The sequence below is a fragment of the Styela clava genome, chromosome 11 (genome assembly GCF_964204865.1).
Source record: "Styela clava chromosome 11, kaStyClav1.hap1.2, whole genome shotgun sequence".
Taxonomy (NCBI): Eukaryota; Metazoa; Chordata; class Ascidiacea; order Stolidobranchia; family Styelidae; genus Styela; species Styela clava.
The window spans coordinates 2,553,133-2,625,221 of NC_135260.1; the positions used below are offsets into that span (position 1 = coordinate 2,553,133).

The 72,089-nt window shown below is 37.0% G+C and overlaps 4 protein-coding genes across 10 annotated transcripts in view; 1 reads left to right on the top strand and 3 right to left on the bottom strand.

Annotated features, from left to right (window-relative positions):
- LOC144429733 (uncharacterized) overlaps positions 1 to 1,069 on the top strand; it is a 4,729-nt gene extending 3,660 nt beyond the window's left edge. Inside the window, exon 6 of the mRNA XM_078117915.1 lies at positions 608 to 1,069. Coding sequence (XP_077974041.1) covers positions 608 to 652 — 45 coding nt within the window. The 3' untranslated portion in view covers positions 653 to 1,069. The remainder of the gene's footprint in view (positions 1 to 607) is intronic.
- Positions 1,070 to 2,476: 1,407 nt separating this feature from the next.
- On the bottom strand, positions 2,477 to 15,506 carry LOC120347795 (anosmin-1-like). The gene is made up of 15 exons (XM_039417895.2): positions 15,388 to 15,506; positions 14,480 to 14,549; positions 13,881 to 14,026; positions 13,084 to 13,285; positions 12,332 to 12,484; positions 10,241 to 10,336; positions 9,719 to 9,848; positions 9,024 to 9,152; positions 8,114 to 8,265; positions 7,624 to 7,693; positions 6,205 to 6,321; positions 5,125 to 5,222; positions 4,576 to 4,774; positions 3,675 to 3,868; positions 2,477 to 2,669 (listed from the first exon to the last, which is right to left on the bottom strand). The coding sequence occupies exons 1-15, from the start codon at positions 15,504 to 15,506 to the stop codon at positions 2,523 to 2,525; spliced, it is 2,022 nt and encodes a 673-aa protein (XP_039273829.2). The 3' UTR covers positions 2,477 to 2,522.
- A 5,174-nt stretch (positions 15,507 to 20,680) lies between these two features.
- On the bottom strand, positions 20,681 to 51,690 carry LOC120347794 (uncharacterized). 2 transcript variants are annotated; one of them, XM_039417893.2, is made up of 11 exons: positions 51,547 to 51,690; positions 33,122 to 33,266; positions 31,751 to 32,615; positions 31,128 to 31,281; positions 30,113 to 30,225; positions 29,077 to 29,171; positions 28,380 to 28,478; positions 26,214 to 26,350; positions 23,395 to 23,548; positions 22,006 to 22,225; positions 20,681 to 20,875 (listed from the first exon to the last, which is right to left on the bottom strand). In XM_039417893.2, the coding sequence occupies exons 1-11, from the start codon at positions 51,559 to 51,561 to the stop codon at positions 20,815 to 20,817; spliced, it is 2,058 nt and encodes a 685-aa protein (XP_039273827.2). In that variant the 5' UTR covers positions 51,562 to 51,690; the 3' UTR covers positions 20,681 to 20,814. The 2 variants fall into 2 exon arrangements, with proteins under 2 accessions (XP_039273827.2, XP_039273828.2); XM_039417894.2 differs by lacking the exon at positions 28,380 to 28,478.
- A 10,608-nt stretch (positions 51,691 to 62,298) lies between these two features.
- Positions 62,299 to 72,089, bottom strand: part of LOC120347793 (uncharacterized) — a 20,760-nt gene continuing 10,969 nt past the window's right edge. For 3 of the 6 annotated variants that reach the window (XM_039417887.2, XM_039417888.2, XM_039417886.2), the window contains exons 12-19: positions 71,905 to 72,068; positions 71,746 to 71,821; positions 70,826 to 71,119; positions 70,477 to 70,507; positions 70,040 to 70,106; positions 68,941 to 69,038; positions 68,361 to 68,415; positions 62,299 to 66,730 (exon numbers count right to left, since the gene is read on the bottom strand). In XM_039417887.2, coding sequence (XP_039273821.2) covers positions 68,385 to 68,415; positions 68,941 to 69,038; positions 70,040 to 70,106; positions 70,477 to 70,507; positions 70,826 to 71,119; positions 71,746 to 71,821; positions 71,905 to 72,068 — 761 coding nt within the window. In that variant the 3' untranslated portion in view covers positions 62,299 to 66,730; positions 68,361 to 68,384. The remainder of the gene's footprint in view (positions 66,731 to 68,360; positions 68,416 to 68,940; positions 69,039 to 70,039; positions 70,107 to 70,476; positions 70,508 to 70,825; positions 71,120 to 71,745; positions 71,822 to 71,904; positions 72,069 to 72,089) is intronic. The other 3 variants (XM_039417890.2, XM_039417889.2, XM_039417891.2) reach the window with 3 other exon arrangements.

A 72,089-nucleotide genomic window follows, 5' to 3' on the forward strand; every position in this document is an offset into this window, starting at 1 on the left:
TATATTTTGTTGTTGGTGATGATAAAACTTGTGTTATGAATTTGACTCGCCATCTGCACTAATAGATACGCCTCTTTCTGGATATTCAAATACAATTATATTAAGGTTAACAATTACAGTGGGGTGACAAACCTCAAAATTATGGGGATGCGGGTGTACCTTTTATAAAAGGGGGATTTTTTCGCTTTTCTGTAACTAGTAGTCCGGTTGTTGGCAAGTTCGATACAATAGAGCAGGGCTACTCAACTGGCGGACCGCGGTCCGAATCCGGACCTTTCGGGTATTCAATTTGGACCGCGACTAATTCTTTATTTAGGATCATTATCCCCACTTTTGAAGTTTCCTTCTATAAAATCACTTTTATAGGTTTAAATATATATATGAAAAGAACTCTAACGCCATATTAAACAATCTTATATAGCTAATAATCATTAGTCTGTCAAGGAAGTGCGTGTTTAAATATAATTTCTGGAAGTCCGGACCCAAATATTTTTGAAGTTTTGTATGCGGATCTTCGGTAAAAATAGTTGAGTAGCCCTGCAATAGATAACCCGTTCTAATAATTTGGAATCTATCACTGGCTAACAGTTATTTACTTACTTCGCAGGTCGTCATGGTTAACAATAATCTTCATCAAGCAACAAAATTGTAAAAAGCGAATTTTTGAGGAGCTGTTTAGCTGTCTGTGATTTTCAGCCCACCGTGCCCTCTCTTGCCTGTTCCGTGTAAATAAACGTCTTTTTGCAACTATTTTGTTATTTGTTTGTGAAGCAGCTGTCAAGCTATTTATGCGTAGTTGAGTGTCCGTTGTGTCGCGTTATGCTGGATATCATTAATGGAACACGTTTTTTTTTATTGTGTTTGAACGCACAACGAACGGCCTGATCCCAACCTGGTACACATACTACGTTCCGGTGTCCGCCATCTTGGTTCACATACTTCGGGAGTATCCAACAAACTGTCTGAGTAATAGATTCTATGTTTTCAGTAATTTTTGTGTTTAGTTGTCTGCTATGTTGCTGCCTTCTCTTGCCTGTTCCATGTAAATAAACGTATTTTTGCAACTGTTCGTGGTTGGCTTGTGAGAACCTGAATCTGAATAATAGCAGAATGCTCCAGGATAGTGTTTTAGCGGATAGTAACTAGATTTCAGATTCTAATTGTTACAATACCGTGCCGGGAAACAGAGGGTCTCCTTCCATTTCTGTTAACTCAGCCAGAGAATAGTCTTAACTATAGACTCTAATCAAATATAGATAGACAATGTGCTGCCGCATGAAACGCAATAACTTCTTGAGCGTATCACTCGCTTTTTAATATAGGATAGGATTTACATATTTATCCCGGGGGAGAGGAAAGCCGATAAGGCGGCTTATCCATATGGCGAACCACGGCCTCTCGTCCGGTTACCATTCCAAGTCGGGTATGGGATTAGTTTTTACTGTATTGTTTGTTTTCGGAAGCATGGACTTGGTGGTGGAGGAAGCCGTAACCGACCAGCGGTTACGTGAACCACCCAACGACGGCGAGGAGTCCAGCAATCCTCTCGCACATAACCATCCTTGCATGGGATTCGAACCTGCGAACCCACGCAGAGTAATTAGAGGTGCGGTGACGAGCGTATTCCTAACGCTTAGCCCGTTGAGCCACACCGCCGCGCCATTGCAAATTCTCAATAGTGGGTATAACGCTGAACTATTCTCTAAGCATGGCCAAATGTCGAATGTTTAATGTAAATAGGCGTATTTTAGCAGTGGGTCATATGCTAAGTTTTGCTGTATAGTCGAATGGCATAAAATTAATTTCTCGCCATTTTGAATCGATCTCTTGCTAAGTTGACTGTAGTAATAAGATTTTGTTTAAGGATGAGGCAGGATGGATCAGTGGTGTATCTTGAATGATCCGTAACCCGACTTGACTCGCAGTTTAGGGACTTATGATCATTGATCATAACTCTTTATTAGACACCATAGGTTAACTATGTTGGGATGACACGTTATGGTTGTTTTCATCCATGCCCGCCATCTCGGTCTGAAATAGGGACTCTGACTGAAATAGGCTATGCCGAACGCAAAAATAATCATTCAAACGTAAAAGCTCCTTTTTTGATCGGCGGCTGTAATTCAACGTTAAATGAAAAGCAGGAGGGAAGGGGTTCCTAACCTTTCATGCCTCGTGCGTGGTCCCTTTCCGGGGGCCTTTAGGACTTATGGGCCCCTGTTTATCATTCCAGTGGTATTTATAGTGTTATTTCGATTGGTAGATTCCAAATCCCATTATGTTCGAACAATTCATGCTCAACAAAGTGAAAACACGTTGCGAAATAACCTTATCAAACAATGAAACTAGAATGAACACGGAGTTCTCTTGTAAAGGTAAAAGAAAAATCAGTTTTGCGCCAAGTGTTGCAGCCCACCCCTAACTGTTCTGTGGTCCCCGGTTAGGAACCGCTGCGATAGAGGAAGCAAACTGATATCGAGTACATTTTTTTATTCACATATAAACAAGGCAATAAATAGTTATTATTGTTGAGAGATTTTGCGCTTTGGCAGACCAGGAGTGCTCAGATAGTGTGTTGAAGTTAGTTCAGCCTGACCTCTCGAGACAGTGACGAATCGTATTATGTAACCTCTAGATGGTGGTAAAGAGCGTAAAATGCAGCTTGTCTTCTGTCAACAAAATTTACAGATTTACAGATTACCTAATTTTTTCTTAAGAAAATCTGCTTAGACAAAATTTAAATTTACAATTTAACGGAGTAGTTGTCCGGTCATCAGTCGGACAGTGGAAGGAGTCGAAATCCGGAATCTTTATTTATGTTGGTGTCAAAGTTTTATTTTCAAAAGTTCTGAAGTTTAGAATAGGGAAGTTCTGAACTGCTCAAAGTTTGAGATGTCATAATGAAATGTAACGAATATCAGAATTAAATGTAACGAATGGCATAATGAAAGGTACCGAATGTCATGATAAAATATACCGAATGTCATAATTAAATGTACCGAATATCATTTTAACGTGTGACCGCGAAATATACATATCTGTGACATATCAGGCCACCGTATGAATTTGAAAACCCCTCTCATCAATAAGTACTGAAACTATAAAATTGATTGATAGTTTCTCACAACAACAATAACAATTTTACAAAACGTTCCACAAGGAGACCTCGTATCATGATCAACAGCCCAGTATTCTGGGTAGAAGGGCACATTTACGACGCTCACTAGTACCGTTTACTCCGAACGCGGTCACAAAATTGCATCAAAATATTGTTGGAAGGAAGGGGTCTATGTTTCTCCACTCTCATTCCTTGCATCACTCACTCATTGCCCCTTCCGCTCATGATTTGAAACATGTCAAAGGTCATGCTGTTGAGCAACGAAAGGCTGACGTTTTGACTCTACTGTATTGTCTTTTAAGTTTTTTTTTCATTTCTACGTATATGGGGTGTGCATAAAGTCTTAGTTTTTTTTTTCAATTGCGAAGGGAATTTATCGATACCATATATTGTTTTGGCCCTCACAGATGTAATAAATGAAGTAAAAATACTTGAACTATTACTACTTAAAAAACAACAAACCTGGGTAAAATATATTGAGAACTGACTCCATAATAAAATTGAAATATAAAAGAGACTTTATGGCTAACCAGTTCTGCATGTATTGCATACCTACCTTGACGGGCAAATATATCCATTGCAACGGTGTATTATCGTCAAAGCAAATGTACAAAAACACGGTTTCGTAGGTTGACTTATATCGTGGTGGACTCCATTGTAATTCTGCTGAATATCTTTCGTTTTCCATTATTTTCAGTATTTGATAAAAGTGAAATCGAGTGAAATAGATTGGATTCTTCTTCTTGTTGGCTGAATTATAAAGAAAGTGTCAAAATTGGAGCGAACTCTCTTAACACAGCTCTGCACAAGCTGAATAAATTGTATTTCTAATGTCACAGTTTGGTTTTATTTACTGTGTGCAGATGATTAAGAAGACTCAGATTCCGGATTTTTTATGAGACAACTTCAAACTCCAAACAGCAAAATAATGATCCAAACACAACTAAAAAACCACTGACAAACACCCTTTCCGGACGAGAAGAGAGCGCAAAAAACAATCTTGTCTCACACTTCATGTGTGGTGGTTAGAGTCCTTAGCCGGCCAAAACCGCTTAGATATAAATTGCAACAGCACAAACACGGACATTAAAATCCCTGACACTAGTGTAGTAGTGATAATATCTTTCAGCGCCCCTTGTTTCGAGCTATTGGCCCTTGGCTGTATTGTTCTAAATCATTCGACCCCAACCACCTTGAAATAATAAAGTTAGCATTGTTTTTGTACGACATCATTTTGACTGACTCATATAAAAAGGAAAAAAAAATCGGATATCATGATCTGTCTATGCCTCTGCAAAACAGAAACTTGAGAAAAATTATTTATAGTTTAGCGTTCCTCTCCCACTCCTTCGACTCCAAATTTCCGCTTTTCAAAATATGAACTTCCGGATTTCCGATATGACACAATTTCGACTCGAACCTCAACTCTAAATAACCATCAACTATACAAAACTCACCTGTTGGACAGGACGCTGACACATCGGCCGACAATTTAGTTCCGGTTAAAACAAGCTCATGCTTGAGACCGCAAGGTGGCGTCCGGAAGCAATGTGAGACGACTTGGCTTGCTTGGTGTCGAAATGTCCCGTATAAGGCTTGGACAGTAACTTCGTATTCACAGGCAAAATCTAGCTCATTCAGAAGGTAGAATTTACGCTGTTAAGAAAGAAAATGTAGAATTTTGAGTTGGTTTGAATAAGAAATATTTCCTGAGTTTGAACATAGCTAGGACTGGGCATTTTGAATCGAATAGTAAATTATTCGAATCGGTACACACGAAAATTTCGAATCGCCGCCATCTTTTTTTTTCGGTCTGCTAAATGTCGAGGTGAATTTATAATTTTCTGTATTGGAGATATATTTAATTGGACTAATAGCATGACGTCATTACCCGGAACAGGAAGTTTTTTCATAATTTACAATCATATACTTACCGCTTCTTCATATACTTCCGCTATTGGAGATATATTTAATTGGATTAATAGCATGACGCTTCTTATTCTTACCGCTTCTATTGTCCACATTTTCACATTTCTATTATTTCCAGAATAACATTTGACAGTCTCAAGGCATAGTCGAAATCTGACAAGATCGGCGGGCGCCTCTGTAAAAATAAAGTGGGATTGGTAATTGGCTGGAGTGAGATGTCATGCCCCTTTGCATTTCTCCCCTCTCATTAGGACAGACATGAGCAAAGTATGGCCCGCGGGCTAAATCCTTCCCGTTGGGTCATTCAATCTGGCCCGCCTGATGCTACCACAACCAAACTGAAATCAATTTTGGATGCATAACGAAGCATATTGTTTTCCATCTTTGCTTTGTAACACTGAAAATATTGTTCATGAAATGTAACTTTTTACGTCCCACATACACGACCCGCCAGTCTAGTTGGGCAAAATTTTTGGCTTTTGGTCCAAAAACCTTGCCCCCCCCCCTGCGTTAGGACATGCATTCATACGCTTTTTGCGACATCATTTTGCTCTATTCTTGAGCGATTCACTAAAAACCGCACGTTTCCTGGCTCCCTATCAATTATCCTTTCACAAAATAAACCAGACCAGAAAGATGAAAACGCGCGCTTATATCCGTTGGATAACTTCGACAACGAATAACCCTATTTTTTTTTTGTAAGACTTAGCGCAATAAAGTTATGTTTTTCAAATCAAAATTATTCATACTGTTTTTAAATGAAAAACCGCCAAATCTTGTTTTATTAGTGGACATGATTGAGTCAAATAGTACCAAGCCATTTCTCAACGACTAACCAGTTTTATTATAATTACTTATCAATCTCGATAAGTACGTTGATAGGTATTTGTTTGGTTGTTTGTCTGTTAGACACTTTCGTATCTTACGCGATATGTCACGAAAGCGAGGTTGAATCTGCTCCAAATTTTGCATGTGCATTCATCATATCTCGTACCTCGGCCTATTATTTTGGATCTAATTTTCGTCGCTGCAAACGATCGACAAGTCGGCGGTCTTCGATCGCTATCTAGTTCATTTCAGTTACACAGTTACGTGCAAGACTTGACAAATTTTTAAAAGAGGGCGCGGCGCGGAGAACCATTGCTCCAACAACTTACCTGTGTACCAAAAGTCCCAAGTTACGTTGACTGACACCGTGCCATTCCATGTAATAAAGGGAAGATTTATCTTTAAGTTTCTGACAATTTCTGTTGGTCGAGACGGAGGAAATTGCACTGAAATATATAATAAAGGAATAGGAAAAAGGTGTGCTGTAATTTGCACACCTCTGTTTTAGGGCACCGTGATGAGCAACTGATAGTGCAATGAATCACGGCGCACTAGTTTAATAGATGCGTTTCCCTTGCTTGTCAGGTTTTTCAGATCAGCGCTGTGAAGTTTGAGAACCACCAGTCTTGTCCATGGGAAACGAATGGATTATATTTTCCATCTGACAAGTGGAACACGTGAGACAAACGAGACACTTTTATATAAGATTACGTTATTACTTATCGATTTTAATTGGTAAGTATGTTGATAGGTATTTGTCTGTATGTCTGTCTGTCTGTCTGTCTGACTGTCTGTTAGATGTACGCGATATCTCACGAAAACGAGATTGAATCTGCTCCAGATTTTGCATGTGCATTCATCATATCTCGGACCAGAACCCGAGAACTATTGGTTTCGGACGAATCATGTCGTATAATTAGCGAGTTATTAATTAATTAGTGATGGGACACCAGGTGTCACTATAGAGTAAGAGCGCTGTTTTGGGGGATCCCCCAACTTTCGATCGATAAGTCTTCGGTCTCTGACCGATATTCTCGTTTCTTTACCGTCGCAGTTTTAACATGGATGTGAGGTGACGTTGCGACACCAGGTGTGTAGTGCTACCAGTGATCGTCGCACGTATAACGTAAGCCGTAAGTGATAGGTAATAATACATTCTAGAGCAAACACGATTCTAGCTTTCCAGGGTAACTGTCCGACCGATTGGGAAGAAACTGGGATGGTGTCCACATAACCCAGAAACTTTTACATTACGATCAGCCCAGAGAATAGTGGTTCATGTGATATGGAGGCGGGTGCCTGTCAATCAAGTCACACTCGAATGATTTTGTGATGAAGCGTCGCTTCCGGGTGGGAAAGCGTTTGACCGATCACTGAAAACTTTCCGAGTAGTTTTGGTGGAGAGTCCGTGATACTTAATTGGGACCTCCTGAAGTATGCGCACCAAGATGGCGCACAACCTGTACTCAGGTTGTGTACCAGGTTAGGGTTCAGGTTGTGCGACATCTTGTTGCGCATACTTCAGGAGTACCCTAAATTGTTATAGTTAGACAATATTTCTGAAGTTAACAAAACCTATAAATCTTGTCTAGTTTAATGTCTCTTTGTACATGTAATCCTATTTAGTAGACACTAGACCTAAATTTTCATAAATTCAATAAATTGGTACAGGCATAAATAATTATGGTATAATATGGGACAGAAAAATATGTCTCATGGACGAGCCTGTTATTTTAAAATTTACTTACAAGTGATATTAACTGCTCTTGGACTGATCAGGAGTTCGTTCTCCCAATGCGATGCTGAGGCAGCAGAAATCTAGAACAATGGGGTTGCATGTTAATTGCAGGATTATGTAAGTATTTATGCAGTGTAGTCAGTAGTGGGATTCAGCCGGTTCGCACCGGTTCTATAAAACCGTCTCACGGAATTTTATGAGATCAGCGAACCGGTCAGCATTACTGGTTACTGTTAATGATTTTTTGTAACAGAACCGGTTGAAAAATATGACATTCGTGCGATGGGACCGGCTGACAAAAAAATTTGAATCCCACCACTGAGTATAATTTGTAATACATATTTATGAGTACATTAGAAACTATTTATGTATACTGTGTAAAAGCCGGCATCGACATACTTTAATCTTCTTGTATCATCTAGGTAGTTATTTATCAGTGACTGCTGATACAAAGCCTTGTTCGCAGTTTCATACGTGAATATTTTCATAGTATACGTCACCTCATATGGGATAAACATGCGGAGGCCTGTTATCCACGTGACCCAAAATACCGTTCCGCTTGATTGCATTGATTTTGTGAAACGAACAAATTTTCTGTCTTCTTTAATTATTTTTGAAGTTTTCTGTTTGTTGCGAACAGTAATGTAGAATCCTGTACAAAATAAAGGTCAGAGGTTATGAACCCGGAAATATAAGCTTCCTTCTTTCAGATTTCTCCAATTACAGACCAATTGCTGCTTTGCCAACTGTTTTAAGTAATGCTGATCGAAGAATGGTTGTGAGACTTTAATTGAACTTGGTAACTGTAATACAATACGAGGATAAGAATTGTTTTCCTTTATTTCTTGAACACGAAACGGACATGTGGATCGTTTTTTCAAAGATTTTACATTTTGTAACCTCCAGAGAAATACTCAAACCACTACCGAGTTTACCCGATAATAAGACCTATCCTGAAAATAAGACCTTGCCAGATTTTTTAATGATTTTAGTACGTGTAAGAGTATAAGTATGTGTATGTATGTAAGAGTGTATCCAAATAAATATTACAATGGTCTCAAGAGAATTTGTGGTACAGGAGGTTTGGAGGTTGACTGGTTGCAGAGTCATAACATATTTTGTACCCATATGTCATTAAAGGACAGAAAACTTTAATTAAATAACGGATTAACAAACAAAAATGAAGCAACAAACATCGGGTCTTAAATTTTTTATTTTATCTGAAGAGGTATGGATCACGTTCCCGAGGACTCGTTTACGTGCTGGATAGCCGTGCTTGCGTGCCAGGTTTAGCACGCGTGCTAGGGGTTACCACCTCTGCCCCACATGGACTGATAACCGGTCGAGAGGACATGGTACGCCATATATTATCGGCTTGTTTATACCCCGGGAAAATTCGATCATACAAACCTTTTATTGGAAGATCACTCTGTATGTCCGTTGCCAGTTTCCACACTGTAAGTATGTTGTATCTTGCACCAGAACGAATCCGAATCCGTGATAATTCGAGGCGTGTTGGACTTGGCGGTGGACGAGGATCTGGCAACGTAAAATTCGATTAGGGTTAGATATTTAAGCTACATCTTCTATTCGTCAGAGTAACTACTTCAGAAACGTAATCAGAAATAAAAAAAAATACATTAAAATTAATGACGCAATATTTGATGACGTCATAGTATATTTGAGTCATGCCAAAGGTTTCATAATTTGGGTAGTTATGGCGGAACCAGACACATTCCGGCCGTTTCCTAATAATTGCTTTGCCGTATTAGTATCTGCTTGTTCAGAAAATGTTCCCAACAAGACAATCTATATTTTTGAAAATTTGGGGAAATTCCCCTTTCTTTATTATGTAACCACTATCACATCGGAGTTCGTGGGATCAGAGTTTCTATATTTCTTCAGTATCTCATTTTTGGTGATTTGGAGAAATCCCGTTTTATTCAGATAACTCAACTACAGATAATAAAAACTGCACCGTTTCTTTTGTGAATCCTTTTTTGGGGAATACCCCTTCCTTTATTATGTAACCCCAATCACATCAAAATTTTTGGTGATTTGTGGGGAACTCCCCTTCCTTTATTACGTAGCCACCCCTAACTCACCTCCAGATAGTGAAAAAGGTTTCGTTTCTTTCGTGAATCCTCTCGTACCGTTTGTGTTTACGGCTGCTATTCTATACTTGTACCACCAACCGTGTTTCAGATGCATCAACGCTATTCGGTCGTCTGTTGTCTAAAATTGAACACAAAATAGGATTTTGATTAATATGGAATTTCTCAGTGGCGAGATTCAAAATTCTAAGAGCGGGTTCCCTTTTCAAACGAACCCACTAACAACGGCTTTCCTCATTTCAGAAAGTATATGTATGTTATGTACGAAAGCTGTATTAACATAACACGCTTTACATAAATATAATACATATAATATAACTTATAAAACGCCAAAAAAACGCTAGTCGTCAGATGCGGTGCATGTTACCTATTTATTACGTCTAACGTTTAAAACAAAACAAAAAACAAAGACAGGTTTGCTGATTATCACCATATTTCAAAAACGGATTCGCGTGAAACCGTTAAAACACTCTGAATGCATATAGTCTGAGTTCCTCTCCCTAATAGTCTTACCTCGTGTATCGTATTCCATCCATATTTCCTGAACTTTGGCTTCGTCTTAGCGATCGTTGATTTTTCTTGAACAAGGTAGATCGTGCAAGGATCGTTCTGAAATAAGTTGATACAAAGTTTGCTGGAAGTAAAACCTCATGTCCTCAACGGAATATACAGAGGGTGTTGATAGAAGTTGAGAAGTTGAACTACTCAGAGCGATTTATAGGTTTTTATAAAATTCAACTTTAATTAAGTGCAAAGGGTACTAATGGGAGGGTTGCAAGTACCACTGGCATAGGCTACTAAGTTCTCAATATAGGTTTTTATGCAGGTTTGTTCATAGAAAAGTCCCGAGACCTGCACTATAAGTGGAACGAGTATTGATAAAGTGTTACACGCGACTTGTGAGTCTAAGGATGCCAAGTATGAGTACTTACATGTATTCGATTCTGATCTGATTCCTAAATTTTCGATTCCGCATTTCGATTTCTCGACCTATTACCGAAAAAACATACCCACCCAAGCAATAACATATAAAATCAAGCAAGACAGCGATGTTCAAATTCTGAACGGACAAGAATGCCGAAACTAAGTAGTATGGGTATCCAATCTGCCACATGAGACAAAACCGCACAAAAAAAAACGAATCCCTCAGAACCCACAGAGATTTTTAAAATAAATGAACGTTAAAGCCTTCTAGCGAAATATATATATATATTATATAATGAAGTTTGCGGCGTCGTAGCAACTCTAAATAGCAGTGAAGCAGTTTATACATATATATATGTGAAGGAATTGCCACAAAACGTTGCACGTTGTTTACGATCCGTTTCAAACTCGAGAATCGATTCCAGTGCATCGGAATCGATTTTAGTCGATTCCGCAAAGAATCGATTCTGTAATCGAATCCGGACTCGATTCCGCCATGCCTACTTGTGACCATGGGCGGAATGCCGAAATTCTACCCTTTGAAGTGTAAAAAAAGCATTTTTCTGTATCAAACATAGCAATTTTTCGTAACTTGAAACGCTTTTCAGATTCTCAAGACTTCCACGTAGAGAGTCTGACGAGTAAAACCCCACGTTGTATATTAGTTTGGGACATTTTATTGAATTCACTTATAATCAGACGCGATCTACCAGCTATTCGTTGACTTATTAAAATACTGACTTGACTAATTTTGTAACTGTTCAAAGAAGCAATAACGGCATTAATAAAATTTGACGACGGTATCTTCGAAATGTGGCAACAAGGCGGTAAATAAAATATCAATATCTATAAGTTTCAATAGATACGGCTATATTTCGAAGTCTTGTTGCTACCTTTCGACACTTCATCAATACGTTTGTCAAGTGTCAAATTTGCGGGGCTCCGTAAATAATAGTCAAACTCGTCACGGGCTCCATAACACCAAAATTTAAGAAGGTCAGGGCTACTCAACTATTTTTACCGAAGATCCGCATACAAAACTTTAAAATTATTTGGGTCCGGTGTTTCCGGCATTCTTAAACGCGCACTTTCTCGACCGGCTAATGATTATCAGATAATCAAGATTGTTCAGTGTGGTGTTAGAGTTCTTTTAATATATATTCAAAACAATAAAAGTCATTTTATAAAATGAAATTTTGAAAGTGGGGTTAATATTCAAAATAAAGAATTAGGTGCGGTCCGAATCAAATACTCGGAAGGTCCGGATTCGGACCGCGGTTCGCCAGTTTAGTATCACTGCTCTAGGCCAGGGCTACTCAACTGGCGGACCGCGGTCCGAATCCGGACCTTTCCTGTATTCGATTCGGACCGCGACTAATTCTTTATTTAGGATCATTAGCCCCACTTTTGAAGTTTCCTTTTATAAAATCACTTTTATAGGTTTAAATATATATATGAAAAGAACTCTAACGCCATAATAAACAATCTTATATAGCTAATAATCATTAGTCTGTCGAGGAAGTGCGTGTTTAAATATAATTTCTGGAAAGTCCGGACCCAAATATATTTGAAGTTTTGTATGCGGAACTTCGGTAAAAATAGTTGAGTAGTCCTGCTCTAGTCTAGACCATAGCTAGCATAATGAAAGCGCTTCCTAAAATTTCAAGTTCAAAATCCAACCTTTCTTTTTGTAGTCCATGATAGCTCAGCATACTGAATCTCAGCGTTTGTTTTTTCTGTAATCGTTACACTCTCCGCCGTTGGAAGGCAGGGTACCCAAGTCTTGCGTATAACTGCTCGTCTGCAGGCTGGTGCACAGTCCACGTTGCAACACTGAAAATTATATCACACACAACTTTTGATTCATTCGCGCTGTGATACTTACCACAATAGCAACACTTCAATGCAGAAAATAAAAACAAACTAACAATGTAATTTACTAAAAAATAGAAATAACTTTTAAATTTTTGTTGAAACAAAAAGCGACCCAAAGAGAACTTCAGGTGACCCAGTTAGTTTTAGATTGTGACTCATCGGTTGGGAAACACTGGCCCAGTCTAATGGTGGCAGGTTGACGAACACAATCTCGTTTCCGCCGCCACGCTTAGAATGTAATACATTGGGTAGGGGTGACCGTATATTTGAACCCACGTACATTTGAACCATGTACATTTGAACCCATATGTGTATATCCGCGGGTTCAATGGATATGCGGGTGCTAAAATCCATGAGTTAGGGTTAGTATGGGTCAAATATCCGTAAAACAAAAAACATTTCCATAGGTTCAATATATGCTGGTGCAACTGTCGTGGGTTCAAATGTACGCTGGTTCAAATGTAATAGAACCTTGGGTAAGAAATGACGAACGAAAAAGTTTTCAGTTGTTATAAAATAATATAATAATGTATAATAAAATTGGGATCCAAGCTCGCCTTTTTGCTGGATAAACAGTCAAAATCCGTTCTGCATTCAGAGTTACATGATCTTGAATTTCTTCCGCGATCTCTCTTCCCCGGTGTCAGAGTGTAAGACGAATTACTGGCCCAGTACGTCACCCTCACTGCGAAATCGAAATCGGTCGGTGCGCTGCAGTACCCCATCTTATCTTGGCTCATGTCGCTTAGGAAAGCGCAGCTATAAATGAGGAGAGAGTAGGTTAATTATCATAAGTTAGAGATCCCGGGTTTGAGTCCTGCTTAGTCTACCTTGAGTATCAACTCAAGGCGTTATGGACCGGCTAACACAAGATCGGACCTCCTGAAGTATGCGCACCAAGATGGCTCACAACCTGAACGTAGTATGTGTGTACCGGTTAGGATTCAGGTTGTACGACATCTTGGTGCGCTTACTTCTGGAGCACCAAATATATAATTTTAACTGAAAAAAAAAACAACAGCGGCAAATCTCGGAGAGATTAGCTAAAGCAACGATTCGAGGGGCCCGTGGCCCACAAATGGCCCACTGATCAGTTGGAAGAGGGGGCCACAATGCTAGATGCAAAACTGATTTTACTCCCCCATTACAAGAAAATTCCCCGTTCCTCCTAGTTTCAATGCGTGATATGGTTATTTCACTGGGTGTTTTAACTTTGTTGAGCATGAATTGTTTGAACATAGTGGAATTCGGTATCTGCCAATCAAAATAACACTCTAAATACCACTGAAATTAAATATTAAAATTTTTTTGCAAGCAACAGATTTGAAAATATAGCAAGTTTAGCGCCACTCACCTGTACATGCAATTAATCTCGCCGCTGCATAATTCCATACAGTTTGCCACATCACTGAAAGATCTTTGACAAGGTCGCAAGCAGAGATAGCAATCTTTACGCTCTGATGTTGCAGCACAATTCTTCATGACGTCTTTCGCTGATATCTGTAAAAAATGAGAGATCATGAGATCAGATATCTGCGATATTTCTACCGTGTTTCGTCAAAAACAAGAAAGGCCCTTCATTTTTATCATTACTTTTCAAATTTTATTATATTCTATGCAATTGAGTCTTGCTGCACGCCAACGCAAATGTATTTCTGTAACGTTTCGTCTGACCATCTGACCAAACGTAACAGAAATATATTTGCGTTAGTGTGCATCTGAACTCTTCAATTGGATAGAATAGTCATGTTTATTTCTGCTACAGCATCCTTGCACTATATGCATACTGCTCCACTAATGCGAAGGCATTAGTTGGTCTCGTGTAACCTCTACTGATAGTTATATCCCATCCTATATTTAAATATGTTTTGGGTACTGTTAAAAAGTACGACCCATGGGTAATCATTTTTATTAGATATTCAGACAAAAATTTCTATTTAAAACAGCTCTCACCGATGATTTTGTTCCATTTCTTTCAAAATATCTTTCGCTCAAAATTTTTTTCGCCTCTCTGGACAGACATCTGAAGTAAAAACATAAAGTAATTACACTCCGCAAGCTCAGCCGTATAGTCAGCTCATCGTACTAAGCGTGAAAAATATAACCCTTCGCGGGTTCGCGGGTTGGATTATCATGGAAGATGATAATATGAATCCTTTACTCCTCACCGCCCTGACCGTGCATTCAAAGCAAATAGGGGTTTAACTAAACTCATACCCGACATGGACTGGTAACTGGACTAGGCTGATTTGTCATATGATTGAGCAGCTTACCGTATTTCCTCTCCCCCGGGATAAATATACAAATCCTATCCCTGTCCTCTAGTTTTGTTTTGGGCGTTCATAAATATGTATCCTATTAGCTTACTTGGCGTTATTTTATAAGGAAATCATGATGAGTTACAGAATGATTTAGTTGCATTTCAAGTTTTGTGAGATACTCATTTAGATTCATGCATTATTGCACCCAGTTTTTTTAATTGAATATATATTTCCAATCAAAATATTATAATAATACTTAATAACTGAACAATATTAGTAAAACTGCACCGAATACAAATTAAATTTTTGTATCTCCTCTCCGAAAATAATTAAATTTCCTCCTCGGTCGGGACAGACTGGAATATTATTTCTAAGTAATATTATGAATACTCTTTTTTATAGGAAATAATTACTTGCAGAATATCATTTTATGCTGCGCTTAAGAAAATATTTCACTCAAATGTGATGGAAATAAAATTCTTCAAATTATTCTATTTTAGTAAAATTGCACACCCTGAACGTTATTTTACCAATTCGCTACAGCTATTTTGTTATTGTCACGGCATAAACCAGTTTGTCAACATCTTTGCTACAACTTACCTCGAAGTACATCTGGGTCTCAATAAATATTCATGATCTTTCCTTGTTATTCCAAAGCAGGGTTGCCAGGTTATCACACAGACAAAGACAAGATAAAATAAATAAAAATATTTGTACATATTTGTAAAACCTGTATGAATATGACAACGAGAAATTCATATTTTTCACCTGTTACAAAACGTGAATCTTCAACTGAAAAGTTGATCAATATTAGGGTTGGCGACTCTTGAAAGTCTAATTCAGGGGTGGCCAACATTTCACATACCATGCGCCACGTTTTAAACATAATGTTTCAGATGCGCCGTAAATCTCTTGTATTCCCACGCCTAATGTCCGCTTCTTGTTGAAATTATAAAAATTTATATTACACACACATATATACACACGTATATGTAGTTTTTACAATTTACAACTTCACATGAATAGAAATTAAGCAAGGAAGTATAATAAATAAAACTGATCAATTTTATTTATGTACCGCCTTTATGAGACTTTTGCTGCTGTTTTACTTTCGCTAATCAGCTGTTTGGCCTAGCGTCGCGTGATTTTACTCCAGGCTTCTTCGAGATTAGTACTTGCGTCACAGCAAGCGATTTTACGCTTCGCTTTTGTTGACTACGGTCATTTGAAGTTTGGATGAAAAAGGTGGTATTTAGGGGTCATTTTCAGCATGTTGTGAGTTGATTTATAATAAATATTTTAGGCTTGGGCAATTCAACTGGTTGTTCAATGGTTATTGGGAGATTTTTGGGAATTCTGGGCAATGGAAAATCCATGTTTCAAGCTGATAAATGACAATTTTCTATTTTTCCAGAAGTTCTGAACTTTTTACTTCAGTAGGGGAAAAATAGTAAATTTTACTAATTTTTGCTAAAAGTCTAGAATGAATGTCATGAAGTCCGTCCAAAAGCTAACGTCGATAATCGCCTGTTGTTTCTAATTCCAACAAGCCGTAAGTGGGCGACGTGGAGTAAGGAGAATAGATTTTAGGTACAATCAAAAGTCACCATGTAAATCGCAAAAAAACGGCTTGGCGTGGAGAAGCCAAGGTCAATTAACAATTTTGGCATGAAAAGGGTTAAAGATGCAATGCGCCACCTCTAATCATGCAATGCGCCACGTTTGTCGCATGCGCCATAGGTTGGCCACCCCTGGTCTAATTCATTGCAAATTTAGTAGTCGGGCAAGTTGGTAATTTCCACTTACTGAGAATTACTCGTTCATGGGAACAATGTCCAGTCTAAATCCCATCTCAATTTTTGTATGCAAAGGAAAAACTACAAGAAGAACGAAATAATCTTTTCGCAAAGAACTGCACTTCTACTTTAATAATTAAATAAAAAATTACCATCCAGAATCAAAAAACAGCATTATCTTTCATCTCTAATATAATAAAATGTAACTAGTTTATCAATAAGTCCAGCAATTTTTGATAGATTTGTGGCAACCTGAAAATTTCAATACCCAATATCTCTTCCACCCCCTGTCTGTGGTAACAGCACCCTAAAGAATAAATAGTACTTTAAGCTGAATTTTAAGCTCCCTAACGCAAGCCTGGTTATGCCGATATCAATTTGTCTCACGAAACTACTCTGAAAAGATCTCGATTCGGACCTCCAGAAGTATGCGCACCAAGATAGCGCACAACCTGAACATAGTTTGTGTGTACCGGTCAGGATTCAGGTTGTGCGACATCTTGGTGCGCATACTTCTGGAGCACCCTCGATTCGATTCTGAAATCATTCGGTATTCGAAAATGTTCATTCCTACTCCTTGGCCTGCGTCTCATTTATCTAATTGCGGTGCCTGATCCTTGACCCTGTATTTAATCCTAAAAACTCTACCCTAGCGCTGATACTAACATGGATCCCGACTACAGTACCTTGAAACTTGAAAACCTTTCAAACTGAATAGCAAGACCTTTATATTGAAGTTAATCGTCTTGGGTATTCACCTAAAACTTCACAGTGTAAACCGTAAAAAACACATGTGACTAAACTAACCCAAACCATGCCATGAAAACAACCCATTTTCTTAGCTCCAGTATCCTGGATCCTGAAACCCGTTAAAACTTAGCCCGTTTAACTTTAATACCAATCTACCTAACGTAAGCCCTACATATCGATTGCTTTTTATTGCCTTCGTTTTCGCTAAATCGTTTAATTGACTTTCCTTGTCAGATGGCGCCATAATTTAATTTCATTGAGACAAAATCAATAACGAGACGGTTAAGTTAATTAATACTTTGAATCAGTGACGGAATTCAGTCGAGGGCGGCGTATGCAGTTCGGAACCCCCTCCATTTTAAATGTAAAATACTAGTGAAAATACTAATCGAGAATAGGTTGCATGTCACTTTTCATATTCGGCATCAGTAATCGCCTGCAACCTAAGGGCCAGATAAAAATAACTGGGTGATACCGCGGAACGCACTTACTCAAAAACGTTGGTTATTGATTTTATGACATGCGTTGTTCGCTTCGCTTCGCGCGAGCTAATTGTTAGGGCATTGTAACGTCATAGGCATAGATAATATATATTGGACTCAGGAATAGGCTTTAGCAAACCGGATTGGAATCACTCGCACATACCAGATTAAATTTAAAACTCATTTCTCGGACAGCACTTCATTCAAAATTGGCATTTCTCCGCAGGCCGCACGATCTTTCCTTGTTGGCCGCATTTGGCCCGCATGTTGCACACCACTGCTATGAATCAGTGCGGTGACCGTACATTTGAACCCATGTACATTTGAACCCATGCGTATATCCACGGGTTCAATCTATATGCGGGTGCTAAAACCCATGGGTTAGGGTTAGTATGGGTTTAACTATCCGTGAAACAAAAAAAATTCCATAGGTGCAATAGCATACAGGTGCAATTGTCATGGGTTCAAATGTACGTGGGTTCAAATGTAATGGAACCATCAGTGCAGGCTCTGTATCGAAGAGAATTGGAAAAAGCGCAATAACCTGTGAGTTAGATAAATAAAGCGGAATCATGGTTGTTGAATACATAGCGAAGTGCAACATTTTTGGCATTCTAGTTTAGTATTACGCCCTCGCCGCAGATAGACGGTCTTCAATGAAACAAAAAGAACAAAGAGTCGGTTGGGTTAATTAATACTATAATTTTTTTCGCTCTGAGTAAGGCTCTATAGCGAAGAGAATTGGAAACAGTGCGTTAACATGTGAATTGGATAAATAAACTGAAATTGTGGTTTTTGACAAAATATTAGAGTGCAACATTTTGGGATGGCAACGTGTTCGAATGCGTAATAGATGCAGAGAGACTGTCTTTTCTATCAACTTTTTTTTATATTTTGCTCAGGGCAAACTAGGAAAGACGATTTATATCAGCGATGTGCTAGAGTCGGCCCGTTGGCCACACCACGACTGTCGAGCCATTTAATGTGGCTCTTGTAAACACTCAGATTCTACCCCACCAGAATAAAAAACCGGATCCTAGGATTCGTTTTTTAAAAGGCGCTCACATGGATTAAAAATACATAATCTTTTTTTGCTCTTGTCGCTGCGTTAAATCCTAATTTTTATGTAGAGTTTTTTTTAGGAAGAGTTACACTTGTAATTGCCTACACAAAACATGCACACTTTGTCAAAAAGTTTAATTTCATCGATAAAAGAACAAAAACGAGAAGGAAAAAAACAATTGAAGAGAAATTGAAAATAGGTCAGTAATGGCACGAACGGCCATAAACAGAGAAAACCATCAAATAATAGTATGAACCAGAAGTATTTGTACCAATATGGGTAACTAATTTTGTACGCCTACTTTACATCAAGTTCTGTAAAGGAACTAGGGGATTATTTACTTGGCTAACACAGAAAGTCCCGAACTCGTAATCGAACTAAAATAAGGAAAATCGGAATAAAATTATGGCCTAACCCTAACCTGGTACACATACTTCGAGAGTATCCTCTTTCATTGTAATGGTTCCTCCAGACCCATAAATTACTTAAAGCATAGAATTTATCACACACAATAAGAAACTTGGTACAACAATAACTCACCAGGAAGAGAAGGCCATATGTCAGAATCGCGTATATATTAAAAATACGGCTTCGATAAAATAATGAGGGATTCACTTCGACCATTGGCAGAAAAAAACAAGATGGCGGCGATTCGAATTTTTTGTCTGAACCGATTCGAAAAACGTACTATTCGATTCGATTCTAATATTTGATTCGAAATGCTCAGCACTAGTCTTGGATCTTGGGTGAACCGAATTCATGAAAGAAAAAATTAAATCAAATTTTAAATAGTAGTTGTGCTGTAAAGGAGTGACAACAAATAGTGTTTGATGGCTGGAAACCTTTTTCGAAGTCTTCGGTGATTTTTTTTTTTGCAATAAAAGTGAATTCCTTTCATTTTATAATTTAATTAGGCGGTATTGTTGAAGTGTTAAATATACCTACATACCGTAATTAACTTACATTCCTTTTTTTCATGAAGAAATTTGCTCAAAGCGAGGAATTCAGTGTAGTGTAGAATTGTGCGTTGGTGAATACCAGATTGAGAAGGACCGAGTTCGACGACCTAGAACACGGGTGGGCAACTTTTTCCGGCTCGCGTGCCAAAATCGACTAAATTTAATGACAAAATTCTTCCGCGTGCCGACCAAAATTGCCGAGAGCTCACTCAGTTGTGACGTTATAATATATTTCTTTAAAGCCATATGTCATGAAAGAACAAAAAGAGTACGGATTGCTAACGGATTGCTAACAAACAATAATGATTAAACGTACGCAGAGTTTCAACAGATAATTCAGAGTCTTGGAACTTTTTTTCTTAAAAAAAAAAACGATTCCGTTTCTGAAGCCTCGCTCGCGTGCCGAATAAATGGGCTCGGCACGCGTGCCAAGGGTTGCCCACCCCTGACCTAGAACTTTTTTGAAATTTTCTGTGTTTTTGAATTTTTTTTGTAATAGTAGGGTAATTGAAGGTAATTTCGTGCAAAAATATTGGTATTGCATTGGTGGCGTCAAACTTTAAGTCAGACATGTTGTTTACTTTAGTGACATTAGTTTGATAACATGGCATCTATATGGTGTCACATTTCCGAGAATTGCCACGAGTCCAATACTCTAGTATTGGATATATTGTCTATAATTTATCTATAATCAATTTTCGTTACTTCAAATTTATTGTATTGCTCATATTAAAGTCAGTTTGTGCAAAATAGTGACATGGCATTGGTGCCATCGAACCATTGTTCATAGAATGGAATAAATTAAATTAGTGGCGTCGCGCCATGGCGTTTGTCGATGTCACACGTCAAGGACTGGCGCTAGTACTGTTTCATCCAATGGCAGTTTGATGATTCCGTGGCGTCTTGTTCAGTGCCACAAACGTATATTTTGTCCATGGCATATCCTTGTGGCATCATTACTGTGACGTTCTCTGAAGTCACGTCTCGGATGCCAACTCCTCTATTCGCTTCTTCAGCATCTTCCGATACATTTCGTACCTAATAAATAAGAAAACAATAATTATTCAATTGATTTGATTTTAGTACCTTGTAATTATTAATGAACACGCAGAGGGGTCACATTACAAAATTATTGTTTTGGCTGTCGTATCTTCGCATCGCAAATTACACATTTCGAGTTCAAATTCCATTCCCACACCTCACCCATGGCGGCCGATTCTTACGGCGTCAAGGAAGAATTCTTACGGCGCCCGATACTAAACCCCAATTTTTTTTTCCAATTCTCGGGTACACCTCTATATGTCATTCGGTGTACATCTCCGTATAACATTGGGTACAATAAAGCATAGTTGTGAATGATGGTTTTGAATGATTCTGGGTTGGACAGCGGACGCTAAACTCCAAGTTACCAGTCAGGTCAAGTCACTTGTCACCCGAGTGTTAGATAGATATTGCTCTAGTCTAACTTAAATCAAGTCGACAGCGTGTTTAATTGCGTTAAATACGTTTTGAAAACGTTTCATATTCATTGGAAATCACTTCTATAAATTGCCATCTCCCGAAACATGTTCCACATGATAGTGATAATTATTGCAGTGAGAGTTACAGTTGCAGCCTGTTATACAGGGTGTCCATAAAGTCCCTTTACAATTTAAATTTTGTTATGAAGTCAGTTCTCAATATATCTTAACCAGGTTTGTTGTTTTTTAATCAGTGATTGTTCAAGTATTTTTACTTCATTTAATACATCTGTGTAGACCAAACTGTATATGGTATCGATAAATGCTGCGATTTATTGATTAGCATTTAGGATAGGTTTTTAAGCTTGAGTTATCGCGACCAAAAGTTTGACTGAATTGAATCTACCATAACTATCAGTAGGGATTACGAAAGACTAACTAGTTAACTTTCCTTGTTCTATGCCTTTGTGGAAGTGGATCCGTGTGCGTGTAACGCAAGGATGCTGTGGCAAGGAGAAAGATAATTCTACTATTTGATTCGTCTTGCTGCACGCTAACACAAATGTATTTCTGGAAAATTTCGTCTTACCGGGGTCAGATTTCTTCAGACAAGCATTTTTCGACTATGATCCAACGTTACAGAAATACATTTGTTTTATTTAGAGTGCAGCAAGACTTCTGAATCAAATAGTCAGTCTACCAGCCTACCTTTCTTTCATTCTTTCTGTTTCTCTCTCCTCTTCTTCATTGAACTTTTTCACAACCATAGATAAAATGTTCAAGTCCAACTTGATATATTGAGCAACTTCACTTGAGATATCTCGATGCATATTTCGGTCCATGATAAAGATTTTACAAAACTGTTCGTTCGGACCGGATAGTACTCGTGTTATCAAAGGAAACTCGGAACGAGTGAGTTCACGTCGTTCTGTAAAAATGGAAGAATATTTTGAGGGCACTGGTTTTCAACCATTTTGGTGGATTGAAAACCCAAAGAAACATTCCAGAGTCACTTGGAACCTTTGTGCGATAGTTTAATTGTATTACGCGTAAAATCATCATCAACAGATTAATAAAATAAAATTAAAAGAGCATTAGAAGAATATTTGGTACTCTTGAAGTATGCGCACCAAGATGGCGCACAACCTGGACCCTAACCTAGTACACAACCTGAGTTCAGGTTGTGCGCCATCTTGGTGCGCATACTTCAGGAGGGCCGAATATTTGGTGCTCCCGAAGTATGCGAACCAAGATGGCGGACATCGGAACGTAACATGGGTAACAGGTTAGGGTTAGGCGATAATTTTTTTCCAATTTTCCTTATTTTAGTCCTATTAACAGTTCGAAGACTAGCCAAGAGCCTCCCGTAGTATTTATACCTGAAATTATGGCCTAACGCTAACCTAGTACACATATTACATTCCGATGTCCGCCTTCTTGGTGCGCATAGTTCAGGAGGACCGAATATTTAATATATATCGTTTTAGAAACACTGTTGAGCACATTTCTCTGAACCCCAAGTCGTGCGTCACGAGTCCGGGTCAAATTTGAGTCTCAAGAAATTTGAAAATTCCAGATCCAAGCCAACAATTGGTGCTCCCGAAGTATGCGAACCAAGATGGCGGACATCGGAATGTAATATGTGTACTAGGTTAGGGTTAGGCCATAATTTTAGGTATAAATACTACGGGAGGCTATTGGCTAGTCTTCGAACTGATAATAGGACTAAAATAAGGAAAATTGGAAAAAAAGTATCGCCTAACTCTAACCTGTTGCCCATGTTACGTTCCGATGTCCGCCATCTTGGTTCGCATACTTCGGGAGCACCAAAATAACATTCGAAATTAACAAAATACAAAACTGAAATCACATTTTTACTGGAGAAGGGAAGTCGCGGGGAACCAGGAATGGTTATCGAGCAGCGACACCCGAGACCCTCAGGACTCTTGAAACACACACGTTTTCCGCATGCTGTTACGGTTTAACTTGGAAATTAGAAATGTCAGACCCATCCCCCTTAAAAATTCCTGGCTACGCACCTGCAGATAGAGAGATATGACGGACGGTCGAGATCGCGTTAAAGCATTTTTTACTCACCTCCAGTTTCTTTGACAAGATACAGTGAAAATTCTTCAGAGCTGTTTTCAACGCGAAATTTATTGAGTAAATGTTTGATAACATCATCACAGCATGTTTTACTTGTGATCCGAACATTCGTGACAGAAGCGTAGTCTGGTGTGAATACTGAAGTCTGGAAATGTATAATAGTTTGTTGTTAAGTAAGGCCATGGTATTACTCGTTAGAGTTACATGTGTTGGCACCCCCAGTTACGGATCTTTTGTGCAAAGCCCCCAGCAAAAAACACCATCGTCACTGCTCAAAACGAGCTAACGACCAGCGTTGAATTTGGCATGCATTGAAGTTATGTAATAACGTAGTGACATAAATACATTTTTTGAAACAAGGGAACCCGTTGTTAATAAGTTCATTACGGAATAGAACACGTTCTGAAAATTTTGAATTTCATTATTGCAAATATGGTATAATACATAGCTAATCATATACGACAAAAAAAAAACGCTTGGCAGTGAAATTAACTACATTATCCATTACAGGGAGTCCTCGACTTACGACGTTGTTCCGTTCTTGAGAAGCGGTGTAACCCGAATTTTAGTGTAAGTCGGGACATTATACTGTACAGTACATAAATTACTCTATACATATCTTGTTGTATTGTAAAGTATGGTACAGTAATAAAATGTACAAATAATGCAAAAAGTACGATGTATATGAGGAAAACCAATGAGCCCAAAGCACTGATTTTCTTGATCACAATTATCCAGTTTAAGGGCTTAGATATTACAGTACAGAATTTTATTTTATATTTTTTCGGAAGTGCGTTCGTAACATGAAACAGCGTAAGTCGCGACCGTCGTAACCCGAGGACTCCCTGTACTGACATATTACCGGAGTCCGGACCGTAACCGGATATGTAACTCTGAACACATGCGAGCAACAAAATATGATATCACAATTAATAAATAAATAAAATAATATTGACGTCATAGTCAGTCTTTTGGTGAACCGTCCGTCAGTTCGAAAAAATACAGGAGTCAGGTACCTGACTACCGGTAATGATGATTAGCGTGATAACTTCTAACTAATCAAATTTAGTACTTGGTGGCGTTTAAGTTTGGTACGATTACACTATATTCAGGTAAAATGGAAGTACCGGTACCTGTTGGCATTATGGAAATTGTTTAGTAGCATTTCAAGCCTGCTTACTCGTCGTAGGCCTGTGGCCAGCTTCGGTTACCAGCGGCTCTAGTAAAACTGTAAATATCATTTTCACGTAAATTGTGTACGATTATTTACTGCTCGGAAAAAAATTGACTTGACTTGACCCATTCTTGTGCCGCAGCTGGCATTCCATTATGGAATTGTGAGGGTTAGACTAGGGGTAATAACTGGCAACTGAGGCTCAGAAAAGCACGCGGCGGGTGATTGCTGTGAATTGCTATCTACGCTGGTTTTTGGTAACGGCTAATTTGTAATGATCGCAGGCTAGCCTGCGCAGTCATTATCTACGTTTTGGAAGTGCAATTTGTAGAAGCTGATGTAGTGTTTGAAAAGTGTGGATGAACATACTACCATTGCTTGAATTTAGTTCCGATTCCAGAAGAAAGTGAGATATAGGTGAGTGCATTTTTATTTGTTATTGATCCAGCACCGCCTGTCTGTTTATTGTAGAAATTTTGACATCTAGTGTTCCACAACAGCACAAGTACTTCTAGTGTACGTCATATGCCGCCCTAATTTTTGATTGCGTCATGTTAAGGGTACCACGCTTATTAGATCATAGGGGTTTAGTTCAGTACCACAAGTACTTCTAGTGGGCTTGTCATAACCATTTCTTTGCGTGTTTGTGTGGTTATCCTATGCGCCAATTTATATTCCGGCATGTATTGACTTTGAAGCTTGGGATATAGCGATGTAATCCTGTTTCAGTCTGATAAAGTTTCATCAAATGTTGGTAAATGTAAGAGTAAAAGTTATTGATATTATTTTCAAGTAAATTATACTGTTTATTTTTTGTTTAATTTTAGACTGTTATAATAATTTTATACGTGGTAGATATCGCCACGCAAAAACCAGGCAGAAACTAGTTGACGGTAAAAAAGCGCAGCTTTCTTTTTAGTGCAACTTTGAAATACTTTCTGGTACAATAAAATGATTGTTTTGTATTAGCAATTCAATATGCGACCGGAAATTCTTAAATGTTAATTGTTTGAGCATATTATGCTTGCGCCTTGATATGTTAGTTGGGAACTGTCTAGCAGGGCTACTCAACTATTTTCGTCAAATTCGTATACAAAATTAAAAAACTATCGGGGTCCGGTCATTCCGAGAATATATCTTAACTATGTAAACAAAATTTCGAATGCATCGTTTGACAAAATAAAGGAGGAATTTTTATTATCGCGCTTCGGTTCCGGTATGACAAGATTCTAGTAGTGTAGCTGATCGCATGAGATATTGTAAAAGGTTCCCGTACATTTGAACCCACGTACATTTGAACCCACGACAATTGCACCTGCATATATTGCACCTATGGAATTTTTTGTTTTGTTTTGCGGATATTTGAACCCATACTAACTCTAACCCATGGGTTTTAGCCCCGTATATAGATTGAACCCGCGGATATACACATGGGTTCAAATGTACGTGGGTTCAAATGTACGGTCACCATTGTAAAATATTCGCCCCCATAGGACCATAATATATATATATGTCTTCTAGTGACTTGCAGCTGCGGTCCAAATTTAGCTCTCGAACAGTCCGGATTCGAACCGCGGTCCGCCGGTTGAGTAGCCCTGCTATAAAGTATGAGACCTATTTTATTCGTGTAACTTACTTGATGATTGTAAGCATGACCATTGATCGAGAATCTTTTTTTTCCACTTTTGCTTGATAATCGTTTCCGCAAGATGACGCTCTTTTGCCGTAGAAGCCCATCACTGTCCTCTGTGTTGACGTGAACTTTCTGACCTCCTATTGCAAATAAATTTGTGGTAGTTGTTAATATGATTAGGTAAACTAATATATAAATATATTATGTTTATTTTTGCATTGTGTACTATTGGTACCGGTAGCCCGAGTGTGATGGTAGCTTGTATTGCAATGTATATTAGAACGTTGAATGGCGAAAAACTGCATATATTAAAAATATTCAATTACAATATATTATATCGATTCAAATCAGTGTACTATTCAGTTATTAAATTAATTAAATGTAACAATATTATAACACGCCCATTAAGCCACAAGTGCCGCTGAATAAACTGCAAAAAGCTGCAATGAAGTTATCGTTGAATTGTTATTTAGCCCAAATGAGCTGGCATAATGAGATTAGAGATTTCGTCTCAATCCACTCAACATAATATGTAACAAAAATAAAACTGCTAATAATTTAAAGAATATTGATTTTATTTTACAATAAAAAATCATTTAACATATAAAAACATAAACCAATAAGAAATAAGCTTGAAAATATATCTCAACTGCAAGGCCACTAGTAACTTCTCACAAATATGTGGGCTAATATGAAGCCGGATATTTAAACCGTAGAACCATATGGCACAAAGCAAATAAATGAGTTAAAGTTGAGCATAGTTGTAGCATGCTTGCACTCAGAGCATGCATACAGACGAGAGACGAACAGTAGTTACACACACCAAATAAACAGTTAAACTACTAGTTCTCAACAACAGAAAACAGAAAATTTTCAAACGAGCCACAAACCTATTAAAAAATGGGCGCTCCAGAAGTATGTGTACGAATATGGCGGTAACTAACCTATGTATATTCATTTGGCTAAAACAGACGAGTTTTACTACGAGTCCCCGAGCTCGTAATAGAACTAAAATAAGGAAAATCGGAATAAAATTATGGCATAACCTTAACCTGGTACACATACTACGGGAGTACCAAAATAACTGAGTTTTTAATAAACTTAGTTAAATTACATAGTAGAACCAATGCTTGATGATGCTGTTTTTGCTACAGGGTGGCAATTTTTATTCTAAATATTAAAGTGAAATTGGTTGTTTTCGCGGGAAGAATTTTTTGTTTTTCTTGTAGTTTTTTCATTCTATATGAAAAACTTAACAGGTCAAAAAAATTGCGCAGCGAAAAATGGGCCTTGAAACTGAAAGAATGATTGACAACCACTGTATTTATATAACTGTTAACCTAACGGGTTTTGTGTTAGATTAATATTAAATTAAATAAAATGCACATAAAAGAATAACATAACAAAACTTGAACCAATAAGCGTGTTCAATTCTCGAGTCACTCGGTTTTGAAACAACCCTCTAAGGCGCTCGTTAAAAATGTGAGAATGTTTTTTGGATCAGTTAAACGCGTTGTAATACAAGGTTTTAATTATATTCCAAAAAGCGAAACCTAGATTCCCAGAATACAATCATACAATCAAGCCCAACCTCTTGACTACCGCTAGGTCGCGCGAAAGGATTATTTGCAAAATGGCCGATGACATATACCTAATATTATACCAATAGGTCAGACTTTGCGTTGGAGTCATTTGCATGAAACGTTTTATGACAAAAGTATTTTTTTAAGGTTTTTCCTATGCATTTATTCACACCATAATTCACCAGCTAGTTAACATAACATATCGCCGTAGACCTCCACCTAAAATAAATTATGTTATCATTAGCTTTCTGGAGAAAGTATTTTCTATTTTGCATGCACTGAATAGTTGACGCAGAACTCTTTGTACTCGAGTAATTACTGGGAAAAATCCGATTTTAACAAGAACAAATAAATCACGAGCGACATCTAACGGCCAGTCACATACACAAAATACTTGACCCATAACTTAATGCACTCAAGAGGAGAGCGAAATTAGAGACGCCCTCATACAAAGCAACAGAAAAAAAATCACGCGCGACATCTAACGGCCGTTATCGACTCTCCAATCAAAGAATTGTCGATACACAAATAACGCAAATTTGATTGATTCGTTTGTAAATTATTTAATTATTAACAAATAATTTACCATTTCTTAATCGCAAAGCCATTCTCCTTCTATCATAACTTCGATGACTGGTTTCCCCAAGAATTCCATTTTCGATATTTATAGTAACATCACCATTGCCTATTGCAATAAAAATATTGGAATTAACGCCGTTCGGAATTCACATAATTTGCGCATGCACGGTTATGGAAATTTTAATTGTGCTCCGGAACACGAACTCAATGGCGCATAGGGATGGTCAAAAATGCGCTTCCCTCTTCAAAATTATTCAATTCAAAACCAGAAGTACCAGTACTAACTTTTATAATAATCCTAAATCATTTTCGAGGGAAGTCCACTTTGGTTTATACTCTGGTCGTAGGTGTTTGGGGCAATTCATTGATAAATGCAGAAAGACATAAATTTTTTGTCTCTCGCCGTGTGCGCTAGAAACTGCATTTCTAGACTAATAGACATTGGCGTGTTAAAAACCACAAGTCTTCAGGATTATTTTGATATTTCCTGTAACCTGTGGTTACATAAACAACTCCAAATACTCCTAAAAGTGTGGCAGTCTACCCAATCTCCACGCACTGAGTTTTACCAAAATGGATCACTCACGTTGAGTGTTGCGTAGATTGAGGCATTCTAGGAAAATACGCTGAACAATATATGCCGCTCGAGCTTCGGGTTTGGTACTAAAGTACTAGCTGATAGAAGATAGTTTTCTGTATCTCACCATTTGTTGGAGTTTCTCCGATTGTTCTTGGTCGGCTCAATTTTTTCCGCATTATCGTTCCGCTCAATTTCTCATTCTTCATTACTATGTTGACGCTGTGAAAAACAAAAATGTTACATAGTTAGTTCAATATTGCTCCAACGCAGGCTTGTTGCAAACCTATTTCGGCGCTTCAGAAGTATGTGTACCAATATGGAGGTAACTAATTTTGTTTGCCTATTTTACATCAAGTTGTGTAAAGGGACTGAAACCTATGGCTAGGGGTATATTCAGCTGACTAACACAGACAGTCCCCGAAATTGTGATATAACTAAAATAAGGAAAATTGGAATAAAATTATGGCCTAACCCTAACCTGGTACACATGCTACAAAAGTAACCTTATTTCAGGGTCGCCCGTACCCTTACTGAGAGTTCACTTCTGAGTGAGTGACGTGACATTACTTACAAGAAATTTTTTTTTCTATGAAAACCCAAAAATTCTTAGGATCGACGCCCAGTCAAAAAAGGGTGTTCGGAAAAATTGATTGGAATTAAAAATAGGCATCGTGTCCTATGAGTTTGAAGATTAAAGTCCGGGATAGGAGTGATCAAGTCTTCATCAATCCATTTCGTAAAAGGAAAGCATACTGTAGCAAGAGTACAGAGTACTCTTATATGATTTATTTTTTAAAAGCGAGTGGATTACAGATAATGACAAAAATGACTCTTTTCGCCGAACCAAACAAAATTGTAAGAACATAAATCAATGGATAATTTTTTCCATGCTCTAAAACTGAAGACAATTTTTTGAGAAGACATGAAGCTAAATAAATATATTTGTAAGATTTGATCTTGCCAGCCCTATTTTGCATATTTGCATTTTTAAACTTTTCCTTCATTTCATTATTTACGTTCCATCCACGTATTTTTACGGTGTTTTTTGAATAAAACATACTTTCGTCTTACTATCTGTTATTTTCAGCTTATTGGGGCCTGGCTTAAAAAGTTTGAAAACCACTGTTCTAAAGGGGATAAACAAAAGAAATGAATGTTACTTTTCTTCTTTTATTGGTTCCCCAGTCGTTAAGACTTCAAATTTTCTAACAGCTTCCGCTTGTATGTCTTCTAGTTGACTTTGTGGACGGATCTTCACTCCACCATCTGCCATCTAAGTATTAGAGAATGAAGGATAAATCGCAAGGTTTTATTTGTTCTTCCAGTAATAGCCGGCGAACGTTTAAATATTTATGGCGTTTGCTTAAAGCAGGACTATCTTATCGCGACTGAACGGAATGATTTTAGAAACTAATTGAGAAATGGTGTGCAATTACTCATACAGTATTATCGACGTGGTTTTCGAGTTGAACGCATTTTGTTGGTACGAAAATCGCAAGTTAAATATATCGAGTTTGAATCTCACGCTAACCACCTCACCCATGGTGTAATATTGCGGCCCGCGGGCCAACCCACAAAGAAAAATTGTGCAACCCGCAGAGAAGTGCCCATTTTGAATGTTGTGCGAAACGAGTTTTTGATTTAGTTCAATTTGGCAAGTGCGAGTAATTTCCAATCTCTTTGCGTTGCCTGATTCTAATTCATTATATATGCCTAATGACGTTACAATGCCTTTTTGTGCCTGCAACTGTACCAGAAAGCATAGGTTAAAGCAAGTTGCGGTTTCAGCCAGTTATTTGTATCTGGCCCGTCTGTATCAGAGGTTGCACACCCCTGGTGTAATATATTGGATAGGCAATGCAAAACCGGAGAGGGTCCCTTCTTTAAAAAAAAATTTGCAGCAATTTATAAATAAGTTGGCGATTTTAAGAAAACTTTATTCGAGGGAAGTCTCAAAATCTGTGTTTATAAAGTGAACTGGGTCGTAGCGAAGGCCGAAGTAGCAAAACATATCTGAAATTGTCACTAAGGTATATCATTTTCTAAATAAATTGAAAAAAAATAAGGAATTGTCAACAGTGACCAGAGCTCCACTCGTCCTAATCCAACACCGATGACTACCAGCAGTATTTAGAAGGCTGGAGTCATCGACTCGAGTATAGAGTACTCACTCACCTGTAATCGAATTGATCGTTTCAATCCCCAATAAATATTTAACATTCCATCCACAAGTAGGTTGCCAGATTTATCCTGTTTCCATTTGAATTGTAATGCTGATCTTTCTTCGTAATATGTATTGTAGTCTCGAAGTCGACCAAGGAACGGCTCTCTGAATGTAATTTTTATTTTGAGATTATAATTTAAATTGAGGGAATATTTTGGGATACTTTTCCGCTGTACCTTACAATATTTCGAAATATTCAAACGAATTTCGACGTTGTATTCCAATCCAGTATGATATCATCGAATTTATTTTAGCATCGAATTGCTATAAATAAAGTAGCAATGAATTGGCATCGTACATCCTGGCACTTTCCGCCATTTCGGGATAGGATTTTTATATTTGTCCTAGGGGAGTGGGAAACCTATAAGTTAAAATAATAATAAGGCGAACCACGGGGTGTTGCCTGGCCATCAATTTTTGACGGGTATGAAAATATTCAACTAATTATTCGTTTAGGATACATGGGCTTGTTTGCTCCTTTCCGTCGATTCACAAATTTTATCCTCAGTTCCACTTTATATGCCTAATTGTTCCACATATTTATGACTGTCTAAAAATAACTTAAATTACTTACACAGGCATTGTCCTGCCTTTTCCTATTTCAATTTCTTCCATGATTGTCAGTTTAAATTTTGCGTCAGTTTTAGTCCGTTTCCGTAAAGTACCGTCAATTTTCTTAGAAGCAAATTTAGAAAACCTTGAGGCAATAGTAAGAGTTCTGTTGCGTGCTGTAGACCCGGCTTCGGGACTTAGTGGCGGATCAGATTTAGTCTTTTTTAAAGTATTTTTAAAAACTCTGGGACTTAGTTTCAAAGTTGTCGGCGATTTGTTTTGAGGTTTGAGTTTTTCTTGCGACGGGTCAGGAATTAGAATGTCTGATACTGATTTTGGTCGCTGTTTTCGTTGGGATTTGACCCGGGGTGAACCTAAAAATAGATTCGATATTGATAGTTCACGTCGTAACTGTACCCGTGGGGGACCCAGCAAATCAGAAGTCCCAAGATTTCGTCTTAAAACAACCGGTGGATGGTCCTTGAGTAAGTTCGAGGTAGAGCGACCACGTTTAACTGGGGAACTATCACGAAATAAATTTGATGAACTTGTTTTCTCTCTTCTCAATCGTGGATGTCGTTCGTATAAATTCAAAGACGATGGAGGCCGAAGTAAATTAGTGTTTGATAGTTTTCTTGCTAATACAGGCGATGAGTTATTTCTTGGACGTCTGTCGATGTACTTTTCATCCGACTGTTTTAAGTCATTTGCTGAACGACTTTGAGTTAATCTGAGAAGTGATAATCCACGTTTTAAGTTCGAAGGTTTCTTTTTATTCAGTGATTGTGAAGTTTCTTTGATAGGTATATCCTCAATTAATAGATCCGGTAAAGAGTGACTAGGAGGTTCCTCTTTGGCCAAGAAATATGGTTCGGCAACTTCTGAAACTGAATATAAAGGAAATTATTTCTTATCTAGCAAGCAGTTCATAGTAAATTGGCCTTTTAATTATATCACAAATCGAGGATAATATTTCATTGTGGCGGAGAAGGCGATATATTTAAATTATCGAATGCGTTGAATATGTCGTACCATCTTTTAACAACATATGCAAATAAAGAGTGACTATTAAAGTAGCAAGGTTATTAGCGAAGTTATCTCGGAGCTGGATTAAAAAAAAATTTTAATCCTGTGGCGGGTTTTGAGTCTACATTTTTCAAACCCCGAAGGAGTTGGCAACCTACCCCCGGATTTGAATATAACTTTTCCCACAGAGAACTAAATTTGCACACACACATGTATATGAACTAATTCCAATCCTCAAACATTTACTCAAGTTACTATTGCGCTATACGGAGGCAAAAACCCGTATGCAATAAGCTATACTGTATACTAATGCGATACTTGTGCGTCAACTGATTGCAATGATATATCCAACTACAGCATAACATACCCGAGTTGCTTTCCTTTTTAGTCGGGCTGTCGTCTGTTAGTAATTCAGATGATGAATTAGTTGCTTCCTGTGTGACGTCACTATTCTCTGATTCTTCTCTCTTCCAGAGTCGTATTATAGACGTAACAAACCGTTGATAAGCACCCTGTGATATCACAATGATCGAAAAAGTTTATATCATCTTCTGATATATTAGTGTTGCATAAATTTGCCTCAAACAGATGTTGAGCAGGCACTCTCTGATGATTGCAGAGTTGCCATGCTTTTATAGCGCTGTGTTTTTTCATGTTGGGCATAACCTGGCCAATAAAAGCATGGTGAATCAATGGGCAAAGACTTTGGGCTAACGCCTCTAACCTGTGGCTTCAACGAAGGACTGTATAAAACAATTTCACGAAAAACAATTCTAATCATACTGAATCGGCAAACTTTCAGGTTAAGACCTAAATTACTAGCATGCTTGGTGAGTGCAATCTTAATATCACTAAAATTTTCTCACTCGAAAGGTGTGTCTTTATTTAAGGTTTCGAAACATGCCCTAAGAATCGATATCTGAACGAAATAGCTGACAAAAATACTTGATAATGTAAGAACTGATGGTTCTTGCTAATGGTACTATTATAAACATTCAATCAGTCTCAATATTAGTATAGCCCTCGAAATCTTCGCCTCTTGATATATTTGGATTATTTCGAGTGACACCAACTAAGTTCTAAATTGACAGACAACAGAACAGCCAACATAGCATTGACTGCCCCATTCATTTCAGGCAACAGCATTTTAATAAAACATTCGAGAAACCTCAATATATTATGACTTTCTGCCTCCAACTCTTGTTTTCTATTTCAAAGCATGGCATTACACTAAATAAACGCGTTTCCCGCTAAAATGAAGCAAACATTTACGTTCCTTTGGGAATACGTCCTATCAAAATTTTATTTTCCCACGAGATGAAACACAAATTATGTTTTTGTTTGTTTTGTGCGATGACATATTTTGACTTGAAATTGCTGCCTCATTTTATTTTAATATTTATTTGCTCTTATACGCTCTTTATTCCGAACAAGGCTCTGTATAAGCAGCTACTGCTATGTGTGAAGATACTGCAGTTTGAAAAGACCGGAGTCCTTGCCCACCTTATAATTTGCCTGAGTGAAATGGCGGGAAAGGGATTTGAGTCGAATTTTGAAACCTGCTATGCTAACATAACCAAACCATTAGACAGTTATTTTTAAACTTTTTTTTTTGTGGCCCACTTTTGTTAGACAAAAAATGTTGTGGCCCAGTAACTGCCCATGCAAAAAAAAAAAACTACAAGAAAAATAAAACCAAATCCTTTTCGTAAAAATAGACACATCCACTTTAATAATTAGAATGTGAATTATCACTAGTAACAAAAACAGCATCATCATTCATAGCTACTACAATCAAAGTTTAACTGATTTATCTGTACTTCTGAAGTATGCGTACCAAGGTGTCGCACAACCTGAGTTCAGGTTGTGCGCCATCTTGGTGCGCATACTTCAGGAGGTCCGATTTATCAATACCTCGAGCTTTTTTTAATAGGGTTGTGGCTTATCTGAAAAGGTTTGTCTGGTCCAGCAGTGGGCCATGGCTTACTGGTTGAGAACCGGTGTACTAGACCCACAGAAATGAGATAATTTTACTTTTATGCTACACGCCCTATCACAATACGCTAATACTATTCAAACACTGTCGAGTTTTTTGGTACAGTCTGTATAGAAAAGTGTATTGTACTAGCATGATGCTGACTACTGGTAAACAGTCTTGTTAAGAACGAATAACCCATGAAACTGTATGAAAACCAGTATATAAATTCTATGCACATTCACAATCGATAAATTTTACATCTCTTATTTAAATACCAACTTTAAATACCAGCAAGCAAACTAAGACTCTGCTTTGTACAAATAAATATTTATTTTCTGACTGAACAATACACAAGCGCGAATTTATCGATTATGAAGTGTACCGCTTTGGTTAAAAGCACATATATGAACGAATGGCGGCCTACTTATGACCTGAAAATGCGATTGGCAAAAGTCTCAATTTCAATGATTAGTTTCCGCAATTATGTTATAATACAATACAAATATAACGTCATATTCCACTATTTATATCTGAATGTTCTGAGATCGAAAGTATGATACGACAGTTGGCCGCTTTCTGTCTGCAAATGTCGAAAGTGAAAAGAATACTGATATTGGGGTTGCAAGCTGCCACACCGTCGCACTGAAATCTAAATGAATGGTATTTTAAATAGGTTTGCTCGAAGCAAGTTACCGAGTATTGAACTAAAAGTGAAAAGATTATTAATAGAACAATTGTAAGTTTGCTCAAAGCAATGTCCCAAACCCTCAACTAAAACTGGGAAAAGTACTGATGGAAGGGTTGTAAATTTGCTCAAAGCAAGGTGCTAAGCCCTTAGCTAAAAGTAGAAATAGTAACGATAGAAGAGTTGCAAGTTTGCTCAAAGCAATGTCCCGAGCCTTCAACTAAAAGTGGAAAGAGTACTGGTAGAACAGTTGCAACTTTGCTTAAAGCAATGTCCCAAACTTTCAACTAAAAGTAGAAGAGTACTGATAATAGAGTCGCAAGTTTGCTATAAGCGAAGTCCCGAGCCCTCAACTAAAAGTACAGATTACTGGTAGAACAGTTGCAAGTTTTCTCGAAGCAAGTTCCCGAGTACTCAACTTGAACCAAATATAGTACCGAGTTGAATTCAATTTCCAACGCACTGTCAGCTATTTATAGGTTGATTCTCGTGTCATAGATGTTAGTAGACAGCAATTGAGATACATCGTAGGCCCATTCTTAATCGTAGATAATCGCACGTTTCCTGTTTGATTCTATTTAGACACGTCATTGTATGCAAAATATTTTCCAATAAAACATAAATAGCGATATGATGGATGCACTGCTGTTAAATGATTCCAAAATTTACCGATAATTACTGACACTGCCTAGTTTTTCTATTTCGATTCCTCTATCGATTCCAAGAACATTTTGTTAATCTGTATATCATGGCGATTTTTTATGATGGCTAATGTTTTACAAATATTGTTTTTCATATTATTTTTCACATGGCTACGAGACTAGCAGTCGTTTTAAATGTTTTGATTGCATTCGATTTGAATTACATCAGAGCTTTTAGTAACTGAGCATTAAGTTATAATATTTTTACAGTTTTGGAAATTCCATTGCGTAAAAACCAACTTTTGATAATGGCTCGACTCTGTTCAAAAGCAAATTTATGCAAAGGTCGGGCGGGGTTTGCCTATAGTCAATATTCAAAATCAAATCTTCAAACACAAGCATGTTGTTGCTACAGCACCATACAAATTATGCGATTTTATTGACTAGGAAAAACGTCAATGGCGCTCCAGAAGTGTGTGTACCAATATGGAGCTGACTAATTTTGTTCGCCTACTTTACATCAAGTTGTGTAGAGGGACGGAAGCATATATTAACTTGGCTAACACAGACAGTCCCCAAACTCATAATAGAACTAAAATATAGAAAATCGGAATAAAATTAAAGCCTAAACATAATCTAGTACACACATTACTGTAGTACTTTCAACTCTATGGTAAGGACGTTTATCTGTGGTAATAATGGTAACAGCGGCTAGAAGTCCAGACGTAATTACATCTGGATTGCAACTTTAAGAATCCAATATCAACCCGCATTTCGCAATTAATGACCTAAGTATTGCCGGGCCGGAAATATTCGTTTCCGCTGCTCATGTAACAGTGTCTGTTTGTTAGGTGCTTGTTTAGAATGAGTTGTAAGAACAAGTGGTTCCCAACATTTTTTCCAAGCGACCCAATTTTTTTTCTCAAATAAATTTTATATCATCTCGCGACCCATGTATAAGCTCAAGGATATAAGGATATGCTAAAATACTAGGCGGTATGTAATGCTTATGCCTTCTATGGTCACATTTTAACTGACTAATTTGAAACAATCATTTTTACTTCAAATTTATTTTCCAAAAAATTAACTCAAAAGCGAGAAAGCTGCGCATATTTGCGATAAGCGAGTTTTTTAAATCGCGACGTGGCTTTGCATGAGCAAAACACAGCAGTTGCTAAATTTTAACGCTGTGACACTTCACACATATACAATTACTATTGAGCAACACTTCGAATAAAATAGAAAATAAAAGCAGTAACTTTTAGGCCTTGGTTGAAAAAATAAGCGAACCAATCTTTGGTTCAAAAAATTAACTGAGTTATAATTAAATGTCTAGGCCAGTGGTTCTCAAATGATGGGGCGCGTTCCACAAGAAGGGCGTAGACAATTTTTGAGGGATTGTGAAGCTAATTAATGGGGCTGGGCACTTTCAAATACCTGATGATTTCAGAATCGAATCGAATAATTTTTTCGAATCGAATCTCGAATACTTGGAAGGTATGAAATTGTATGTAACTTTCGTATCATTTTAGGTCCTCCAGACACATAAATTACTGAAAACATAGAATACATCACTGACAATAAAAAAAACACGTTTTCATCAATACCTCAATACAGAAAAGAGTCATATGTCAGAATTGTGTTGAAAAAATATGGCTTCAATAAAAAAAATTGAGAAATTTACCTCCACCATTGGCGAAAAGAGTAAAACAAGATGGCGGCGATTCGAAAATTTGCTCTTAACCGACTCGAATAATATACTATTCGATTCGAATATTCGATTCGAAATGCCCAGCCCTACTAATTAATAATAGATTTGATCTTGCCCGCTTTTTCTGGATATTTACATTTCTTTATCTTGAATTTTATGTTTCATACACATATTTTCAACGTTTTTATTTTTTCAAAAAAAAAAAAACGGTCTAGGCTATATCTTATATTATAACTTCTGCGGCAGTGGTTCCCAAACCCCTTTTTCTAGCAATCCAAATTTTTTGAAAAATAAATTTGAAAATAAAGGATAGGCTCGTATACTAGACGGTATGTAAAGCTTATGTCATATCTTTAAATCTGAAAAGCTGACTGTCCATATCTCATAATCTCTGCGACTCTTTTCAAATTCATTTACTATGATTAACATAACTCGAACGTATACCATTGCAGGCCTTTCCAATGAAAATATAATTTTAACACAAAATAAGACATAGATCTGGCCGGTCACCAGTTTGAAACTAATTCCAGACAAAAATAAATGGAATTTTGTCTGGTAAAGCATCATGGCACTATTTTAAGTTTTTTCTCCCTCAAGAAGAATAAACAAAAATATAATTGTGCTCTGTTTTCGATTGATTGATTATTATCAGCGTTTATTTAAACTAGACAACTCGTGAACCCGGATATCGTGAAGTCAATGTGACCTTTCAGTTAATAGCGTCAGTAATTCGATGGAACTTATACTTTGCCACTTTAGAACCAAATTAGTTTGTCACATTTTAAGGTTTTGGGAAAATGCATCTTCGAAACCCAGGCCCAAAGATTGCCCATTATGACAAAAGCGAAAAATTTAATTTCTTAAAAATATACCATAAGCTACTTTGGTGGTGACCGTACATTTGAACCCATGTACATTTGAACCCATGCGTATACCCACGGGTTCAATCTATATGCGGGTGCTAAAACCCATGGGTTAGGGTTAGTATGGGTTTAACTATCCGTGAAACAAAAAAAATTCCATAGGTGCAATAGCATACAGGTGCAATTGTCATGGGTTCAAATGTACGTGGGTTCAAATGTAATGGAACCTACTTTGGTATATTGCAGTGACATATCTCTAGCCACATTTTTGGGATGTAAAATAATATAAAACGAAATTCAATTTCAGAAACAAGTTTTGCACATGGAATTACGTATATTTTGAACAGCAAAAAATCATTCTATGAATACAAATACAGCATTATTTATTTGAATTAACTGAAGTATAAGAAGCCTCACATTTTGGCGACCTAAACAAAATCCAGTTTATAATTCTTCTGAAAAGTTTTATTCAAATTATGTATATTCGATAAAAAATGTTTGGCTTGATATAAGCTGAACTTAGCAAGACCCAAAAATATATTTATTTTAAGCTCTGTATCATAAAGAAGCAGTAATAACTCAAAGTATTTAGAATTTGTTATTTCAGCAAAGTGTGTTATACAGAAATTAAGATTCGGAGTGGTTATCAGATACGGGTTCTCTCAGTATTCACTAAAAATTCAGTCATTGACTGGACTGGTAGCCATATGAAAGCTAATTACGAAAACACCTACCCATATTGAAAATGTTCCGAAGCGAAGGCTACCATCTTGCAAACAAAATACTGATATTGGTTAACGCGGATTCGAGCGATTTGAAATGAAAAAATATGTTCCTTTTTACTGTACTAATGTACATATATCAATTCATTCTTTTATATCACAATTTGCCTGAGTTTGTTTTTGAAAGCGATAAACATATTTTACCGGGGTGCTACTATATCGTGAGATCTACCACACATTTGCGTGAGATCTGCCTCAAGCTATAGCGTGAGACCGACCTCTGTATTTTACATTCCCAGTTGATATCACTTTTCCATATACATTTAATTTAGCGATATGTAACATAAATCTAGCCCTAACTCGGTGAACCTCCGTCTACACCTGGGTAGAAGAAGGCTTCGATCTCACGCTACAGCGGCACTTATTATCGGTTTCAATTTGAGTATTTAGAAACAATTTGGCAAAAATCTTCCCTATTAGGTCATCATAGCGTTGTATCTAACTAATCATGTGAATATTCACAAGTCAGTGACTTCATGCCGATTGCAATCCACTATGCAATCATGCAAAGTCATTATTTTAACCTTTGACCGGTATTTAAGTATACGTAGAAATAGAAACGCATCACATGTAGTGAATTATATTTGATCACTTGCTAAATAATTCATTTTAGTGGCAATTTTTCTGATTTATTGTTATGAAACTCAATGAAATCTCGCAACGTACTTTTCAATACAAAATTCATTTTGAATTTAAATGTTCCTTCCCTTCATATACTAAACCTAACACATCTACCAAAGTTCATGTATGTTTGAGTCACGGACATTAATTTATCGTTTATGTGTGATCATTTAATACTGTATTTATTTACTGCAAACTTACTAATCGGAAACTCAAATTTACGCTTGCGAGTGGAATTTCTGAACGTAAGGTATCAGTTGCTTACCTACAAGCGGAAACAGCTTTGAAGATCTTTTTAACAACAAAACCAAACCTTTTTGAGTAACTGTACATTACGCACAAAATAGATTCCTGAATAAAACTAAATTTAGGATCAGTGCCTTCACTGCCTTGTATTGTAGCTATTCGTTGGTATTTCACTTACTTGTTTGTTATTGCTGTAAATAGGAGTCGAAAAAGACGCAACATAAAAACATCCTATTTTGTAGCTTTGTAGCTTCCACATATATACACGCACCAAATTACAATAACAGATGTTCGACCCAACTTTAATACTACTAAGATAATATTTTACATAATCTTTCACGTCTCTGCTAGCTTCGCTGATGCCTGAACTATCATCTCTTATACGTGTTATACTGCTTTTTTCATTATTCTATTCTATGGTATTGCGGAGTTATCATGCATACATCCTTACAAGCAGAGCTCACTATTGCAATATACGTTTCATATAGATTGACATATTCTTAAGAACGTATGGACTTAGCTATAAGCCGTAAGACGCAACTGAATATTTTTTACGTCATCTCTTCCTGTTTGAAGACAATCAATATAACAAAATAACAAAATACACGCAATGCTACGTTTTGCGTGGGCAATGGCCAATCATAAGCGCGGTTGGAATTAAATAAGGTAATGGCACTCGGGACTCGTTGTCATTATCCATCCCAAAGGATGATAAATTAGACGAGGCAAACGAAATAATTCTAGGATGTAAAATAATTTAAATTCAACTTTCTATGTATAAAGTGACCGCTTGCCGAATTGTCTGCAGCAAGGTCGCACAAAATTGTGAAAACGCTATGACTACTTAACGTTATAACGCGTTTGGAAATATTTATCCTGTTATTGTTCTCGGGTGCAAGTCCATGTTCACAACCTATTCAATGAGATATCTCAAATGATTTCGAACCGTTAAAACATTCTATATATCTGTGGCCGACAGAATTTTACAAGTAGGTAGCAAAGAAATGAAACTTTCTAAAAACGCTATGTCACTATTGCATGTGGATAAAGATCAAAATTTTCCGTATTGTTTAATATTATTTATCTTCATCTAATAACGTTGAGTTTTTCACATAGGCCATAACATTTCTGAATTCCATCATGCATTTTTCCTTGTCAGTTTTGACTTGGATAATCTAGTGCCAACAGCCATCTACTGGCGTCTATGTCGCAAAGATAAATATATATGGTTCTTATTACTTCAATGGTAGCTGCAACTCTTTTATCAATATTTCAGACACTTTTGGTGCAAATTTCTGGGCGCTACTTTTAAAAAACTTGCATAAAGATAGACTAGAATCAATCTTAAACTAGCGACTAAATTACTAAACACGAAATGCCCGAATTCACATACATTAAACTGCGAGTTGAATTCACTGGTATTTTATCATTATTCTCCCTTGTATTTTCAGAACCAGCATTACCTAATTTAGTCTTTCTGTTTTCTCCCACGCCAATTAAAATCACTATAGTTGGATTCTTTATTAACCACTCTCAAAAGTGTTGCAAGTCGTTTCGTATAATATTATGTTTGATTGAAGGCCACGAGAAAAATCGATCGATCGATTGGATCGGGGAATTGTGGCATTATTATTACGTAATAATTATGAAACTGTGTAACAATTGGAATTTTCCGTTGTGTCGCGTTATTAATTTTAGTACGTCCCTACATGTCTAGTCTCACATGTCCCCCCAACTGTAGGCTCGGAACAGCATAAAAACGAGCACTCTCAATGCTACGTTGCGTGTTAACTTATCTCCTACACGCGTAGTTTTGCTCTGATAATATCCAATATGCACGTCTCAAGTTCCGCATTAATAGTAAATTCATTCAGATACTTTGGTTGATTTACTCATATAGTAACAACTTATTGTGAGTCGCACAAAAACAAGCAGCTCCCGTAGTATGTGAACCAAGATGTCGGACACCGGAACATAGTATGTGTACCAGATCAGGATTAGGCCATAATTTTATTCCAATTTTTTTCATTTTAGTTATATTACAAGTTCGGGGACTCCCTCATTATTTGCATCTGAAATTATGGCCTAACCCTAACCTGGTGCACATACTATGTTCCGGTGTCCGCCATCTTGGTTCACATACTACGGGAGTACCAAAAATAATGGCAACAAAAGTGGGTCGCGAACTGGAAAAGGTTGCAAGCACTCGCATATAATGGTGTTTGTGACTCTACTTGACAATATTTCACCTTTCCGCTATTCAACTTGATCTATTGTGGAGTGATATATTGAATTTCTTTATATTTTGTTGCATTCTGCTATTGGTGTATCAAGCAATCATTAATCTTGTACACACATAGACTTGGTGTTTCAGTGAAAATACTTTGACCGATGACCAGACAAACTTTACCGGTTTACCGTTGCTGTAACTTATCGCGCTGCTGAGCCCGTCTTTCACAAAATTGTCGCAAGGCATTTTGTAATATTATGTTAAATTAAAGCGAGGGTGTGCAACATTTTTTGTTGGTGGGCCACTTAACAATCTTCAGACATCCAGCTTGGCCACACGAAAATGTGGATATCGCTTAGCTTCACAGTAACACAAGCACTTTGCAAAACGGCGAAAGATTTAACGCAGTAACATGAGAAAAAGAACGTTATGTATTTTTATCCATACGAGCGCTTTTTTAAACTGAACAGATTAGATTTTTATGCTTGCTGGAGAGAAATTCCGAGTGCTGACGGGGGGGCCACGTCAAATGATTTGGCGGGCCGGATTGGGGCCCGCGAGCCGCCTGTTGCACACCTCTAAAATAAACGCCCCCGAAAAAAACATGTGCGAAATGATTAATTAAATTAATGGAGAACTATTATTGATGACAATAAACGATCTAACTAAATTGACTGTAACCGGCATATCATAACGGTTTACTGGTAATGTTAACTTTCTCGTTCATTTTGTTACGTTCCGCTCTTGGTGTATCATGACAATAAATGACACACGACACGAGACAATGTTGATTGCGCTCGAGGGTTTGCCTTAGCGATACATTATTCCGTTATGAAATTTCAAATTTTCCTAAATTTACGTAAGTTGAATATACAACTATGTTGGTGCCCTGGAGGCATTGTATATGCTTCAAGATTCACTCGCAATAGATTAACGCAGGGCTACTCAACTATTTTTACCGAGAATCCGCGAACAAAATTTCAAAATTATTTGGGTCCGGTCTTTCCCAAAATTATATTTCGGCATCATTAAACGCGCACTTCCTCGCTCTACTATAGCAAATCAAGATTGTTTATCATAGTGTTATAGTTCTTTTCATATATTCAAAACTATAAAAGTCATTTTATAGGAGAAAACTTGAAAAGTGGGGCTAATGATCCAAAAAAAAAGAATCAGGTGCGGTCCGAATCCAATACTTAAAAGATCCGGATTCGGACCGCGGTCCGCCAGTTGAGTAGCCCTGGATCAACGGTTGAGGCTTCACACCTAATTGTGTTGGTATGACAGATTACACATCACGGGTTCACTCACTCAGGATGTAATAAATTATATAAGCAATGCCGATCTTAAAGATTCTGGTCCGTTCAAATAATAGAATCTTCTTACATATCTTTAAATGTTAACGACTGCTTGTACTTGGCCTTGTTCGGAACGAAAGACGTGAATAAGCGTCGTATGAAAAATACTTAATTATCATTCATCGTCGCTATTTCTAGTTTTGGATAGCATGGAGTTTTTGTTAACCGTTCAATATCATCTACCGCAGGGCTAATTTTTTTAATTGCCAGGTTTACAGCAAATTTTTTGATTTTACCATAGGTGATTTTTTTGGAAACCACACACTCAGTTAACCTACATATTTCTTGGTGTTCCGCGGAGCGAGATTAAAAGGGTAGATTTTTCGGGACAAAAAGTTTGAGAAACGCTGTGCTAGACTATAGATATGGCACGAGTCTCAAATAGCACCGTAATGTCAGCAAACTTTTGGGCAAAAGTTGAAATAATTGTGCAAGATTTCATATGGAATTGTGTTGCGTATGCTATATGTAAAGTTGTTTCCATAGTTAGGCTTGCACGTAATTTACGGATTTACGGAATTACGTAATTATTTGGAGTTACGGAAGGGAAGTTACGAATTACGTAAAGTCGTAATTATTGCATTAAAACAAACTTTCTTCAAAGCAGTCAATTTCGTCGATTGCGAAAAATGAAAGCTCAACATGTAGAAGAAGTTAGAGTTCCGGTATTCGCAGCCGTTTTCTCTCTCTTGTTACGTAGGTGAAGGAAGGCATGACGCGTTGCCATTTACTAACCTATTATCAACTTATCTGGCATGGCCAATGTAAATTATTAACGTAGTTAAGGGGGAAGAACTGAGTAGGGCCGTTTGACGCCAACACACCTGGTTTTAACTTCTCCCGCAACTTAACCGTAGATAAGGGATGGAATTGCGTTGAGACCGATTGACGCCAACACACCTGGTTTCAACTTCTCTCGCATCTTATCTAGCATGGCCATGGCCAATGTACATAACAATCGTAGATAGGGGGAAGAATTGTGTTAAGACCGATGGACGCTAACACGCCCGGTTTCAACTTCTTCGGGTGAAATGACTAATGAACGCAGGAGATCAATCTATCAAACATGGTCTATCAAACATTTGTATCCATTTTACTTTTATTTATTATTTACTTGTTCCAGTTTTCCGTTACTTATGGTATATATGTTCCGTTTCTATTTTATAGTCACGCGTTTAAATAGTGGGAATTCCCCGCCAAGTGTGGATTAGCAATGCTTAACCATTCTTTATTGTTAATATCAACACTTGATATATGAACATGGAATATCATACTGTTTTTGGCTGTTTTATTTCAGACTTGGGGTATAAACAGGAAAATATCCATAACCTTTCAATACGACGATCTTGTGAAATTTAACGAAGAGCTTTCGCGACGAATTGGAACCAAATAAGCGAAAAGAGCGATTGATCACTCGCGCCCATACCTCGCCGTGATAATAAATGTCGCGCTTATCAAATAGCAATATAACGACAAAAGAGAGATTGCGTAATGAACCAACGCAACTTCGTCTTCTCGGCATCGGTAAAGCGATTGAGACGGTAGAGAAACAATAAAACGACGGATTCCTCGCGGACCGCTAAAAATTTAACTGCTATCAAATATGAGCCAGTGTGTTTATTCTGTGCGAGATCCATTTTCTATTACAAAATCTTGATGTTCTGTTAACGGTTTTATCGTTATATATCAGTCTGGACTTGGCCTTGCTCATGATGTTTTTCACAATTCCTCTCTATATTTCGGCCATATATGATTAACTGTCTTACCAAATGCGGCAACTTATTTTGATTTATCGTCGACTTGAATACCGACCAAATTTGTGTCAATCTTGGCCGATAGGATCGCCGACTTGAGTTAGCAAATAAATGTCGTGAGTGTAAAATAAATGTCACAAAATGCATTGTTTTGCGATATAACTTTGTATTTTCGGAGAAGGCATATCATATAAGTTCGGTATTTAAATTATACGCAAATAAATAATATTTGATCTAAATTTATCGCAAATAATGTTATAAACATTCAGTCCGCGAAATGATTAAATGTAAAATGAAGCATGGTAATCGGAATATCGTCAATAAGTCGACATCAATAATTATTATTATAAAATGCTAACAAGGCAGTAATGTCGGATAATGCAGAAGACGCTGCAAAAACAAGTCTTCGTCGCGAGGAAATCGCAAGTATAATCAAACGAGAGAATACGCTCGTCGTTGGTTAATAAATTAGAAACCCGTAATATTTATTCAGTACTAAGGTGGTTTTAAAAAACTATCGTTTTCATAAATATCCGTATACCAGTGTCGGTAATGATAAAATAAAAATGATCGCATAAAAATGGGACGGTTAATTTGCGAAGATAATAATGGAAAACCAAAGCTAACACAAAAGATAAAAATCAGAATAAAATTAATTTGAATTCACTCCTTGATATTTGTCTTTAACATCTGCCGACGGCGTGTAGTACTGCCAAGAATATGAAAACCCAACTTCAATGTCCCATTCGGAAAAGAAGTGGATTCAATTGGTTGTTATGATAGGTTTAAATGCGTGGAAAAATATCGCAATTACGGGGTCATTACGTAATTGATTTTGCCGTAATTACGGAATTGATTTTTGTCAATTACGTGCAAGCCTATTCCATACTATAAAAACGGACCTCCTGAAATATACGCACCAAGATGGCGCACAACCTGAACTCAGGTTGTTTACCAGGTTAGGGTTCAGGTTGTGCGACATCTTGTTGCGTATACTTCAGGAATACCATAAAAATTTTGGATCTTTTGTATAAAGCCCCCGCCAACGGGGGTCTCGAATCTTGCATACTTGTATTAGTGGCGGGAGCTTTGTACAAAATATCAAAAAACTTTTGGGTGAAATTGGGAGCCCAGTAGGAATCGGTAACATCTTTCCAACGAGTTCTTCCATCTTTACATTTACTCTAAGACTAAGTGATGAAAATATGAAATTGGTTGCTTCATTGGTTCCGTAGAAAGCAATTTTCATGGCCATATCAATGACAATCAATATAACAAACTAGCAAATTTGCGTGTCTGATTATATAGTTTTGGGTGTAAGTTGCATGTTAACTACCCATGAGTTAAACCGAAAGATGCCGTGTGATTAAAATATATCAGCTTTTCATGTCTACAGTGGTCGGTCGTTAATCGAACTGTTCGCAACAAGATGTGAAACTTCGTAAGAACGCTACGTCACTATTTTTACGAACATTATCCAATAATTAGTCTCCAATATGGCTAAGCCTACTGTTTCCTCAATATCTCTGCCCTAATTTTGATCTCGTGACGTATACTCTCTGATTACTGTCATGTCCTCTCATAGCCTTCCTGATACACCTTAGCAATCGACCGTAAATAACCTTTTGGCGCGGATAAGGTATTGTTGTCATTTCCTTAGACCTCGAACGTCACTGTATTTACTGTTAGAGAAATGGTAATAGACATCACATTTCTCGATAACTGTGTGGTACGTGGTGCGGTAATATGTTTCTGATGTAGCTTATGATAGCGGTAATATTAACATGCTAATCCTCACTGAACCAACAGTTTAACATGGGGGCGTAGACATTTTTTTGAAGGGACTTGAAGCTAATTAAAAATAAATTTGTTAAATTTGATATTTCCCTTATTTTAGATATTTACATTTCTTTATTTTGGATATTTACGTTCAACGTGTTTTTTGAATAAGTCATACTTTCGCCTTACTATTTGTTAATTGTAGCTTATTGTTAGTTAGTTATTTTTGAGGTAAGGCGCGAGACTTGACAAATTCTAAAAAGGGTGCGCGATTTGGAAAGTTTGAGAATCACTGGTTTATGTGATTGTTTCAGACATTTTTACTCGGTTGGTTTGTTATGGAGTTCCTCGAAACAGAACCCATAAATATCTTAATTACTTTTAGAAAAATGAAGAAAATTTAATGAACACTTGAATTTCCGTTTGTGTAGGATTGTACATGAAAGTTTCGGTAATCTTGGACGCTTCGCACTAACGTTATGTTCTTCCTAAAATATGTTCCAACTGATCGGGGTTCTGTTTTGTGCTCACTCTGTATATGAACTAACGGTACTTTAAGTTTTACTAGCCCTAGTCCTAGTTTAGATGTAAATTTCTGATCACAAAGGCATTTACAACATACAATCCATAAACAGTCACTCTGTATATGTAAACCAATGGTAACCTAAAATTTACTAACACTAGCCGTAATCTAATCTATATCTAAGTTTCAAATCACAAAGAAATGTAGACCAGCGTTTCCCTACCTATGATTCGCGACCCAAAACTGAGTCGCCTGAAAATCTATTTAAGTCGCTTGTGTTTCAATCACAAACTTTATTACCACTGATGTAGACTATACATTCCATGAACAGTCACTCTAAAACGTTTCTTTTAACCACTGACTAAATGGCAACTAAAGTACTGTTTTTTCCATTTGACATTGGCAATGACAGTATATTTAATCACAACTCCATTTTCCTGCATAATGGGATCTTTTGTACAAAGCCCGCGCCAACGATCAAAAATAAGAAAATTAGTAGCTATATCCGGTTAGGGAATGCAGATTGTACTGGAAATTCAAGTTTTTGAATCATTTCTAGCTTTTATTGGATAATTACTGTTTTTTATTTTTAAGCGTTGCGGGGTGTTCTTCTCAAATCTCACATTTTTACATTAGTGGCGGGAGCTTTGTACAAAAGATCCGCAAAATTCATCCATGCATATTATTTAAAAAAAAACGACTTATGAATTGGAACCCTAGAATACCAATCTTTTACGCCTTTAAGACGTTCCTTCTCATACTATGCACCTTTCTACATAACTTAAACAGGCTCACAATACAGGATGTATCTAACAAGTCTGTCAACGTTGGGAAAAAGGTAAAATTTACTAAAATTTCACGGTTATGAGATATTTACTCATATGGACATTAGAATATTAAAATTATGTGTATGTTCATATATTGTGCTTCTAGCGTGTTATGAGCATAGCCATACTTGGTATTTCGTTGGTTGTCAATGGCAATTAGAAGGTTAATAACATTGAAGTTTTAATCTATTTTTTGATTTTTTTAAGTATAAGGCACGACCATGGTATTGATCAATCTTCTTTCACGTTTTTCGAAGTAACCTGTATAGCACGTAACATATGTGTGACACGGGTGCGTGTTTACTACTGGGAATACATTGTTGCTAAAGTACATTTGTTATAAAGATGATGGAGTGAGATTACGGTCTATCTGAACCATACCTGCAGCCCCGTCAGGTCATTTTGGGCGCTCCAGAAGTATGTGTACCAAAATGGAGGTAATTTTGTTCGCCTTCTTTACATCAAGTTGTGTAAAGGGACTGAAGGGCAGGGGTTATATTCACTTGGCTAACACAGACAGTTCCCGAACTCGTAATAGAACTAAAATTAGGAAAATCGGAGTGAAATTATATCCTGACTCTAACCTGGTACACATACTACAAGTACATATTTGGGGGTCTGCAAGAAATAATTTGATTGTTCAAGAACCAGCAAAAGCTCCTTTTTGAAAAAAAATTTCTGCTTCTTTGCAAGCTGACTGTTTCATTATCACGTCTCGAATATATTTCATTCTTTTTTTGTGTGTACTTGTGCTCGACCGTTCTTTTGAATAGCCCTTGGGCGTCCAAGAAACCTAACAGTTGGTAATCATTATTCGTGTTGCACTAAAAATATTCTTCAATCTACACAGCAATTGAATACGAACGCATGTGGGCCAGGCACTAAGTGTTAAATATCACATAATAAATTATTGCCTATATAACCTTTCACGAGTTTTAATAAACTTGTTAGAATTATCGAGCCATGCAGATTCATATTCCGACAACGTTAGTCCTCGACTACAACTAGATATTTGTCTCAAAGCCACGGGTTCGTGATGATTTTAGATGATTTAATTATACATTGTTGCTAAAGTACATTTGTTAAAAATTATGGAGTGAGATTAGGGTCTATCTGCATATTACCTGCCATGTGTCGTCAAATATGTTTTGGACAATTATCACCATTTATGTCGTTATGCCGCGTGCTTTTATAGATGATTTCATATTTTAATTGACTATGATATATATATGCCTGAGTTCTTGCTTTAGGGAAAAAATGTATTTTGATATGGCTGTAGTTCGTGACTCATAATTTTAGTGTTGGCACTTCGAACAAGGCTCTGTACAAGCAGACACTTGTATGTAAGAAATTACCTGATTTTGGTAGAACCGGAATATTACCTATTCGGGTTTGCCTACTAAATTTATTGCACTCTGGATGAGATGATAGGCATGAGATTCGAACTCGAGATCTTCAACATGCGTTTCCAGCCTCAGGCTCTGACTACAAGTCTATTGCGCCATCAATTAATGACATGAATTCATAAAAATCTGGCAACGCCATTCCTACATATCTGTTAGTATTATCTGGCTAATAAGTACTAGCTAATCAAGGACCATACATATTATCATTCTTTTTATTCTCGGGCCATTCATGACCTATCAAAACAAACAAATGTTTCAAGTGCCGCTCTATCACACCATGCTAACGGAAATATCCAATTTAATCCACGTCAGGAAGCATCAACCCTCGTAAATTATTTACACCAAATTTTAGTGTTAGAATCATGATTTGTAACACAAGGGTTAATCTGTGCTTTATGCAATCTATGTAATACAGTAATATACACGTGCGCTGTGTCATTCTACAAGGCAGACAAACCATACGTTGACTTATCCGTTGGCGCTACAGTAGTATGTGTATCAATATGGAAGTAACTAATTTTTTGCCAACTTTACAGCAAGTTGTGGGCAGTCGGTATATTCATTTGGCTAACACATACAGTACCTGAACTCGTACTGTTACAACGCTAGTACCAATCCGTTCACACAAAGCAGGGGTCAGCAACATTTTGTCGCTCGCGGGCTAAAATTAAGGGTTGCAAGTCATTGGGGGGCCGCACATATTTTTAGAGAGTTGAAAACGTAGCGGACGATACTTTTTATAATAAAAATCAAGCAGTGATACATCTCTCGAATAGAATATAGATTTATTTTCTCGTTGCATTTCAAAAAACCCCATTTGAATATTTTCGGCGCCATTGAACCATTTGCACTTAGCATTAACTTTTCTGCGTTTTGTTACCATTTGTCTAATTATAATTGAATTATAGGCTCATTAAACGATTAATTGTGAATTATATACTTGTTAGGTTATAATATAATTTAGTCTATACGTGTCTCACAATCAATTCTGTTACGTAAAGAATATAGTCGTCAAAACAGCTGTTTTTTTACTATAATTCAGTGAAGCGGCGTGGGCCGGATCCGGATGCATTCTGTTGCACCTTTGTTTGTTTTGCGGATATTTGAACCCATACTAACCCTAACCCATGGGTTTTAGCACCCGCATGTAGATTGAACCTGCGGATATATACATGGGTACAAATATCCGTGGATTCAAATGTACGGTCACCATTTTTCCTGTTTAACTCATGTTTAAACTTCACTTTCTTAACTCACATGTCTAAAGATGTCAAGCAATACTTCGACCAAAAGCCTAGCAACGAGCATGATAACATTCAATTTCGTATGTGAATCAACAAACGTTGGATCAATTACGACGTAATAATGAAAAAATGTGTACTACTTACCTTTAGTGTTGCCATAGTAATCCCACCGGAGATGACGACATTGTTTCATGTGACTACTCCAGCTTAATCCAATCCTGATAAATCATTTGGGTTAAATAAACGAGACTAATATAGGAGATACTGAAATAAATCGAAGAAAATTTAAATTATTTAAACGAACTATCAGTTACGGACACAAACTATACTTTTGTGCTTTTTTGCTGTTGGCTTCGTATGAGTATATTGCAAGCATAATGTAGCAAAAAATAAAGATGGATATATTGGGTTAGTTACGAGTCTTGCTTCACGGGCGCGTCGGAATTCTCCCTTTTGAAATGTAAAAAAAACATTTGTCTGTATCATACATATCGATTTTTCTTAGCTTGGAACGCCTTTGAGACTTACAAGACTTCTGAAAACCTGCTATTTTGGCCTTCCGTTGGACTCGCTAGCTCAGGGTGGTCCAAATCCAGGCCCGCGGGCCACATGTGGCCCGCCACTTCATTATCTGTGGCCCGCGTCGCATTCGGAGAGGAATCAAATCGCATTTCGTGTTGTTTCTTCATAAAATTAACCAAAAAATCTTTTGACATATTGTTACATCACTAATGTCACTGAATTGACTAGTGTTATGGCTTGCTGAGGCAACTAGCGAAGTTAAACGAGCAAAGTTCTTGGCACTATTGTGGCCCACGAACAATGCAAAAGTAATTTTGTGGCCCGCGGAGCTGCCAATCTTGGACCACCCTGCGCTAGCTCATACAGTTTAAATTGGCAATTAAAAATTCAGATACCTCCCTTCCCTCTGAAAAATCCTGGCTACACCTCTGGCACACACTAACACTATATCATCGTATTTCCAAAAGACAAGCTTCCTATTCTATTACGTGATTTTCAGGTAATAGATCCGTATGTGGCTATTTCAACACAGGTAAAGATGACTAATCTAAGTTTGCAATAGTCTTGATGAACACTAATACAATGTCTTTCAAATATATTCGATATAGCAAGTGACCATGATGTCTTTTCATGATTCGAATTTTTGAAATTGTAAAGGGCTTCATGAACGATACACTTATATCGTCACGACGGCGATAAATACACACCGGCAAATGATTTCGGGTGCAAAGTGCAATTCTATTCCGGTGAAGAAAATATTTTGATATGCAAACCTGCAAGCCGGGACAGTACTGATTATAGCGAGTGTCCTGCCGTCCCGCCCGGTAAACCTAAACGCAGTTTTATTATTAATACTTTTCGACATATTTGCGCCCCTGTTTAAACAACGCCCATGGCACGGGCCATGGCTGCCACACCCTAGATACGCCACTGGCTAAATGTCCCGGTTATCCAGGCAGACAGCTGATAAACTACTGAATTGCAACTTATATTTTTAGTTCAGATAGAGAGAGAAATTGATAAATAGAGAAATTATTATTTCATATAGTTATGATATGAAGTATGAAACATGCCCTAATTTGACACAACTATACTGTCGTTGAATCATCAAAATGCCGACAAACAAAGTGCAAGTTTTCTACCGAGTTGAAGTGAAATTTCCAGTATTTGAGTCAAAGGTTTTAATAGGATTTACAGTTAATTTTGATGTTAATTAATCTGCCCACAACGGCATGAATTTGTTTTTTAAACTAATACTAAGTTTCCGAATGGATCCAAGGTTGACTTTCCCAATCTGCACTGTCCCGGTTTTTGCTTCAGATACAAGATAAGCCTACGATTACGGTTGCGAAGTACAATTCCATTCTAGAGAATAAGATTTATAGCTAGTCTTCTCATACGTTCCGGTTTAGTCCGGGCAGTATAAATTTTAGCGAGTTGTGCCGCCGTCCTGGCCGGTAGACCTAAATGTCCCGGTTATTCAGGCAGCTGATTTGCTATTTACTTCACTTCTTCAGACAGAGAAAGCGAAATTGTTATTTCATTGTCACGATACAAAGTATGAACCGTATGTTAAATCACCACCAAACTGTACTGTCGTTGAATCATCAAAATGCCAAATCATCAAAGTGCAAGTTTTCTATAGACTTTTAGTAAAATTTTTTTAGTAAAATTTCTATTATTTGAAGCAAAGACTAACAGAGAATATTTTAATAAGATTTACAGTTAATTTTGATGCCCGTAATCTATCCACAATAGTATGGAAAATGTTGAACTATTACAAAGTTTAGGAAAGGAACCAATGTTGACTGTCCTGTCCTTGTACTGTTTTTTTTTTTGCTTAAGACATATGGTAAACCTATCTGTCGTTACAGTTATACATCCATATAAAAAGCCAAGATATAGATATTTATTAAAAGCTATTGTGAAACGCTCACTGCACATTAGCTCAAATATATTTCTGAATATCTGATATAAAGTTGTAATTCATCATACAAGCATATGTTCTGACCTTGATTTTACGAAGCATTATCGAACTGTCAAACCTGTAAAAGTCAAACTATGGGTTCGAAGAAACCCACCAGCTTCGACAAAAACACGAATACGGGTCTAATTTAGGGAAATTTGCACTTAATACTCGAACTTCATTCAGCTCAAACAACGAGAGCAAGCAAGTCCATGGGCGCAACAAATTTTTTTTTTTTGAATGCAATTTTGCGCCATTTGCAGTAGACATAAATTCTTACGCCTTTTCCAACATCATTTCACTTTAATCATGAACGATTTACTTAAAACTGAATTTTCCTGGCTTTCTATCAATAATCCTTTCACCAAACGAACCAACCGGGACAGATGAACATGCTCGCTTGTAAACCTTAAATAACTTCAACAGCGAAGTAGTGAGTTGATAACTAATCGATTTTAATCGGTAAGTATGTTGATAGGTATTTGTCTGTCTGTTAGATGCACGCTATATCTCACGAAGGCGAGATTGAATTTGCTCCAGATTTTGCATGTGCTTTCATCATATCTCGGACCAGAAGCCTATCAAGTTTGGGCGAATTATGTCGTATAATTAGCGAGTTATTAATTAATTAGTGATGAGACACAAGGTGTCACTATGGAGTAAGAGCGCTGTATTGGGGGATCCCCTAACTTTCGATCGATAAGTCTTCGGTCTCTGACCGATATTCTCGTTAAGATATTGCTAGATATCAGTCAGCTGCTTTTATCTGACTTTGTTCGGAGCAAAAGTAAGCCTCATATTACGCCTTTGTACAAACTTGTCTGTGCTGTGCCCATACTCACTGTAGCACATAGCCAAATCATACAAACGAGTTTCTTGGGCAATTATAATTTCTGAAATCAATTAGACAAAAAGTCACTGAAATATATTTGCGTAAAGGCACAGCCAGACTCCTGATTTGATTATTATAATCTAGTTTATGACATTTGTGATAAATGGCAATAGTACGCATTACAACTAATAGATCATTTTGATGAGATTTTTAAGGCCAAGTAATTAATGTTAATCGACGTTTGGCAAGGTTTGCTCTTTGCTTAAATATCAATAATTATTGCCATATTACAGTTATTACCTGAGTGGTATTTGTATGGTCCTACATTGCCTTTTCTTGGGGTTGAGTTAGGGCAGTGTTTCCCAACCGATTTGTCGCGACCCAACAGTGGGTCGCTGCTTGGTTTTTCAACAACAACTTAAAAGTTGTCGATTTCTTTTTTTAGTAGATTTTTAATATTAATTTTATATGGCGTGTGTTGTTCATGTGTTGGTATCACAGCATAAAAACTCGGTAGCAAGCGAACCCATACCAGAAATTCATTTGCAAACAAGCGCAGCTGTCGGACTTTGTGGTACTTTCTAGGAAATAAATGTCATATAAAAATGATCGTTTTATATAAGTCAATAAAAGGGGCCATAAAAGCACTACATACCATTTAGTATGTGAGCATATCCTTTGGTCGCGAGATTTTACAAAATAATTTTTTTAAAAAGATTGGGTCGACTAAAAAAAAGGCTGAGGACCATTGAGTTAGGGTTAGATGGCGTGTATACGAAGAATGGCGAGTGAAACTAGTGGCCCAGCCAAATCAAATGTTGGTCTTTGAGTGGAAAAGTATTCAAGATGAGAAAAAATATGTTTCCAATATTTGAATTTTTTTTTCAAATTTAGAGTACCTAGCACTTCATTCCTGGACCACAGCCATTTTCAATGATTATTACGGTATGGTATTTGAATCTCAGCTGATGTTATAAATGAAAATAAACCATAAATAAATTTTGGATTAAGTTTTGGTCAGTGCCCCGTGGGCCCGTGGACCCCCAAGAAGGCCACAGAGCAGTTGGAGGGAGGGGCACAACGCTAAGCGCAAAACATTAAATGCGCGTGTGACCAATATGAACTCGCTCAGTTACTAGGAAACTATGCGGCATTTGATGAATGTGTCTGTCGTTACAGATCGTTGCAAAATTAATGACGACACGATTTATTGCTTCGCCATCCCCCTATATAAATGGAAGTGTGCACGTTTCAATTATTAAGAGTGAAAACATAAATGCCGCATACCGATGGCCTGTTGGGTAAAGCGCTGTACTTAACTGTGCTGGTATCACAGGTTACGCATTTCGTGTTCAGTGAAATGGTTTACTTAACACTTTTATGCTTTTTTTCTTTTTGCGTTTTAGATACCGCCAATTGTTACAACATTATCACAGTTCAAGCGTGCATATTTGTAACTATTCAATTATACCGGTATCTTAATAATACGTACCGATACCGGTATTGGCACTTTGCGGGCGCTTAACTCTCCTGACCCGCAAAAATCCTTCCGCTTCTAATTTTGACCCACGATCAATCAATTTTTGGAACAAATTGGAGTAGGCGTTTCCTAACCGGAGATATTGCAGTCTTTCCAAAAATGGTGGCTCATTGCTACATCAGTGCACCTTGTACAGAGAAATAGTCGTGGAATAACTCCGGCTTTATTATGACATCAGGCTTTTGTATAACGACCTCACAATTCTACTTAAATCAACAAATCTCACACTAAAAACGGTTATGGATAAACGGTTGATAGGGCGTGCTTCTAATGTTCATAGAGTTCTTCGAAATATCTGCGATTGCACGTTTTAACCGTCTATTCATTTGGTATGTCTAATGGGCTCCGTTAATCAAACGATTTGTGCAATTATGCATGGTTTGCCTTCGCTCGGAAATTAATCACGCTTATTCGGAGTGAGTGCACGTGACTTTGTTTTAAGCAAATTTATTTCTAGACCTCTTTATTTCTTACTATTGAATAATATAGGATTAATAATGCCTGTGTCATACCACCAACATTTAAAACATACTTTATATCATATCGCAGGAACTAATGCTAGGAACACACAAATCACAGGATCTGATCGAGTTTGGGTCAAACACTCAAAAGTAACTCGACCCTCATAATTGAAAAGATTCAGAATTGTATTCACTACCAGTCAAGCATAACTCAGTATATTTGACTCAATTCTCATGTTTGTAATCACCTTCTCTGCTCGATAACCAGTTGTGGTGTCTCGCATCTCCCTTCACCCTGGAGTGCAATTACTTTTCTGAGTGGGCCAGTTACAAAATATAGACCTAGTTAATGAGCCGGAGGGTCAAAACTCAATATAAAATACTATGAACAAAATGAGTTTATGTACAAAAGCTAGGCTGACGTTTATATAATAATAAACACAATGCAACAATCGGGGGTATTATGACGTTGTTTTCATTGATATTGTCAACGGGATATTATATTTATAAAGCCATAGTCGTAATTTCAGGTGTGCCGGACCGTGTGCCGTAATATGCCCACCGCTGCACTAGGCCAGGGCACTCCAAAACAGCTAAAAATGGTTATTTACAGTCCATATCATAGAAGTTTGCAGATTACTTCCATGCGATGCAAATCAGATTAAGCCTAACAATGTGCTGCTGCTCATTCTCAAGGTTCTGTCAATAACTCGTCAATTTTCAGACTAAAATCTTACTTGGCCATGAGAAATTCTTCCGCAATGCCCATACTGTTCCATATACTGTTTTCCCTTTTCTGAATAAAATATTACGTGATTTTTATCATCAGAGATTGCTTAAAAGTTAATGGAAAGTGCTATTACTGCTAGCTGCCTAAAGTAATTTCGAATACTTTGCGCAGTTAATCAAATGATTTATGCAATTATGGTTTGATGCATTACCTTTGCGCACAAAAATCCATCTCCTTTACCTCCAAATGGGTGCACGTTACACTGCTTTGGAGAGATTTTTACGAAAAACGTTTTCTAGACATCTCTATTCTGATTGAACTATATACGATTATTAATGCATGTGCCATTTGTTACATTTAATCTCCAAATGGGATCTTTCTTGTTACCATGAATAGTCACGCGACCTTCCACTTTCTTAACTTTAACCGTGATATACCTTACTCTTATATGCATATGCTGACTATACGTAATACACCACGCACGCTGTGTGTATTCTCTGTCTGATGCGGTACCACAAGGGCGCACGAGGTGGCATACCTGACAAGGCACGGCCTCTCTATAAATCCTCGAGGCATGTACGGCCAATGCCCTAGCTGTTGATGATTGCATGCCATACGCTAGAAGTGTCATCAGCGTAATTTCCTGTTTCATAAAAATTATGCATGAGCAATAGTGACGTCATAGAACGTACTATTGTGCTGCAATAAACGAGACCATTCTCTCATATGAGAGTAATATTTAGTTGAATTATATCCGGACCACGCCTGTACCATAGATAAAAAAGGTAATATTACCGACAAATTAAGCGTGGCCTAGTTTATTCTAGGATAATAGGATTTTGATAATAGCTAACTTTGCGGAGAGTAATTTTGGGATAAATATACCATTTAAATGCGTCAAAGCACAAAAATTCTACGTGGCGAAGGTCTAGGCAGGCGTCCTTACGTAATAAAACAAAATTAGCCTAGTTACCTTTCCCCCATATTTACGGAATTAGTCCTTTTGTGCAACTAATATTCGGAAGTAAAATTTGGTGCTTCCGAAGTATGCGAACCAAGATGGCGGACATCGGAACGTAACATGAGTAACAGGTTAGGGTTAGGCGATAATGTTTTTTCCAATTTTCCTTATTTTAGTCCTATTATCAGTTCGAAAGCTAGCCAAGAGCCTCCCGTAGTATTTATAGCTAAAATTATGGCCTAACCCTAACCTAGTACACATATTACATTCCGATGTCCGCCATCTTGGTTCGCATACTTCGGGAGCCCCTAAAATTTTAATGTAACCGCATGCGCTAGGACTACAGTTTGACATTTCGTTCAAGGTCAAGGTGAAACCTTCATTTTTTATTAGAGACATTGTTAAAATGCAATTCTGACATATGACTCTTTTCTTCCTACTTTTATGAAATATTTGTCTCATTATATGTGAACACTCATCGAACTAACTGAGTGATAAATTCCATGAAATTTCTATGCGTGTTAAGAATCTAAAAAGCGCTTTAAGTTACGAAAAATTGTTGCTATTTATGATAAAAAAAATTTTGCTTCGCATTTCAAGGGCGTTGGGATCTAACCCGTTAACCCAGTGGTCGGCAACATACAGCCCATGGGCCGGATCCGGACTGTGGAGTAATATAATCCGTCCCGCGACGCTTCACTGAATTATAGTAACAAAACAGCTTTTTTTACAATAGACGACAGAATTTACTGTTATTTATTCATTTAATTTATTAATATCGGTTTTCAACTTTCAAAAAATGTGTGCGGCCTGCCAATGACTTGCAACCCTTAATTTTGGCCCGCGAGCGACAAAAGGTTGCCGACCCCGGCGCTAACCAATACTCCCATGCGCGGGAGGCTCCGTCAATCGAATGATATAAAATCCAATGTTAGTGAGTATAGTGACCTGCAAGTCTCTTGAATTCTTCACAACAATATCGTTACCCTTAAAAAGGGCTGGATGATGTGTTTTTTATGTTGCTTGCTCTCGTCGATTGAGCTGAATAAATGTTATGACCTCAGGTTGCTGAGTCTTAGGGTCACGTTTCCTTGTTAAAAATTGCCATTTCACTGCACAAAATTCCCTGTTTCCCCGTAGATAAGATTTAGCCTAAAAATAGGACCTAGCCTGAATAATTTTAATTTAAGCCCTCTAATTAAAATAAGACCTGATCGATATTGCGATAGCAAGAAATCTCGCAATTCTCTTTTTTCTAATTTTGTTTTTGATAAATGAAAACTAAAGACATCCCCCCAAAATAAGCTCTTTCGCGGAAACACGATTTATAAGTGTATATATGAAAAGGAGTTCTTTATCGTGTAAAAGCATTTTTTTTTATCTTTGCTCAAATTGTATTTCCAAATTTTTCAATATAGTATAATTTAAGTTCAGAATTATAGTTCACGTTTCTTGATGTGTGATTTAAATACTTTCTAAAGTTGGAAGTTAAATGACTTCAAAATTGAAATTTTTGTGGAGTGGGTAGCGATTACATAAGCTCAAACTCTGACTTGAAAGAAACTTTTGGCTCTAGCCGCGAAAAAGTCAGGATTCTGTTAATCATCGTTGAAGGTCCCACGACGAATTCAAACATTTGATTCTAAACCCCGACTCCGGGGAGTTTGAAAATAGGGCTCTGGGCTGGGCCGAACGAATGGCCGATTAATTACATTTTTTCCACACAGTTCAGAAGATAAAATTTGAGCAGTGCGCAAAGACTGGGTCGACTTGTGAACGCAATTTGGTCAACTTACTTAAAGAAAAAATTTCACAAATAACTTTTGATGTGACACTTTTTGTTGCATCACGCTTTTCTGCATGGAACACTGGATGAAGCCAAGAAAAACAAAATCATGAATGGGAATCACTAATCCGAGTTCTCTGCTTGTTCTTTCTAATGTTCATTTTCGGAAAAAATTGTTCGCATGTGAATTTTTTTTGTATGGATTGTCAAATCTGGATAGAGTTTACGATGAAGACGATACTTTTTATAATAGAAATCAAGCAGTGATACATCTTTTGAATAGAATATAGATTTATTTCCTCATTGCATCTCATAAAAATTCCATTTGAATATTTTCTGCGCCATTAAACACTTTGCACTTAGCATCAACTTTTTCTGTCTTTTGTCGCCATTAGAGTAATTATAGACTCTGGTCTAAAACATAGTTTGTGTTCAATTCCAAAATTAAATTTAGTAATCCGGGAGCCGGCGCTAGAGACCTGCAACGACAATATCATCTATTCTTCGGATAGCTAACTTTTTTTTAAAGAATGAGTCAGAAGTTATATTTTTATTGCGGAAACGAGCACGGTGGTCATTGATTTTGCAACATTATCTGCATATTTTCCGCAAGTCCTAGCCAATATACTTCAGTAGTTGACATATTGTTAGACCGAAGACCGCTTTTTTAGGAATTTTTATTACCGGGATGTTGATATGTTGAAGATAAAGAAAGCACAACCGGTGTAGGAAGAACGATGTAAGTTGCCGACGTTTCAAATTTATATTCGGAAAAACTTCATCAGCGCATGAGTGCACTATCGATATAGAGCAAAGAAAGTAAAAAAAATTATCACTGCGTGAAAATACCCCATAATGTTCTTTTCATATCACTCCTTGATTACGTTTTTCTGATTAGAATTTCGAAACGTCGGCAAATTACATTGTTTTTCTTACACCGGTTGGGATTTATTTATCCTCGACATGAATATACCTGGGGGCAATCATGCGCTATGTCGTTGGCATTAATTTGCAACTTTTTGGGTCACCGAGAAAACGCGGTGGGTCAATTTGTTCGCCATCAATTTCGGTTCGCCATCCCTGCCCTATACCTACGCCAGGGCTACTATTTTTACCAAAGATCCGCGCGCAAAACTTCAAAATTACTGGGGTTCCGACATTCTTTAACACGCATTTCCTTGGCGGGTGGTGATTATTCGCTAATCAAGATAGCGCTATTCGCATTTTTTATTACGGAGTTCCATATATGGAATATCAGCAAATTATAAAATAACTTTCTAAACTATGAAGTCATTTAATAAACGGAAACTATTACATTTCCGAAGTGGGGCCAATGATCCAAAATAAAGAGTTAGGTGTGGGTCCGAAGCGAATACTCGAAATGTCAGTTAAGTAGCCCTGCTACACGCAGCTGTTAACGCAAGGGTTGCCAGAAAAAAATTGGCGTTCTTCTCATAGCTAAACTATAGTCAGGTCTGAATTAAGCACTGGGCAAAATAAGAACGTGCTTAGGGAACTAAGAGAAATGAGGAACAAACGTCTATGAACAATTTCATAGACGAATTTTAAACGGTGCATCGGTGTTTAATCAAATAATTCTGGTTGGTTAGAAGATCTAGACCTCAATATTGTCCCGGTTGATATGAATTTTCCTTACATTTTTTCTGAAGTATATTTAATTTTTACTTGGCCTTCAACTACAGGGTTATCGCTGGAAAAACAGAAAATTTTTTGAACAACTATTTGTTTTTACTAAGAATAACTTTTACAAAGTTTTTTAGAGGCATATGTTATATTACATTCATAGATGCTCAAAATGTCTCCGTGTACTTTATGGCAGTGTCTTAACCAAGTCCAAGCTCGTATCGAAGGTTAACTTGTGAGATATCGTTTCAATTCAACCTATACCTATACACATTCTATTCGTGATCTCATCTGGCTACCATACTGTAGTAATGGATACCGAAACTTACTTGCCGTATTCAACTTCAGATAACACCGGTTCCGTTAATATTATTATATATAAAGGCACCAAAGCCTTAAGTGCTTAGAACCTAAAAGGCATGATCCGGCGTGTATATAGTAAAGAACAAATCACTCAAATTTTACCAAAAAGATTTTATTTGTGCGATTTATGAAATACACGGAATCAAATCAATCTACGCCCTCTGATCACAATGGAAATGGCTCTCCGTCCCATCTTTTGGTTAATATGACGTCGTCGGCAAATTATGACGTCACCTTTACGTCATTTCTTTCCACAAATTTAAAAACATGTGTGAAACAAGGCAAATTTAATTTCAACAGAAATTTATCATCATATAATTCCACGCGGATTTTTTCAGTGTTCCCCCATTTTAATGATGAATTTCTGTTTTACGAGTTCGTACGGTTAAAAGCAAAAACAAAATAAAAAGGAAAATGCGTATAATCACTAACTAAAAATACAAAGCGTTGTACTTGATATCTTACAATTCATTTTTGCTGACATGAATCTGGAGTTATGGTATTGGATATCTTATCGATAAATTATGACGCCATCTTGAATAAACTTATGACGTCATCATATTTGAATTTGACGCAATTTTAATTGTACGTGACGTCATCTTTTTATCAAAGTTATTACAATTATTCGTCTATCCAATTCATGACATCATATCTATTGAATCGATGACGTCATCAATATCAAATTTCAAAAAGTAAACTGAAATTTTGGTGGATTCGTCTTGAAATTTAAGGCAAAGTTACAAATGCTGTTGCCAGGTATTTTGAGAAGTTTGTACATATAGGTACACAGCTAGCAAAAGCTAATTGAATTATTCTATTAAACCAGTGGTTCTCAAACGGTGGCGCGCGACCCACATTTTTTGGGTGTAGACAATTTTTTAGAGGGGCGTGAATCTAATTAAAAATAAATATATTTGTTAGATTGCCCACCTTATTTTAGATATTTACATTTCTTTATTTTGGATATTTACGTTCCATCCACGTATTTTCAACGTGTTTTTCGAATAAAACATACTTTCGCCTTAATATCTGTTATTTGTAGCTTATTGTTAGCTAGTTATTTTTGACGCGAGACTTGACAAATTATAAGATGGGGTGCCCGGCTTAAAAAGTTTGAGAACCACTGTATTGAACATTGTACAATGACTGTTCGAAAATGCAGCTGAAGTTACGAATGTATTCAAGCATAATAGTCATGTGAAAACAGCAAAAATGTGATCAGTTTTGGGATCCTTGTAAGCGATGAACGTTGCCTGGGATGATCTCCATATTAGATTGAAAATTGGAGTCTAGTGAAGTAAACGCCGTAAATGCTAAAATTCATCCAATAAAAATGCTATGTGAAACTTTGATTTGATTAAAAAAAGTCTGTATGATGCATAAAGGAATTCTTGAAACACGCATTTACTTCAAATCGGAACCTACTCAATTTTTAACCAAGCAGGTATGTCACATGCCGTTTGGGGTATTATGTTCGCGCAAGGAGGATTTTATTTAAAGTAAATAAAAATTTGGGTTGTATTTTCACATCGCACTCCTGTTTGGCCTCATTTAAAAAGTTACGGCGTTTACTTGCGAGACCCGAAAATTGTACACTTTAAATTGTACACTGAAAAAGTACACTTTTCTACTACTATGTACAAAAACGTGAAATCTATTTCACAAAGCAATAAAAATAAAAGCCAGAGTTGGTATTTAGGATATTTGAAATAACTTTTATTTCTGTAAAATAGTGATTCTATGTCGAAAATTGATTTCAGTTCAAAATAATGTAAGGTCAGGACAAACACTTGTTTTACGTTTCAAAATGTGCAGAAAAGTCAGCAAAAAATATTGTTAGTGTACGATCAATTTTAACGATTTGATTTGTGAATGTGTTAGGAATGAAGTTGAAACAGTTGAAATGCATAAACAACACAGGAAAAAGCTTTGAATGACCTCAAATACATCGGTGACATGCATCGGTTGAAATGCATAAACAGCACAGGAAAGAGCTTTGAATGACCTCAAATACATCGGTGACATGCATCGGTTGAAATGCATAAACAGCACAGGAAAGAGCTTTGAATGACCTCAAATACATCGGTGACATGCATCGGTTGAAATGCATAAACAACGCAGGAAAAAGCTTTGAATGACCGCAAATATATCGGTGACATGCATCGGTTGAAATGCATAAACAGCACAGAAAAGAGCTTTAAATGATCGCAAATACATTGGTGTAATAATGTTCATATTTTGTCCCGCTAAGAATATTGATAAATCTCCGAATTCATGAATTGATAAAAAGGAATGATGAATCAAATTTAACGTGAGATCATAGCGTTGTACATATTTTGTTGAAAAATAATTTTTTGTTTGGATATGTAATTTGGTCCGATATGTAGAATAAGCAGACCGCGCGGCGGTCCACATATTTTACATATCGAAGCAAATTTAGGTTTCTTTATTGGGCAACTATTTATTAAAAAAAAAGAGTTTTTGGTAATTTACACATTTGCGCCAGTTTTGGGAACATACATCGGCCAATAAAACGCACAACCATTAACGGTGAAAAATTGCTGAACCGATAAACCGTAAGTTAGCCTTTATGATAACACATATAACGTTATGCATAAAAATGCAAAAATGTTTTTCCGGGTTTCAAATGTTTGAGTTGGGATTTTTGTTTTCTGCGTCTTGAAAATCGTACCAGTTTATTTTATCATGAAAAATATTACGTGATTGGTAAAGTAAACAAATATACAATAATAATAGGCAATCCATAATAACTAGCTAATATTTCTACTCTAAACTAAAACCAGCACAAGATTCCAAAAAATAATTGACTTTGCGTGGAAGACCAGCTTCGGCAATGTCAGTCATGACGTAATGACGTGAATGACGTAACAAAAAGTTGATCAAAACGCAAAATTACGATACCGAATATGACGTAATGATTTGATTACGTGAAATTATCTTACAGATTCTAGATATGACGTCATAAATGACGTTTTAAATTGATTACACACAAAATACGACTTTTTAATAAACAATAATTGGCATTTTTGACAAAAACACAGAAAATTTACAGAAATTGTGGGTAAAAGTATTATAAACATAGTTGGAAGTCGGGCGAAATTCTTCAAGTTTGAATCAAAAAATAAAGTTTCATTCAAGCCTTGATTACATATGTAGCTAAATATGATAAGCGATAAATGCAACTGAGTTCCTCTGGTTATTTTACATTTTGGACCTATTTAAGTGTTACAGATAAAAAAAATTGATGTCTGGGAAAACAAATATGTCAAATCATATCAAATTGTCGAAAAGTTTTTATATCAAAGATAGGGTGAGATTTTAAAATTTATCCCGTGGGATGTAAAAGCCGAGAAGATGACTTCATCGTATGGGGAACCATGGCTCCTGGTCATGTTACCAGTCCATGCGAGTATTGAATCAGTTAAAACGATTATTTGTTTCAGATGCATGAATTTGATTGGTATATTTCATCCATTGTGACTATTTCTGAGATTCAAAAATCCAGACCTCCGAAGGAAAGTCACTTATGAGATTATATTTTGAATATTACATGTAGCGGATACTAAAATAGTATCAGTTGGCTGTTTTCCATCTGGAACTTGGAAAATTTGAGCCAATTATGAAAACGGTACGGGATTCAAAAAAAAATTCCAACAAAATGAAAAAAAAGGCATAAAAATTGTCCATTGGTACGTTTTTAGATGTGGGTGGCATTGTGATTCAATAAGTGGGCCAGATATGCGTTTTTGAAATAAAAAACAATACCAATATACAGAAAAAGTGTACTAGGCCTGATGTATTTGATTGGCTCAGACATTATAAACGTTTCTTGTAGACTAAGTATCAATAGACATGACGTTTAATGCAATATATCTTAGGATTGTGCCAGTTGCGCGAAAACCGTTTGCGTGAACTATTAGTTTGTCTAATGAAGTATTTTAATATATTCGCTATAAACAAGCCGATATGGAGAAGCTTTAACGAGGTTTTATTTTCTTACCACTGCATATACTCACATTGACCCATATATTGAAAAATTTGCTGAGGTCACCATTTCATATTTTATTCATATACTGTATACGAATCCAAATCATATCATGGAATCATTTTTTCCCATCTTTAAGTCCATTTTCGCGCAAACGGTATTCGCACAAACGGACTGTACCAATATATTTTGGCCCTTGTCAACATTCTCGGCCAGCACAAACTTAAAAAAAGAGCGGGAATTTGCATTTTAGCAGTGATTGTTACGTAATAATGCGTTGAAATAATAAAAAATAAAATAAAATCACCCAAGTTGAACATTCAACAAATCGTCGTTATCGAAATAAGGCATTTTTTTAATTAAAATGTTAAATCGAATTACGATAATCTGCATAAAAAAACTTTCAAACTTGTGTCAAAGGTTAAAATGAATCAAAAAAATCCCGATTGTCACATAATAATGTTATTTCCTAGTTCGTAAAAATTTCTTCCTCTTTGTTGTGAAGATTTAATCAGACCTGTAAAATAATAAATGTTTTAGTCTATGAGATTTATCATTTAATATTTGTCTAGTATTTTACCATGTGAGAAAAGATTATTTGTTTTGGACGACACCGTGGTACAAAAAATATTACACAAGATAAACACACAAAAGGGGAATTCGGGACTTAAATGATATTTAAACATGAGACAGGTTACAGAACGACACATTTGGCACAGCTATACTTGATCAAGCTATATGGATTCTATGTTAGGTGCAATTCTCTAAAACAAGAGTTCCGGGTCAAGTCGAGGCACAAGTTCCGGGTCAAGTTGAATCACAAGTTATCCAAGTCTTGATTCAATTCGAATTTCAGCAAATTGTTATGTTAGAGTTCCGAATTGAGTCGAGTCACTGTTTTCCTTTCTCGGGCAGTCTAATCGAGTTCGAGTCATTTTGTTTAAATAACTCTAGTCTGTTTACTTCGAGTATTTGGAAAGGGTGAGGCAATTCGAGTCAAGCATCTGCATCAATTTATAACTTGCTATCGTACACCTCACTTGGCATTCTCACTTTCTTCAGTAATACATATAAATGAGTAACCATACAAGTATAGTATTTAGTACGACAATATAAACCAAAGAAAACCATGCATCATGCATTTCTTGTGATTAATGTGCAGTTCCTCCTGATTAATGTGAAAATTTTAACTGAAATGGTGCGAAATACCAAGTTTGGAAATAAAGTGTGCTTAGCGTGACAACGGAGTAAAAAAAAAGTTTCCAAATTTCAATTGCCTGAATCATTTACTGCTGAGACATGAGAGAGGAATGCATAACTATTAATTCGCACTATTTTGAGTACTGAATTTACATATAAAATTTGCAAAAGTTGAATATTTCGTTACCAAATTTTGGTAATATATATTGAGATAATTTTGTTCGTCCCAGTCGTTTTTTTTTGTATCGGACTTCCTGCATTTATCCAAATAGCTATATATTGATATTTCACACGCTTGAAATGAAATTGTCCGGATTTCGCACATTTTTGATTTGGGTAAATGCTATTTGAACATTTTAGAAGCTTCTTTGAAGGTGAGGATTTTAATATTTAACCAGGTTCAGGGAAATTCGTTGAGACGTCATAATCAGATTATATTTTAAGATTAAATAGGGCTATTATTACTGGAAGGAACGAACTGATTTGGTAATACAAGGGTGGTTTTTGGTTTTTAGAGCAGCGCCAAAAATATTGCCCACTTAGTCTGGCGGGCCAAGTCTGACGTAATAACTTACATAGTATGAACAATATTTACAAAAGCGAAAGGGGAAAACAATTAGCAACGTGCTAAAACTAAATTTAATCGCAATTTCAACAAATTCATTAAGCTATTTCTTAGTTAAAACATCAAAATTTGGTTTTAGTTAGGTTGTGGCAGCATCAGGCGGACCCGATTGGATTACTCAGTGGCAGGATTTGGCCCACGCGTCGTAGTACGCTCATGTCGGTATAGTGTGGTATTGTGATCTGGGCTAAAACAGATACATATTTTAGGCAAGTGATTAGGCAAAGCATGTTGTATAGAGCAGTATACTTGAGCAAAAAAACGTCAATTCAAGCGGGGAATTTATAATTTTAAAAACATGCAAGAGAAGAGCCCTACTGACCTCTTGCGGTTGATTGTATTCTAATTAGGAAGATTTCTCAGGGCTCTTCTGCTCTCTGTGTTGTGGTAGAAGTTAGTCATTTTCATGCACGAAGAAGAATCACCAGCAAGCAGAAAATAAAAACAAAGCAAGGTTAATTAACAGTGACAGAAAAAGTGTCAAATTCTGCAAATTGTAAGACTGGCCACCGCGGAATAAATTTAAAATTCCCACGCGTATCAATTTTATGATCCCAAATTGATTGATAATTAAAAACAAAATAAATTTGGAATGGGAGAGAATTAAAATTTCAAATTTTATTTCAATATTTCAAATAAAAAATGGAAATTATAGTATTGAAAAGTGATTGTAAATTAGTGTTATTTGGTCATTTCGCAATTAATATATTCGGATTATTTTTCAGTCTTATAATTGGCAGAATCATGCTGCAATAATTATGTTTTGGGCACCCGAGACAAGGGCGTGTGTTAGGGTGGCGGTAGAGAGCGCAATAAAAAGCGCGGGAAAATTCAAATTTCTTGAATATTGATCTTCACCGCCACCCTGTGTGGCACCACAGCGCCCTTTAGCGGTCTCCTACTTATTTGTTGAGAACGTCGTCAGTTCATGGGCGCTGTCGAGCCGATGGTCGTTCATGTCTGCGGGTGGTGGGGGGAGAGACCCCGTACTCGCCGAATCCTAAGTGAATAATAATGACGTCATAATGTGACGTAATTTGAAGAAAATGATGAAATAACCCCGGAAAGGTTAAAAGATTCTGATTGATTATTTAGGTTATATTAACGTTCGAATCTAACTAAAACAAGCCACAGCACCGCTGTTGCGAAGTGAATAATCAAAAATGAAACGAATTTGAGGTGGGATATAACAAGTAATCAGTCTAAGTAATGGGAGGAAAGGAAAGCCGATGAGACAGCTTAATCATATAATAAACCACAGACTCTTGTTGAGCTGCAAGTCTAGATTGGGTATGAGACTATTTAGGGTAGGATTTTCATATTTATTCCGGGGCGAGGAACGCCAAAAAGATTGATTAGTCGTACAACGAACTCTGCTAGTTGCCAGGTCGGGTATGAGAATAAATAACGATTTAATAGTAAATGGTATATACGTGGACTTAGATAGTGAAACGCCCTACTTGTGTACATGCGGGGCATACAGTGAATGGCAACTGATGCACAAGTATCTACTTGACGGAATCTTTTCGGTTCAATCTAGCGCACCCTGTGGATATATACGTATATACACAAGGTGCTACTGTGGTTTAAAACTTTTTGGTTCAGCTGAAGCCTAGGTGGGGTTGGCATGGGGTTTGAACCATTGTTGGGTAAAAGTCCTAAACCCCGAGTCAAGTCGAGACATTGGTCCTCCAAAAGTCGAGTCAAGTCTCATTGACGTTTAGTTGATGATAAGTTTGAGTCAATTTTATAGATGAATCGATTCTTTGATAAATGGTATTGGTGACTCGATTTTTTGATAAATGGTGACTCGAGTAAATGACGGGACACCCCCTCCATTCAACACGGTTTCAAATCAAAATTTTGTGACTGAAAATATATTCTTGTGTTGTAACTGAAATCTGAATAGTTTGATTTTGACCTTAGATATATGTGGCAACGGTGTTTCAGGTATATATGACGTAATTATATGGTTGATTAACCATGCGTAAATTTACACACCTCAGATGAAGCGTCTTTGTTTAATCCTTCTTTCTCTTCTTTGTCTGCGTTCTCGGCGTCACTGGGTCTGTGAATGGAAAAAATTATTAACGATTTTTTAAATATTTAACACCTGGGTAAGATGGGGGCAAGGGGTTAGATTTATTAACAATCCTCCTAGTCAAGATGTCAAATATGGGAGCTTTCGAAGTATGTGCACCAAGATGGCGCACAGCCTGACCATAGTATATGTATCAGGTTCAGGTTGTGCGCCATCTTGGTGCACATACTTCGAGAGCGCCCAATTATGCAGTTGGTCTGACAGACTGTTCTCTTTCAAACGTATGCAAAATACTTGATTATGGCGATAGAAGAGATATTCAAATAGGAAATTTAGAAAAATGTCAGTTGTATCTTCCTCCCGGTCGTGAGAAAAATAAAAAATTTTAGATACTCACGTTTTCTTCTTTGGTTGTGCGTTTCTTTTTCCTGAAAAAAATTAAAAAAAATTGTTCAGTTGAATTCTATGCTTATATGCAATATTGTACATAAAAAGTGAGATGAGCGATCACTAACTTACTTATCAAGGAATTGAAATTCTTGCAAAAAAAACTATTGATTTGTATTGTCCTGCCGTATTTGTTACACAATGAATAAGATGGCGACAGGAGCGTGTCGAACTTTTCTGCTACCCGAGAGTTTCTGATAATAAAGCCGCTCATACCGATTCGAAATACCCAACCCTATGTAAAAACTCTATAGCTATTAATCCATACCTATTATTGTAGTTATATATAAGATACTTACGGACTAAGTAACAAGCAACTGGAATTCCCACAATAACCACAAGGACCAGAATGATGATTCCGACAATCGCTCCAGTTCCGAGGCCTCCCGTCTTCGGTGCTTGGCAGCACGCTGAAGTGCTATCATCAATGGTAAAACTGACATTCTGAGCCCCGACGTTATTAGAAGCGTGGCAGAAGAACTGTGTTGATTCAGAGAGAGTGGGTAGAGCATCGTATTGAAGGGTGGCATAAGTGTCATTCACTCTGGTTTTGGTTCCCGTTGCTGTGAGCTTGTCCTCTGGTCTAATATCGACTGAAAAAATAAAAAATAAATTGTCAAATTTGACAATTTCATAGTGAGGATGGGAAGGCGGCTGGAATATTGTGTATTAAGCTGTAAGTCCTTTCACCTGGTCTACTATTCTACTGCCATTCAGATACCTAAACGAGATAGCATAATGAAGATAAATAAGAATAGTATAATCTCTTTCCACGAATTAGCAATATATTTGTGAGTTGTTTTTTCGAATGCATGCACTCGTTGGTGAAAGAGGGCATGACAAACCTTCGGTTACGCGATCTATCAGCATCCTTCTGCTTGAATTGGAATGAGAAAATTCTGCCCAAATCACCTAGATTTAACTCTATTCTTGGGATTGAGTACACATGTGACCTTGGACTTGTTTTATTTGATCTTGCCAGAATCTCACGCATAAATGATTACAGGCTTAGCTTATGTCTTCAAAGTGAGTGCATGTGACGTTGATTGTAAGGCATTAGACTTTGCTTGAATTTCACACATGAATGATTACAGCCTCAGCTTATGTCGTTAAAGTGAGTGCATGTGACCTTGACCTCATACCATTCGACTTTGCCAGAATTACACGCATGAATGACAACAGCCTTGCTGCTGATGTTAATAACTGAATTATATTTCACCTGAGCAACGAGGGTGACCTGTAACGGTGCATGCAAGTCTGACGAGATGTTTTCCAGGTACGGTCGAGGAAGAAATCTGAAATAAGAGATAAATTAAGTCGTTTTAACCAATGGTAGGGAGTAAAATCGTGAACAAATGTCGGATAAAAAGGAAATTACCACTGGAGCTGTGAGAACAGCTGTGCATGCCCCTTCGACATTAACTTGAACGGTGGCCTCTGTCGGCTCTGTAACGCCAGTCGAAGCCACGCAAGCGTAGGTTGCAGCGTCATTATATCCAACAGAGACAATAGTAAATGATGATCCGTCTCCAACCTTTTTACCTGTAATAGAAAAGGGCAGTT

What these genes read in the sequence shown, in the direction of transcription:
- LOC120347795 (XM_039417895.2), bottom strand. Translation starts at nt 15,506, where the DNA reads ATGTACAAATATTTTTATTTATTTTATCTTGTCTTTGTCTGTGTGATA. An exon ending in CATGGACTACAAAAAGAAAG is followed by an intron (nt 10,337 to 12,331) that starts GTTGGATTTTGA and finishes AACTTATTTCAG; the next exon opens with AACGATCCTTGCACGATCTA. An exon ending in GAGTGATCTTCCAATAAAAG is followed by an intron (nt 8,266 to 9,023) that starts GTTTGTATGATC and finishes TATTTTGTACAG; the next exon opens with GATTCTACATTACTGTTCGC.
- LOC120347794 (XM_039417893.2), bottom strand. An exon ending in GAACCAATAAAAGAAGAAAA is followed by an intron (nt 29,172 to 30,112) that starts GTAACATTCATT and finishes TGTTTTTCACAG; the next exon opens with CGTCAACATAGTAATGAAGA. An exon ending in TCTTGTCAAAGAAACTGGAG is followed by an intron (nt 22,226 to 23,394) that starts GTGAGTAAAAAA and finishes CCATTTTTACAG; the next exon opens with AACGACGTGAACTCACTCGT.